Raw genomic sequence first — 72089 nt, 5'->3', positions numbered from 1 at the left:
CTATATTCATGAGATATATTGTGTATATCATTTTCTTTTTTTGTACCGGCTTTGTCTTTTGAAACTAGAATATTGATTTTATACAATTAATTAGTAAGTGCTCTCTCCTTTTCTATTTTCTGGAAAAATTGTGTAGAATTGGTGTTAATTTTCTATAATCTGTTTAATAGAATCTCTAGCAAAATAATCTGTGTCTGGAGATTTCTTCTTTGGAAGGTTTTAACTTATGAATTCAATTTTCATAATAGTTATGGATAATTCAAATTATCAATTTCATATTGAATAAGTTGTGGTAGTTTGTATTTTTTGAAGAATTGGTCAATTTCACTCAGTTGTCAAATTTATGTATGTGGAGTTAGTTGTTCATAGTATTTAGTATCCTCTTGATGTCTGTAGGGTTTTTAGTGAAATCCCATTTCATTCCTGATATCGGCAATTTGTGTCATCTCTCTTCTTTCTTTGTCAATCTTGGTAGAGTTTCTGCCAATTTTGTTGGTGTTTTTTTAAAAAAGGACCATCTCTTTGTTTCATTTATTTTCCCATCATTATTCAGTTTTTAATTTCTGTTCTTATCTCTATTATTTCTCATCTCCTACTGGCTTTGGATTTATTTTGCTATTCTCTTTCTACGTTTTTCAGATGGGAGCTTAGATTATTGATTTGAGACAGGCTTTCTTTTCTAAAGTACACATTTAATGCCATAAATTTCCCCCTCAGTACAGCTGTAACTGTGTCTCACAACTTCTGGTGTGTGGTATTTTAATTTTTATTCAGTTCAATGCATTTTAAACAATTTTCCTTGAGACCTCCTTTTTGAACTGTGGATTGTTTAAAAGTATATTGTTTCATTTCCAAGTGCTTGGAGATTTTCCTGTTATCTCTCCATTATTGGTTTTTAGTTTGATTCCATTGTGGTAGGAAGACATGCTCTGTATGATTTTAATTCTTTTAAATTGGTTGAAACTTGTTTTATGGCTCAGGATACAGTCCATTTTGGTATATGTTTCATGGGCGTTTGAGAAGAATGTATATTCTGATGTTATTGGATAGTGTATTAGTCAGAGTTCCCCAGAGGGACAGAACCAATAGGATATATATGAAAGGGAGTTTATTAGGGGAATTTGGCTCACATGATAACAAAGATAAAGTCCAAGGATAGGCCATCTTCAAGCTGGAGGAGTAGAGAAGCTGGTAAGTATGGCACCCTGGAAAGACAGTAGTATGGTTCAGTCCAAGTCCAAAAGCCTCAGAACCGGGAAACCAACAATTGCAGCTCCAGTCTGAGGCCAAAGGCCTGAGAGCCCCTGGGAGACTACTGGGAAGCTGCTGGTTCAGTCCCCAGAGTCCAAAAGCGAAAGATCCTGGAGTCTGATGTCCAAGGGCTAGAGGAGAAAAAAGAATTCTTCTTTGGAAGGGAGAGAGAGAAGAAGCAAGAGCAAGCTGAATATCTCCCTCCTTCTGCCTGGCATTTTTCTGGCTGCATCTGCCGTGGATTAGATGGTGTTTATCCACGTAGAGGATGGGTTTTCCTCTCTCAGTCCACTGACTCACATGTCAGTCTCCTCTGGAAACACCCTCACAGTTACACCCAGAAACAAAGCTTCACTAGCCTTATAGGTATCCCTCAATTCAGTCAAGGTGACAGCTAGTATTAATCATCACAGATGGAGTGTTCTAGAAATGTCAGTTAGATCCTATTGATTGATGATATGGTTGAGTTCTATATACTTGCTAATTTTCTGTCAAATTTCCTATCAATTGTTGAAAGAGGGGTTTTGAAGTATTTAACTGGAATTGTAGATTTGTCTTTTTCTCTTTTCAGGTCTATGCAGCTTCATTGTTTGGTGCATTTACATTTAGGGTTGCCATGTCTTCTTGGTGGACTGACCTTTTTATTATAGAATGTCCCTCGCTGTCTCTGGTAATTATCTTTGCTCTGTAGTCTATTTTATCTGATATTAATGTTGTCAGTCCTGCTTTTTGTTTTTTTGGGTCAATGTTTGTGTAATATATCTTTTTCTATGATTTTACTTTCAACCTGCTTATATTGTTGTATTAGAAGTGAATGTCTTTAGGCAACCTGTATTTAGGTCATGGTGTCTAATTTGCCAATCTCTGTCTTATAATTGGTGTATTTAGATCATTTGTGTTTAAAGTAATTATTGATATGTTAGGACTTAAGTCTGCTGTTCTATTTTTTTGTTTTCTGTTTGTTCTCTCTGCTTTTCTTTTCCCTGTTTTCTCTTTCCTGCCTTATTGGAGGTAACAAACATCTTTAAATTTTTTATTTTGATTTATCTATAGTGTTTTTGAGTATATTTCTTTGTATAGTTTTTAATGGTTGCTCTAAGTATTACATTTTCTATACATGACTTATGGTAGTCTATACATAGTCTTATTATAGTCATATTTTGCCAATTTGCGTGAAGCAAAAAAATCTTACCTGCCTTTACATTCCTTGCCCCTGCCATTTAGAACATACTTGTCTCAAGTATTCCTCTACATACATTAAGAGTCACATCAAACAGTGTTATAGTTTTAGTTTCAACTGTCAAACATTATTTAGAAAACTCAAGAGAAGAAGAAAGTTTATTGTATTTATACTTTTTTTTCTTTTTTTTTTTTTGCTTACTGTGTTCTTTCATCCTTTCTGATGTTTCAAACTTTCTTCTCTTATTGTTTTCTTTCTACATAGAGAACAACCTTTGGCCATTCTTTTAGGCTAGGTCTGCTGGTGACAAATCCTCTTAGTTTCCCCTCATCTGACAATGTCTTCATTTCCCCTTAATCCTCAAGATTTGTTTGTTTGCTTGTTTTTATGGGTGTAAGATTCTGATTTGGCCGGGCATGGTGGCTCATACCTGTAATCCCAGCACTTTGGGAGGCCGAGGCGGATGGATTGCCTAAGGTCAGGAGTTCAGGACCAGCCTGGCCAACATGGTGAAACCCCATCTGTACTAAAAATAAAAAAATTAGCTGGGCACCTATAACCTCAGCTACTTGGGAAGCTGAGACAGGAGAATCACCTGAACCTGGGAGGTGGAGGTTGCAGTGAGTTGCGACCATGCCATTGCACTCCAGCCTAGACAACAGAATGACACTCTGTCTCAAAAAAAAAAAAAAAAAAAAAAAAAGATTCTGATTTGACAGTTCTTTTCTTTCAGCATTTGAAAAATTTTGCCACTTCTTTTTGGCCTCCTTGTTTTCTGATTATAAATTTGTTGTCTTTTGTTTTATAATCTTTGTTTTTTAATCTTTTGTTTTCAAAATATTTAGTTTTCAGAAGTTTAATTTTGATGTGTTTTGGTGTGGATTTCATTATTTTTATCCCATTTGGAGTGTAATCAGCTTCTTGAGTCTGTATGTTTATGTCTCTTGCCAAATTTGGGAATTTTCAGCCATTATTTTTCTGAGCACGTTTTCAGTCCTGCCCTCTTTCTCTTTTCTTTCCAGAACTCTGATGACATAAATCTTAGATATTTTGTTATAAACCCACAAGTCTCTGATCCTCTATTCACTTTTTTCTCAGTCAATTTTCTCTCTTGTAAAGATTAGGATCTTTGTATTGTTCTAACCTCCAGGTCACTGATTCTTTCTCCATTCTTTCCATTATTCTTTGAGCCCATCCACTGAGCTTTTCATTTCAGTTATTGTGTTTTTCAGTTTTAAATTTTCCGATTAATCCTTCTTTATATCCTCTATGGCTGAGGCATTCTATTTTTTATTTGCTTCAAGTGTGTTCATAATTGCTTGCTGAAGCTCTTAGAAGTTTTTAAGTTGTGATAAAATACATTCTAACCATTTTAGAAGTGTGTTGTTTAGTTTCCAAGTACACTTTTTAAAGTGTACAGTTAGTGGCATTAAATACATTCTCATTTTCATGTACTGTTGAAGCACTTTTATGATGACTACTTTAACATCTTTATTGGGGAATTCTAACACATCTGTCATCCCAGTGTTGGCATCTACTCATTATCTTTTTTAATTCAGTTTGAGATCTTCCTGGCTCTTGGTATGACAAGTGATTTTAAATGAGAATCTATATAGTTTCATCTGATGTTATGATACCTTGGATCTCATCTAAACCTCCTACATTACCTGGATTTCTCTGACACTCAAGTCCCCCTCAGTATTGCCAGCTGAAGTAGAGAAGTTCAGGTTCCCCTTTGGCCTCTGTTGACACCCAAGTGGAGGTGTTTCAAGACTGCCGTGTGGGGTGAACATCTAGTCTCCCCACTGACGCTGTGGGAGAAGAAAGGACTTCACACCGACCAGTGGGGATTCAAGTCTTAGCTCCTTACTTGGCCTTCTCTGGCACTACCCCTGTGGGAGTTTTGGGGCACCTTGTGATAGCCTGGCCATGGTGAAGTCTAGACTCCCTACTCGGTCTTTGGTGGTGTGAGTGAGGGAGGGTAAGATCATGGGTGTTTTTTCTGTAGTGTTTGGCCGAGGTCAAGTAATTATTAACTAAGTGTTTCCTGTCTTGCGAGGCTGCCGTTTCCTGGCTCTTTGGCTAGAGAGAACAGCCTTTTGTTGGAAGTACTTTTTGTCTGTGCCCATTGGCATTTCTGGATTTCTGGCTTCTTCAGCACCAATTATGGAATACATGAGGCAAACAAACAAACTAACAGAAAACTAAAACAATCAAAACAAACCTAGGGATTTTATCACCATGTCATTTGTTAGGTCCTAAGGTCCCTAACTCATCTGCCTTCCTCTCTCCACCTTTTGAAGTCTTCTTAGGTTTGTCTTATTTGTATATACTGTCTTGGGCTTTTAGTTATACTTAGCAGAAGGAATAAGAATGATGGAGATCTACTTCACCTTTCTGAGATGTCTGCTTACTTTTAAATTTCTGCTCTGCCTAGCATCAGATTTGGAGGAATTTTTTTTTAGAGGAAGCCAGGCAGTGGGATAAGCCCACTTCTCTGCCCTTTCATTCTCATCCAAGTAATTGGTCCTTCAAGTGTACACGAAAAATTCCCAAAACTCTGCCGACCCTCTGTCCCCCGAAGCAGCCTTTGCCTATGTGGAGCCCAGATTCTCAGCTCATAACTGGTCCCCAGAATCAGCAAATGCCACAAGGGTTAATGTAGCTGCACAAAGTCAGCTCACTTCTACATGGGTCCTCCCTCCTTAGCATCTCGGACCCTCTAGTCCCCTTCACTTCAGTGACTCTCTGATGCATGGAAAATAATTTTTAAAAGCTTTTATCCAGCTTTCTAAGTTATTTTTGGCAAGAGCATTAATCAGCCCCAAGATACTCATCCTTACTGAAAGTGGAAGTCCACTTCTCAGAATTCATGTGACAGTATTGTACATGAGTGGCTTTCTGTCACAAGACCCCTTTCCATTGGCTAACATGTTCCAAGTAGCAAAGGGATAGTGTTACAGGGTGTGGTTAAAAGTATGGGCTTCAACATCAAAGGGACTTGGTTTTGAATGCTGGCTCTGCTACCTACTACCTACTGGGTCATTTTTTAGACTTCCTAAGCCTTGATTTTCTCACCTTTTAAAGTGGGGATGTTAAAATACTCATCTTACAGGAGTGGCTGTAAGAATACAATGAGATGAGATAATTCAGGTAAAGGCCTTTTTTTTTTTTTTTTTTTTGAGATGGAGTCTTGCTCTGTTGTCCAGGGTGGAGTGCAGTGGCATGATCTTGGCTCACTGCAACCTCCGCCTCCCAGGTTCAAGCAGTTCTCCTGCCTCAGCCTCCCAAGTAGCTGGGACTACAGGTGCACGCCATCACGCCCAGCTAATTTTTTGTGTTTTAGTAGAGACAGGGTTTCACCATGTTTCCCAGGCTGTTCTCCTGAACTCAGGCAGTCCGCCCGCCTTGGCCTCTCAAAGTGCTAGGATTACAGGCATGAGCCACCGTGCCTGGCAAAGGACTTATTTTGATACCTCATACATGGTACATGAAGACAAGGTGTTAGTTATTGTTTAATATTAATGTTCTAAATATTGACTTACATCCAGTCAACATGATTTTATTTAACCCACAAATACATTAGTTGATTATTTATTTACTAGTGACTCATATTTGTGATTTTATTTCAACAACAACAAAAAAATCTAGCTATCAAGCCCACCTCTCTTCTTATCCTAGAACTAGGAGATAGTCTGCTTTAGAGTCAGCATAAACAGATACAGAAGTTGATAAGATGAAGTAGAAAAAATATTGCTTGCTATTATATGAAACATATACTATGTGGAAGGGTATAGGTACTTCAAAAGAAATTAAACAGAACTGAGAAGAGAGAAGGAACTCTATGGATTAGAGTAAATCCATGAAGCTGCTGGTGGAATTGCAGTGGAGAACTATTTGGGAGAAGAAGGGAATGTGTACCTTATCTGGAAGTTCTTTTAGTTCTCTGGATTGTATTTGGGACATATATAGCTCTGTTCATAGAAAAAAAAGATGAATGAGAAAGGGGTAGGTTACTGATTGGGAAAGAAATGTAATGTTAACCAAAAAGAAAAAATAAAAAACAGAGTCTCTCAGCCTCTGTTTTGCTTCTTTCTCCTCTATCCATGAGCATGATTTTGAAAATGGGGAAGAATAGAATGATGATTAAGAGTAAATGAAATCTCAGAATAGACAATACTCCACAAAGGTGACATTAACTTAGATATCTGGGTCTAGGAATAACCAAATGAACTGCAAGAATTTGTACTTTCAAACTCAATATTTGGAAACATAAAGATTAAGAAAAAGAAAAAAAAAAAGGCTACGAGGAAGCAGGAGAGTATAATAGTTAGGAGATTGGTCTCGGTGTTAGACTGGCCTGGGTTCTAGTCCCAGCTCTGCCACTTATTAGCTACATAACATTGAAAGAGGAAACTGGCTGGGTACCGTGGCTCATGCCTGTAATCTCAGCACTTTGGGAGGCCAAGGCACGCAGATCACTTGAGGTTGGGAGTTTGAGACCAGCCTGGCCAACGCGGCAAAACCTCTTCTCTACAAAAAATTAAAAAAAAAAAAAATTAGCCGGGCATGGTCATGCACACCTGTAATCCTAGCTACTCAGGAGGTTGAGGCACAAGAATTGCTTGAGCCTGGGAGGCAGAGGTTGCAGTGAGCTGATATCGGGCCACAGCACTCCAGCCTGGGCAACAGGGCAACAGAGAGAGACTCCAACTCAAAAAAAAAAAGGAAAAAGAAAGAGGAAAATCTCTCCTAGCTTTATGGCTTCTCCATTTCTAAAATGGAGAAAATCTATGAATCTATAATAATCATATACTAATCATTGAGAGAGGGAGAGAGAAGAAAATCCTCCATTTGCACTATTTGCTGCAGCAAATAATCAATTTCTTATCTGAAGGTCATGTAAGAATAATAATCGTTAATCTTGCCCTTCCAATGGGAAATATACTTTATGGTAGCCAAATAACTTCAGTTGCTAAAGGAAAGCTCTGCTTGACAGAAGAATGCCAGGTAATAAATGTAGAAGGAATGATAGAATTAGGAAGGTCATGGGCTTGAAATTTCTGATTGTTAATTAGAAACTAAAATTCCTATTTGTTATCAAATAGTATTAAAAACAGAAAGATCAGAATAGGTGTCTTAATTCGTTTGTATTGCTATAAATGTACTAGAAGCATGACGCCAGCATCTGCCTCTGGTGAGGACTCAGGAGCTTCCACTCATGGCAGAAGGTGAAGAGGAGCCAGAGTGTGCGGCGATCACATGGTCAGACAGGAAGACAGACAGAGGAGAGGAAGGTGCCAGGCTCTTTCCAACAACCAGCTGTCTCAGAAACTAATGAGAACTCACTCACCTCGAAGGGAGGGCATTAATCTACTCCTGAGGGATCTGCCCCCATGACCCAAATACCTCCCATTAGGCCCCACCTCCAACATTGGCGATCAAATTTCAACATGAGATTTGGAGGGGACGAATACCCAAACTGTAGCAATGGAATAGATAGATTTCCTTGACACTGATCCCCTTCTAAACTCCAAGCTGTGCTCTAAAACAGTATTTTTAGTTTTAAGGGATGTTGGTAAATCAAGGCATCCAGAAGAGGTAAAGAAAATGGTCACAGAAAGTGAAGCCAGGCTGGAGAAAAGAAGGCTCTGGAGAAAATCAGTTAAACCCTACAAGGAGCTGGAATGCAGTGCACAGAATAAATTCACTATTTGGTGGCTTCAGAAGGTGGAATAAGGGTGGGATGAAAGACTTTTCAGGGCGTCCAAAGTGAAAAGCTTCAGTTAGCATTGGAGAAGGGAGAACTAGTGTTGGAGGGAGGCAAGGTGCTGAAGAAGTGAGTTGCCAACATCAATTCCTCTGGACTGTGTCCCTGAGATGATGATGCAGGGCCCGTGGGAAGTGGGCCAGGGGCCCGTCATGCTGGTTCTGTGGGTCTTGACCAACCAACCCCTAAAGTGCCAGGGCTCAGAACACCTCACCTGGCTGTTCGTTGCCCAGTAGGTTGCAGGCAGGCAGCCCGCTAGGCTCTTGGCCGAGTTGGGTGGTTTGTCTCCATCTGGCTGCTGTGAAATCACATGGGCCTGTTGGCTGCGATTGTTTGAGCGCTGCCTCCCTGGATGGTGGGGTTCTGTGCTCTGGCTCCTCGGCTCTGACTGCTTTCCGGGGAGCACTGTTTGGCATGGGGTACTCAGGAAACTTCCCAATTAGACGGAAAGAATAAACACAGACCTCAGCTGACTAGCTCTGCACTTTCTTCAGGTTTCTGAGAAACCGAAGGCAAACACACGGTGTGCAGTGGTGTGCCCTGGAGGGGAAGCCTGTGAGTGGCGCGCACAGCGTAGGTTCCCTCTGCGGGGTAGAGGAGCGGAGGACTGGGGCTGGCGGGCCTTTCTCTGCACGCTGGGCCTGGCAATATGTGTGTGCATGAGTGTGGGCATAGGTGTGTGTGTGTGCACATCCACACACAGGTTGTGCTTTTAGTATGACATTCTGTGTTTTTATCTAAGTGTTTGAGGGCCCCTGCCTTGCCATAGTTTTCCAAATAAAAAAACTTTAAAATAAACACAGTGGGGGCCCCAGAGGCTGGGATGGGACCGCTTCTGTAGAATTTCCATATGCCCTGAGCTATGCTGTTACTCTAATTACTCCTCATTTTAATTCCATTTTGAGGCTTATCAGCACTATGCTCTTCTACTTTGGGATTAGGCCAAGGAGGCAGAGGGTAAACTGAGTCCAGGCGATCCCAGAGCCTCCAGGGCCAGCCCTGGGAGCTCCCAGGCCCTCGCCTTTGCCTAAGACACTCTGCTTTGCCTAAGACATCCTGTGCTTTGGTCTGGGGGATTTCTGTATGAGTCATTTTCAGCTCAGAACACCCTGGCTGCGGTTAATGACCTGAGGTTTTATTGGACTCCTTCTCCAAGTGTTCGCTGTTGTCCAGAGCCTCATCATGTCCCCGCACGTGTCCGACTCCAGGGAGGTTTGGAGAAGAGCCTTTAGCCCAAGTCACTGTGACCTTTGATACCTGCGGGACACAGTTTTAATCCCTCTTCCTGATTCTAATCTTACTGAGCCACTGAAACCTTTTTGTTTGTTTTAGTAAACTTATTTTAGAATACTTTTAGATTTACAGAAAAGTTAAAAAGTCTCCATGTGCCTCCTTACGGTTAACCGTATTAACATCCTGCATCAGTAGAGTACTAACGAGCCCAGATTGATAGATTACTATTAACTAAAGTCTATATTCAGATTCCCTTAGTTTTTACCTCGGGTCCTTATGATGTTCCAGTCTTCATCTAGAATACCTCACTATGTGGAGTTGTCGCGTCTCCTCAGGCTCCTTTAGCTGTAACTGTTTCTCAGACGTTTTTTTTTTTTTTTTTTTTAATTTTTGGTGACCAGATAGATCCCTCTCATCCTCCTTATCTCCCTCTCCCTTTCTTTTATGATTGTGGGGAAAAAAAAACCAAACACATAAAATCAAGATCCATTTTTAAGGTCTGTTGCTGAAATGGCCAAAATGACCCAAAAAAGCATTGCCAGTTGCTGTGAGGTTTCATGAGCGACTGAGAGTATTTGAACCCTTCTTTCTAGAGCGAGAGCTCTGACCACCATCGCTTTTGTGTACCCATGGTTATTTAGAACTGAAAGCTGCCCCAGAGCCAGAGGAAAGGAGGCACCAACCACCTCAGCCGTGCAATGTTCCTCTGTTGAAAATGCCATTTCTTGTGCTAATCCAAATGTGTATTTCATTTAACGTTCACTTTGATCAACCTGTTAGAGGGGGAACTGTGGCTCCCAGAATTCTTCCTTCTAGTCTTGATTCTTTCAAAACTGTACAAGAATTGTTTGTACTGTTTGTGCAGTTACGTGGCTTGAGTCAGGTTAGCTTTTCAATCAAATTGTAAGATCCTAGACACCAAGGACCTGCTTTCTAATTTATTTTATACTCTTTGCAATAGTTTTTTATTTTATAGATAGGGCAGATGGGGAGGAAAGATAGAGTGACTTGGCTGCCCAGAAGAGGTACCGAAGTCAAACACGACGATGATGAGTAACACGCACCTGCAGTTCGACAGGCCTGAAGCTGGGGGAAGAGAAGAGGTACTGGGGTTCCCGGGCAAAATTTAAGGGGGCACCAAAGAACTTAGTAATCAAGATAAATAATATGTTAATTCAATATGTTTTCAAAATAAAATTATTTTATACAAATAATTTAACAAATCCATGATGAACCAGACATGGTAGCTCATGCCTGTATTCCCAGAACTTTGGGAGACGGAGGTGGGCGGATCACTTGAGCCCAGGAGTTTGAGACTAGCCTGGGCAACATGGAGAAACCCCGTCTCTACAAAAAATACAAAAACTAGCCAGGGGTGGTCGCGTGCGCCTGTAGTCCCAGCTACTTGGGGGGCTTAGGTGGGAGGATCGCTTGAGCCCAGGAGTTTGAGACTAGCTAGCCTGGGCAACATGGAGAAACCCCGTCTCTACAAAAAATACAAAAACTAGCCAAGGGTGGTCATGTGCGCCTGTAGTCCCAGCTACTTGGGGGGGTGAGGTGGGAGGATCGCTTGAGCCAGGGAGGTTAAGGCTGCAGTGAACCCTAATGGCACCTCTGCACTCCAGCCTGGGTGAGAGAGCAGCAAAACCCTATACAAAAAAAAAAAAAAAAAAAAAAAAATCCATGATGAACAGAGCACCAAAATTTCAAATAAAGACAGTATGTTTTATAACTCTGTGTTATTGTATAATGGACCGTATTTCCAGTCAGTTCGAGGTCTCCACCCGTGTAGGCACATCTTCCCTCACCAGGTGATGTACAAGGATTGACAATAGCATGCAAATAGATGGGGCAGTTCTGAGCCTGAGCTTTAGATAGAGTTATGTCCTTTGATTGTCGGACTTTCTTGGTTCAAAATCTGCAAGGATCTTCTGATAGGGGTAAATAGGGATGCACATCTTTCCTTTTCCTTGGTTCCTCTGTGATTCTTCATGGCAATGCACTCTACAAAGAGCTTCAACATAAACCATTTCATTTAATCCCCCAGGAAAAACAAAATCCTTTGAGTAGATAGGGTCATTTTCACTTTAGAGAAAAAGAAACCGGACCTCAGATTAAGTTACTAACCCAATAATACTGAGCTGGCCCATAGTGGAAGTGGGATTCCATGAATATTACCTGACCTAGAACCTCGACTTGGGCCACCTGTGCAGACTGCCTTTGTAGACACAACCAAATGCTCTGCCTCTGCTCAGCTCTGTGCACTCATGCCTGTCTCTGCCATTTCCCCTACCAAGGGTATGTGTGTACTCATGTAAACATATGTGTACACAAGGGTGTGTGTGCTGTGTGATCGTGTGTGTATATGTGTGTCTGTATGCATGTATTCAGAGTATGAAAAGATGTAAAATATGAGAACACAGGTGCCTGTGGCATCAGTGTGTGTGTTTGCTTGCATGAGTGTATATGTACGTGTGTCTTTGCATGAGTGTATGTACAAGGGTGTCTCTATGTGAGCCTATGTGTAACACACGTGTTTGCGTGACCATGTGCATACACATGTGTGTGTTTGAGTACAAGAAGACATGATGCAGAGACACAAAACAGCCCAAAGGAGGGCTGAGGCTGCTGCAACCTGACAGAGTTTACATCTGACTGCCTTCAGCTCCTGGACGGTGCTGTCCCTCTCCCCATCGCATTTGGAGAGCCAGCATCAGTTCTGGGAGCTCAGAGGATTTTACTCCCTCCTCCTTCACTGGGAGGAGCCATGGCCACTCCCCTCCCTGCCTCCCTTCTATGGCTCAGGGATAAGGCTCGGAATCTTGGCACACGACAGAATTTGCTAACCCCAAGGCTGTAAGAACAAAATTAACATGTCATTCGGGGAAACCTCAGTTTGCCCTCTCCAAAGAGAATGCCTGAAAGACCCCTGCCAATGTTCAGCCTGGCTCTGGGTTGGTAACGGGATTTTTCTTGGGATACATCAGGAATTGTTCCATGTAAGGTAAAACATTTTCTGAAAAGCCCTCTGCTCCCCAAACCCCAGCCCAGTATAATAGCCTGAGGAGTCCTTAAACGGAGGACCACACACTGGCAGATTTCAGCAATTTTTCTGGCTAAATATTGTTCTAGCCAGTGTTAGTTTTGACAGGATTAGTCATGGATCCTAATATAAGAGTCCCAGGATCCCTGTTGGCTGGAAAGCCTGTTAAAATATTGTTTTATTTTCCTGCAGCTCGTAAGCTCATGGAGCCCTGCGAGGCATTTTCACGTATAGCGCTTCTTGGCCAATGTGTTTCAGAACATAGCATCTGACAGAGTGAGAGGCAGCTGCCTTTCCTGAGTGAATCTTTGCCAGAGAGAGTTTGAAGAAACATCTTTAGGCAGACAAAAGGCTGCCACATGATGTGAGCAGGCTCAGGGGACACTGCTTGGGTCAAATTTGGTGCTGCGGGCTTGGTCAAGGTGTGGCAGCCACTCAGCCCTGACCATGCTGTCTGTGCCTGTGGGGTCTTTGACAGATCGGAGCTGGGCAGACCAGAAGGTGAGCACAGCAACAGTGAAGGAAGGCTGTGAGAAGCCAGCTGGTGGAAGCTTCTGGGAGTATGGTCATGTACTTTAAGACAGTGCCATGAAATAAGGGCCATGTGGTTATTCTGAAGGCTTAACTCACGCTCCAAACATGACAGTTGACTCTTCCTTCAGCCAGTAGCTATTGTCTCTGTTTCGTTTCGCTTTTAGCTTGTTATCTTAGTCCATTCTGCTTTGCTATAAAGGAATACCCGAGGCTGGGTAATTTATACAGAAAAGAGGTTTCTTTGGCTCATGGTTCCGCAGGCTGTACGAGCATGGCACCAGCATCTGCTCAGCTTCTGGTGAGGTGTCAGGAAGCCTCCCATCCTGGGGGAAGGCAAGGGCATGTCACATAGTGAGAGAGGGAGCAAGAAAGAGAGGGAGGAGGTGTCAGGATCTCTTAAACAACTAGATCTTGAGTGAGTCCATACAGTGATAACTCATTAAGTGCTATGAGGACAGCACCGAGACAATAATGAGGGGTCTATCTCCATGACTTAAACACCTCCCACTAGGCCCACCTTTAACACTAGAGGTCACATTTCAGCATGAGATTTGGAGAGGACAAAACGTCCAAACCATATCGTTGTTAGGAAGACTGTAGGGTGGAGTTGGTAGGTGGTTGGACAGCGTGTGGGATCTACGACCATTTTGGATAGTACCCCAGGTTATGGTCTCTAGGTTTTACTGAATTTGCTGGAAAAAAATTATGCCTTTCACAAACTAATATTAGTGAATACCTACCTCACTCTGTTTTTTTGTTTTAAGAGATGGGGTCTTACTACATTGCCCAGGCTGGAGTATAGTGGCTGTTCAGAGGCATGATCATCTCACACTACAGCCTTGAACTCCTGGGCTCTAGGGATCCTTCCACCTCAGCCTCCCAAGTAGCTGGGACTACAAGCTCCGGCCACCAAGCCCAGGTCCTCTCTATTTTCTTGTAGCATGTTATGTGTCTATTTCTAACATGTTAAGCTGATTAAAAATACCACAAAACAATGAGGCCAAAATTCTGTAAGTTTTGTGTCATTAATTTTTTTCCTAAATAAAACCCACCTAAGTCTTGTTATTTTCTGAGTTTTCATTTCCAGCTTCTATTATCCTCTAAGCCTTTCTTCATGTCATCTCAAAAATCTCTTCTTCCAATGCTACTCTGACTGTATCATTGCTTGGTTGCTGATTGCCTATCAGAATTAGCCAGACTTGTCAGCGTGCATGAATGCCCATGTCAGTGTCAGAACAGGCAATACACATTTGTTAAAGGGACAGATGTGTGAATGGACACTGATGTTCTGCATGGGTAAGTCCTCTGCCGTGGCTCACCCCTGTTTCTTACTTCTCTTTCCCACACTACTGCAACAAACCCGCCTACGGTTTCCTACCCTGGGATGCCTGCACTAGCATGCGCACTGGAGGGCAAGCCTTTACTGACTGGAGTGTCTGCACCTGACTATCTGTGCTAGTAGGATCACTGATGGATTCACCACCCCGCTAAGCTTTCCTTGAGTTACCCGGTCGACATGTTCACTAATCCCATAGCCCCCAGGGCTTGAGAGTATTGTTCACAGCAGAGAAGTTTGCATTTCTTTATGTATGTTGTAATATATTATCTTTTATATGCACTTTACCTGCTTCTTCTTCCTTAGAAGGTAGACTCCTCAGGGCCAGAAATACAGTCTGCTTCTTTTGTCCCTCCTCACAGCCTCTGCCAGTGCTCTGCAGCTCAAAGGTCCCTGATAAGCAGAGTGACTTCAGCATTGTAATGAACCAGAGCACAGAGAGAGGCTGTGCAAGCAAAGGGTAGGAGCGGCCCTAGAAGAAGGCGCACATTCATTCCTCGGGTTGCAGCCTGTTTACAGAGCGAGAGAATCTCTGCTGCGGTTACCCAGCATCCAGGGGTCCAGGCTCTGCCAGCGTCGCTCAGCCACGTGAGATGGGGTGATTGGACCAAAGGAGATATATGGTGTTTTATTTAGTGCTGGTGGAGCCATTTCTGTTTTTATTTGTTTTTGACTGGGAAGTATGTGTGTCAGGACCACATAGCAGCAGGGCGAAGCTTCCACTTGCTTGGCACAAAAATGGGAAGGCTGCATTTCCAGGTTGCATTTATCTTATGTGTAGTGTAAGCAACGTCGCTGACTGGGAAAGAAAAATGGGCAAAGAGCAGTATAGATGCCCGATAATTCAGTCCTTAAGAGATGGCTCACTCAGTTGCTTGGTTTTGTATTTTCATTTGTTTTCCTGACTGAAAGTGGATCTGGAGCCTGAGAGCACCTGATGTTGGGCGAGGCCTCTGGGTACGAGGTGGAAGTTCACGTTTCTGGATTACGTGTAGTTTCAGAATGCCTTCCATCTCCGTCTCAGGATAGATGTTAAAATGCAGGAATTCTCATAAATCCTCTCGTTAAAAAGAAGAAAACAACAAAACTTCTCACAGAACATAAAAACCCAAGAGGTGACCGGGCGCAGTGGCTCACGCCTGTAAACCCAGCACTTTGGAAGGCCAAGGTGGGTGGATCACGAGGTCAGGTATTCGAGACCAGCCTGGGCAACATGTGAAATCCTGTCTCTACTAAAAATACAAAAATTAGCTGGGCGTGGTGGCAGGCTCCTGTAATCCCAGCTACTCAGGAGGCTGAGGCAAGAGAATCACTTGAACCCGGGAGGCGGAGGTTACAGTGAGCCGAGATCGTGCCACTGCACTCCAGCCTGGGCAACAAAGCAAGACTCTGTCTCAAAAACAAAAAACAAACAAACAAACAAAACATGTCAGGCTGCCCCCCTGAGCAAGGCCAAGTTCAGTTTTCACTTGGCGGTCCCATGGGGAGCTTCCTGTGGCTTAGTGTTTGCATCTGCCATTTGCGATCCCTCCCCAGCACACCTTCCTGATGGAACTCACTGGAACTTCCTCAGCAACCTTGAAGAGGAAGGCTGGAGGCCCTGACAGACAGAGAAGTGGGCTGCACTGCTGTGCTTCCATGGGGCAGGCAGGGCTCAGGGCCCCAGCAGCAGGCCAGACCCCAGCCCAACTCCCTCGCAAACCTCCTCTCTCATGTACTCTGGGAGTCAGGTTCAACCCCACTATGTCACAGCTGAGGAAACAGAGGCCCCGAGAAGGTTAGGGAGAGCTGGGATCAGGATGCTGGATCCTGCCTCTGGGTGTGGTGGCTTTTGTTCTCGTCATCCAGTGGGCGCTGGGCCTGCCCCACACAGCTCCTTCACCCTGGAGAGGAGACAGCAGCCTACATTAGGCCCTTCCAGGCCCAAAGACTCCAGCCTGTTAATCTTTAATCAGAGCTCTGGACAAAGGGAGCCCTTCTGACCTCCTGAGAGTTTCTGAATAGCCTAGGGGCTTCTGTGACAGAACCACACACCAGCAATGACGGATATTTAGTGCAGGGAGGCGTGTTGGGTGCAGTTCTAAATTCTGTTGTGAATTGTGCCCAGGGAACAGGCACAGAGAGCATTTGCACCATGGATACACATGTACTTGTAAGAAGTGACTGGGTGGTTCCTTCAGCAAACTGCTGAGCTGTGGCGATTACATCACACGCTGGTGCAAAGGCCTTGAACCATTAATGTGCTGCCTCTGCGAGGGTCACTGGGAATCCAGCAATGAACAGAGAATGTGTTTGTCCCCACCGCTCACTGGGTGCCTTCAGATTCTTAACTTTTGTCTTTTTCTTTTTTCTTTCACTTCTTACCTGTATCTATAAAGCAGGACTTTGTTTGCTTTGAGAAGAGCCAGAATGACCTCAGGGGTCAGTGACTCATGCTGTTGGCTCTGTGAACACCACTGAGTGCCCCTTACGTAAGACGCTCCTGCTATCTGAGGGAAGGGAGGTCCGAGCCATTTTTCCTTGGTTATAAATACTCCATGTGGTTTTGTTTGGCAGTTTTACAAAAGGTGTGTCCACAGGGTCGGTGTTCTAGAATCGCGGGCAGAAAGAAATCTAGCTCCTTTCATCCCAGGATCTAAAGGGTTCTCTGAGAGGTAACTCAGCTTTAACTGGACAAAGAGGCAACAATTCGCCTCACTTCCTGTGCCCTATCACCGCAGGAGGCTACACTTAAGGAGGTCAACTCAACTTGTTTGGACCAAGCTTCCGCAGTTGTTCCCATTATCTTGTTTGAATCCATTCACTCTTACACTGGCCATGCAAATAGTCACTCCCCAAGGAAAGAAGGACCTTAGAAAATAAGTGATCTCAGTTTTCATCTGACTTTCTTCTGGGGTGTGGGGCTGGTCATGAGTCTATATTCCCTGCCATGGTCAGGGCCCTGTCGGGGGAGTTGCTGTGTCCCAGCCCTCGAGCACAATCTGCTCTCACTCCTGGCCTTTTGTACGCCTGCTCCAATTTGGGCTTATCTCCTCAACAACCAGGTCAGGTAGATAATACATACCATCAGTCCCAGTTTACAGATGAAAAAAGTGAGGCACAGGGAGCTTCAGTAACTTGATCAAGACTAGAATTCAGAGAAATAGGCAAACCATGACTCATGATCCTCTTGCTCCAAAGTGCGTTGTCTCCCCCCACAGCCCACTATATTTGTTGTTTATTTTTGTAAATGGTCATGAACTCAGCTAAGTCGCTGAGGCAGTGGAGCGGAGGGAGAGAGTCTACTCTTCACAAAGGGTTCATGGGGTGAGAGTAAGGGAAGTTAGTGCAGGGCAGGCCAGGACCATCTAAGGTGGCCTCTGACCATCCTGGAGAGGTGTGAGGCTAGAGAATGAAGAATGAGGCAGAAATGAGCGTTTTTGAACTGGTTTACCCAGCAATAACTAGAAAGGGGGGGGACATATTACAAATGACAAATGCCTGATCCAAAGCCCATGAGATGCTATTGATGAGGGCCATGGACCCTTACTCTGTGCAGACATAGAGACTTGGATGCACACACACACACACACACAGAGTTTTGTTTTCCTCTGTTTTATTTTTGCCACTGTGGAATAATAAGGAGTACAGTCATGCATTGCTTAATGATGGGGACACAGTCTGAGAAATGCGTCATGAAGTGATTTCATTGTTGTTTGAACATCATAGAGAGTACTTACACAAACCTAGATGGTATAACCTACTACACACCTATACTATATGGGATAACCTATTGCTCCTGTACTGAATACTGTAGGCAATTATAACACAGTGGTATTTGTGCATCTAAACATGTCTAAACACAGAAAAGCTACAATAAAAATGTGGTTAGAAAAGATGAAAACTGGGACTGGGCGTGGTGGCTCACGCCTATAATCCCAGCACCTGGGAGGCCGAGGTGGGTGGATCCCTTGTAGTCAGCAGTTTGAGACCAGCCTGGCCAACATGGTGCTACCCCATCTCTACTAAAAGTAGAAAAATTAGCTGGGCATCGTGGCGTGTGTCTGTAATCCCAGCTACTAGGGAGGCTAAGGCAGGAGAATCATTTGAACCTGGGAGGTGGAGGTTGCAGTGAGCCAAGGTCACATCACTGCACCACTGCACTCCAGCCTGGGCCACAGAGTGAGACTCTGTCTCAAAAAAAAAAAAAAAAAAAAAATTTAAAAAAGGTGAAAAATGGTACACTGTCTAGGGTGCTTACCATGAATGGAGCTTGTGGGACTGGAAGTTGCTCTGAGTGAGCCAGTGAGTGAGTGGTGAGTGAATGGTGAGTGAATGGAAGAGCCTGGGACATTACATTACTGTACACTAAATTTATTTTAGCTACACTAAATTTATTAAAAAATAAAGTAATTGCACTACGACATTATGACAACCATGACATGCATCGCTAAGGGATAGGTATTTTTCAGCTCCATTATAATCTTTTGAGATCACCATCATATGTATGGCCCGTCCTTGGCTGAAATGTCATTATTTCACATATGACTGTACACATATTGGTCTTTGCCCTCAGTTCCTGACACAGAGCTCCTAAAATCCTTGGAATTTCTTGAGAGATAGGAGTGCTAGTAGCATCATTTGTTCTAATCAGGCCACTCTGGCTGGGCCCCTAGATAGCCTCGGGATGGAGGTTGGTGGCCAGGAGAACCAACCATGTGATTATAAGGTTGGAATTTTCACCCCTACCCCTAACCTAAGGGTAGGGAAGAGGGGCTGAAGGTTGAGCTGATCATCAATGGCCAATGATTTAATCAATCATATCTACATAATGAAACCTCCACAAAACCCCAAAGTACAGGATTCAGGGAACTTCCAGACAGCTGAACTCATGGAGGTTTCTAGAGGCTCACACACCAGGAGAGGACATGAAGCTCTGAGTGCCTTCCACATGCCTCGTCCTGTGCCTCTCTTCATCGGTATCCTACATAATATCCTTTATAATACATGAGTAAACACAGCTACGTGACTCTGAGTTCTGCAAGCTGCTCTAGCAAATTAATCAAATCCAAGGACAGGGTCACAGGAACCCAGATTTATAACCAGTCAGTCAGAAACCACAAGTAAAATAACCTGGGGCTTGTGATTGGCATCAGAAGTGGTGGAGGTCTTGTGGGACTGAGCCCTCAACCTGTGAGATCAGATGCTATCTTCAGGCAGATAGTGACAGAATTGAATTGAATTCAAGGACATCCAGCTAGTGTCCACTGGAAAATCTGTAGAATTGCTTGCTTGCATGGTGGGGAGAAATACTCACACACTGGTGACAGAGGTCACAGAAGTATCCTGTTATGAGAGGATAGTAGGAGAAGCTGAGTTTATTTTTTCTTTCTCTCACAGAAACGGAAAGGCATTTGTCCTCGCATTAGCGTATAGCATGCTGAATTGTCTGTCTATAGCTGCAATTCCACCTAAGACTTATGCTAACTTTTAAGATTTTTTTCTCATATCAAAACTGAGAAGACTCTCAAAAGAAATGTCACTCAAGCAAAAATCTTTTAAAGCTTTTCAAAATAATTGCAACTCACCTTGCACTTCATAATTCTATCACCATCAGAGTGAATTAATTGTGTGATTATACGTTTGCCTGCCATAGACTGTGAGCTTCATAAAGGCTGGAGCCAAGCCTGTCATTCATTTATTCAGTAGAGACCTACCAAGTGCCTACATGTGTCAGATACCGTTTCAAGTGTAGGGCCACAAGAGTGAATGAAACACGAGATTCCACAGCAGATGGTCTCAATTGCTCTGTGTCCCTGACCCCCGGGAATCCTAGCCTACAGTAGGCACTCAATAATACTTATTGGATAAGAGATGAACACACTTCCAGCCTATTCTTCCCACCCCAAATCTTTCCTTAATAAGAGGTCTGGGTTTTCACACAGCCCTCCTGGAAAGCCCCCTTTGGCCAAACACCGTAGTCTCTGTGGACAGCTCTCAGCCTGTGGCCTGCGGTCAGGACCACTCTGTCTGCCACTCTAAGCACTGGCTGAGGACAGTGACAGAGAAAGGAGAAACAATGCCCCATTCCAGCAGGAGGAGGGAGGAAGGATGAGCGGAGAGGGCTGACCCATTTTTCTTGGCTAACTGTGAAGCTCCCAACTGTGTCCTGGGACTCTGGCAGGGACCCTGGCAGCAGCCCTGACCCCTGCTCTGTGCTGCATTATTCAGCAAGACTGTGACATTATCACTGTGAGGTGGGTGAGTCATCAACAAAGCTGCTATCTAGAATCTCATGAGCTCAGCCTGAGGGGCTGATGCCAGCCTGTTCACTGACTCTGGAAGACAAAAGGCTATGTTCCCTGCTGGGCCCCCCTTCCCTGCTCCTGGCACCCTGGGCAGGTCCCTCTCTATAGGGGCGATGGTAAAGGAACCTGAGCTTTAATAAGGGAGAAATGTGTGTCCAGTATGGGAGTTGCCACTGTCTGAACAAATGTGAAATCATAAGCAACTCCAATCTTGGTTTTTAAATTTGGAAATGGGTATAATAAGATTTAACCCAAGACGTTGTTGAAAGGTTATTTGTACTGCATCTAGCACTTGATACATGATTGGTGTTATTTCCCAGGCATCCCAATTGAGATCCTAAACAAATTCATGCTCATGATAACTGCAAATCATAAATTACAATCTTATTCCTATCTCTTCCTGTACGTCATGGCTGGGGGACAGAGGAATAACCCACTCCAAACCCCTATATGCTTCCTCTTTGGGGAGAGGAAGGCACAGTGTGTCCTATCTGGTCCTGTAGGTGTTGGGTTAGCTCCACTGCAAATCCCACATCTGAACACAGCCAGCCTGTCTGCAGCCTGGCAGAGTTTCCCGTCTTCCTCGCTGCCTGTGCCACTTCTCACCCTGTCTACTCCTACTTTTTCTCCATGTTCCTCACTCTTATCTGAACTCTGTGAGTTTTCTTTCCTGCCCTTAGAAATTTGTTCTACTCTGTGCATATTCCTCTTGGGCACCTGACTTCTTCCTTCTTGACTTAGATGAAGAGATGTCTCACATTCACAAACTCAAGCCTTCCTTCTTCCCTTCTCTCATTTTCTGCCCATCAGTTCTCCTGCCTACCTCCTGCTTCTTCCAGCAACTCCTCTGTAAAATCTCACATGAACCTTGCTGCCCTTCTGGGTCCTCTCGCTTTCCCCTAAGAGGCTTGCACTGACCACAGTGCTTCCTAAGGTGTAGGCCACAGCCACTGTATCAAGGACCATTCCGGTTTCTTGTTAGCAGGCAGATTCCCAGGCTTTGTTTTCATTTGCTAAAATAGAATGGGGGTCTGGGAATCTGGGTCAAATTTGAAAAATTCTCTCTTTTTAAAAAAGTGCGGTGGCTCATGCTTGTAATCCCAGCACTTTTGGAGGAGGACATGGTGATGTATGCCTGCAGTCCCAGCTGCTCAGGAGGCTAAGGTGGGAGAATTGCTTAAGTCCAGGAAGTCAAGGCTGCAGTGAGCCACCTTCACACCACCATTCTAGAAGTCTCCACCGTCCATAAACACCACTAAAAATTCTTAGAACCGCATAGGAACCTCTCCAGGTTCTGGCTGCACAACCATTTTTTGGTTTTTCTTCTATTTGTGAGACTATTTTGCTCAAATGTGTTTATAAATGATTAAAAAAAAAAAAGAAATTCCATTGAAGGAAGTTTATAAACATAATGGGAAAATGCAAAAGTGATAAACGTCTTCTTCTCCAGGTAGGCACTGCAACTAATGAGCATTGTTAGTTCCAGGGGTGTGGAGGCCTGAGGTGGGAGTCACAGTGACCTGGCTCAAGGCTGGTCTCAGCAAGGCCCTCCAGAAGAGAAGAGCTGGCCTGGAGCAAAAGCTCTTCTCTTTCCTGCTACAAAGGTGCAGGTTCAAAGGGCTCTTTTGTTTGAACAATTAGGTGAGCAGGAAGGCAATTGATAGGCCACTCACTTAAAGTAAGTGAAAGGCAAAGGAACTGAAGCTGCCCTCCTATTAAAGAATAACAGATAACAGGTGAAGATTAGCAGGGGCAAGTTCCTATTAATAACACCATCTATTAATAGCAGCAGTCCCTGACTGAGTGTATTGTCATCCAGGTTATGTGCTAAACATGCAAAAAGCATTGTCTCATTTAATCATCACCACAGGCCAAGCAGGTGGGACATGAAGGCTTCTATTCATCAGCCAGTGGAATTGCTGTGGGTGTGAAATTACCCTGCTCTCACACTGGAGCTTGGGGCTCAGTCATTCCAGTGCCAGTGTGTGTCCCATGATTTCAGACTGTCTTTCTGCAAAAGCTGAGAAGACAACTTCAATCCGTATGGTGATAAAGCCTATGTGGAGAAGAGAAACGTTTTTCTAATTTGCAAGGTTGCTCCCAGCATACAGAGCTGGGACTGTCTGCTCTCATACAAATCAGCCCCTCCTTCTCATCTGCTTTTCACAATTGTACCTCCTGGGGTCTCCCAGGAATGAGAAACCAGCTTTTTATGGAGTCATGCAATTCTTCAAGACTTTTTCCTCAGCAATACGAAGACCAGGCAGCCAAAGCTTGGGAATGACCAAGTCACTGTTTGTAAGAACTCAGTTACATTTTAAAATACTTGAATTGACACATTGCGATTGCATATATTCATGGGGTACATAGTGAGGTTTCCATACATGTAATGTACAGTGATCAGATCAGGGTAATTAGCATATCCATAATCTCAAACATTTACTTCTTTGTTTTGGGAACATTCAATATCCTAGCTATTTGAGACTACAGAACATATTACTGTTAACTACAGTCATTCTACAGTGGCATAGAACTCTAGAACTTATTCCTCTCATCTGGTTGTAATTTGCATCTTTTAACAAATCTCGCCCTATCTCTCTCAGTTACGTTTTTAAGACAAAAACCATTCCTTCTGAGTACATGTCTGTGAATGGCAGTAGAGTAGTTCTCCTTTCCTCTGTTATGTTTAGATTCTTGAGGTGTACATTTACTTTAGAATGCGTGACAACTCTTAGTCACTGCTAAGATAATAAGCTGTAGTCATGTAGCAGGACGAGCCACAGACAAAACTCCTCAGACATCGGGTTAAAGAAGGAAGGAGCTTTATTTGGCCAGGAGCTTCGGCAGACTTGCGTCTCAAAAGTCAAGCTCCCCAAGTGAGCAATTCCTGTCCAAGGGCTTATAACTCTATGGAGATCTGTGTGACAGGGTCATGATCAATTGGGCAAACAGGGGGTACATGACTGGGGGCTGCATGCACTGGTAATTAGAATGGAACAGAATGGGACAGGGATTTTCATGATGCTTTTCCACACAATGTCTGGAATCTATAGATTACACAAACAGTTAGGTCAGGGGCTGATTTTTAACTACCAGGCCCAGGGCGTGCACTGGGCTATCTGCCTGTGGATTTCATTTCTGCCTTTTAGTCTTTACTTCTTCTTTCTTTGGCGGCGGAAACTGGGCGTAAGACAATATGAGGAGTGGTTTCCTCCCTTAGTCATATCTACATTCTTACTTTAATAAAACTGCACTTTCATGGGACAAGCATTTTTTTTCTGGTTTTCATATTAACTGGCTCGGGCTCAAGTTATGCTTCAGAAAGCTTGGACAGTCTATTGTTGCAACCAGACCCAAGGAGGTCTTGTCTACCTGGGCTGCGTAAATGAGGAATTCGGGACAGGTATTGAGACTGGAGAGGTGGGAATCAGATCTTCCAAAGCCTAACCTCCTTAGTGAAGCCTACAGATTTCTTGTTCCTCCAGGCTTCACAGCCACAATGCCTTTCTTGGCAGATTGATTGTCCTTCTTTGGAATCATTTTAAAAGCTTTCCAGCTACTTCATCTTCTCCAGTTACCATTGGGTCCTTTAAAGGACTCTGAAATGCACGCTGAGTAGCAGTCGACCTCATTTCACTTACAAAAATGATTCCCTGAGATTTTGCTGTTTATGGATATTTTGTAAATAGAATCCGTTTAAAGGCACTAGAGGAAATTTCTATTTAAATGAAACCTCCTGGGAATCCCTTTGTGAGGCAAAGAAACCCTTTGCATTGAACATGTAAATTGATCTGTTCCGTAACATGGGTCTATCACATTTTCTCAGGGTGGCCTTGCAGTGCAGCACCCCAGGGAAGAATTACAGTAGAGTAATGGAGTGACTCCAGGCTGGCAGCCTCTGCCCGTGTTCCTGCCATCTGTAGCAAAAGATGCCTCAACCCAGGTAGCAGGATTGGAATGTGAAGAATAAATGTGCTGTGACATCAGATACACGATTCTGACAGCCTCCTACTCATTTAAATGATTTCTTGTTAGGTTTTTAAGTCCTTTGGGAGGATCCGTCTATCCTTTTATACAAGGAATGCTACTCTTGATGCAATTAATCCGAAAGAGGATTTAAAGACACAATTTCCATGCCAGGGCTTCCACTGTGTGAAGCCAACATCAGGTTCAAGTGCGCGATAACATTCGACATGGCTTACATGGTAAGTGTGTTTCCAAGAGGGACTATTAAACTGAAGTGGATTAAAGACGGCTCAATTTTTTATAACCATTTCCTCACTTGAGTATTTTTATACTTCCCTGCCTTCACCAGAAGGAAGCCACAAATCTCCTCAACAGTTGTTAAGCCATTGTGAACAAATTTTCAAGCTGCATTTTTATATCATCCTCCTCCCCAGGTTCAAACCTGACAACTGAAGATGCTGCTGTGGACTCAGGTATTAGCAGGGCTCAGTCACATGTGAGAGAGAGATGAGGCTTCTCCAGGAGAGGAAAGCAGGAGCAGGCCTTGCTGCTCCCCAAGCCCCACACCCCTTACCCCTATACCCCACACAGAACGACACACACAACAACACAACAAGTGCATACACCCCAACACACATGAACACACACACCCCACCACACTCACACCCCCAAAACACACAGCAACACACACACACCACACCACACACAGACACGCACACTCACATGTACACACTCCCAACACACACACACACTGATGAGACAGCCAGGTGGGAAGGGCTCCGTGGAAGGCCCTCTGACTGGCCTGTGCACTGGGAGGAGTGCACACTGGGGTGGAGCATGGGGGAGTTCACACCCTCTGAGGGGGAGGAGCCTGGCCTCTCCTTTTCCTGAGTGGAAACTGGGATTCAATCTGCGGGGCGGAAAGCACACTAGCAGGGACTCCGGCTTTGCGGAGGGCCCCTGTTTCTCTTTTGCCCAATACATTCCATTTTTTCTCACCCTTCCAAGTGTCTGCAAGCCTAATCTCTCATGGCCGTGTGACAGGAACACGGCTCTTAGCTGAACTAAGGAAAAAGTTCTACAACACTGACACATACACCAACACAAACACACCCAGCACACAAAGCAACACACAGGCATCCCTGCCATGCATACACTCACCTCAAAGCAAACGCACACACCCAACACATGGCTCCCATTACACACTCATACACACCCTCTCCAAGCACTGTCAGAAAGCCCACCCAGGGTACTTGGAGCATTCCCTTGGCTGGGGGCCATGAGTAGAGATGGACTAAGTGCAAGTCCCCGTCCTGAGACTGCAAGCCAACCTTGCGAGGTCATTTGCAGAGTCAAGAATGACTCCAGCTGGGTTGCATGTGTGTAATCTCAGCATTTCAGGAGGCTGAGGTGGGAGGACAGCTTGAGGCCAGGAGTTTGAGACCAGCCTGATCAACATAGTAAGACCCTGTCTTTAACATTTTTTTTTTTTTTTTTAGTTTTAATATTCTGGTGACCTTGAAGCTTAATTACTAAATATCTTTTGCTTTTCTCAATTGCATTGTCATTACAAAGTATCAAAATAATAAATAATATAGTTAAAACTTCAACAGATTTAAATAAAAGACAAAATTAAAATTTAATTCAAAATATTTTCCTCAAGGAAAGATTTGATCTTCTAAAAAATCATTAGTAAAGGTATTTATGAATGATCATATGTTAGAATGAGATACATTTCAGCATTAGTTAGGCAAAGAGTACCAAACACCAGTCATACAAAGGGATGGAAATGAGTGAAAGGAGTTGCAAATTCCCTTCAATTCTTTGAACTCTCTCTGAGTTATATACAAAAACATTACATGATTATATAACAAGTTAACAGCAAACATTATTTGTAATGCTGTATGAGCACACAGGATAAGAGCCAATTGTGTAAAGAAAAAAAAAGAATTCCACCCTACCTCTCTCCCAGTCTTCCCTTAAATGACCTTTTAGGCATCTGGGAAGTTTATATTCCTGGGAAACAATGTATCAAGCGGGATGGTGGAAGCCCAGCTCTGTGTGGGGTGGTAGCAAAAAAGAATCCCACCCTCCACAGGCACATCTCAGGCAGATCCATTTTAGGAAAGGTACTTCTGGAAATTGGTGATTTGGAAGTAGATTCCTTTAAAGTGCTTTGGTGCCTGTGTACACCTTGGGACGTCTTCCATTTCCTCCAGGAGTCAGCACACAGCTGTTCAAAGATTGCTCTAGGAGGTTTTCCATTTGAGACAGGTCAGAATTAGTCAGAAAATAAAATACAAACTACAAGGTTGTTAATGTTGACCTGATGTGCCACTTAAAGCCATACAAACAACAGTTGTTATCCATTTAGCACATACTGTACATGGCTTTGCAGATTCTGTGTCTGTCTGTGTATGTACAAATCTCATATTGACATAGTCTAATGCTGAGTTCAAACTGAATTCAGAACCTCAGCTTGTGATGAACTGATGGTGATCCTGAGCCAGTGAAATTTGCAGATTAAAACTAATGACCTCGTTAATATCCACAGGCCAAGGAGGCCTGAGGACAGTTGGTTCCTACTTACAAAATCTGTATAAGAAGTTGTTATTTCCATGTAATAGAAAACAGAAGCACAGAGAAGTCAGGTCCTTTGCCCAAGATCACGAAGCAAGTGAGTAGTAGAATAGACATTTAAACAAATTAGACTTTTAATGTTACGGAAGGCAACCTTAGAAGACCATCTCAGTGGGTAAGTCTGAGACCCACCATTGGGGGATTATTTTACCCTGATTTCACTGCACCATCTGCTAGTGCAGCTACGCAAAGGAAGGTCACACACATCAGGGAGTTCTGAATTTCAGTTTTATAGCTGAGGAAAGATAGAGTTGCAAAGCAGCTGATTTAAGACCATCTGATGATAACCAAATCAATAATAACTTAATAATTAGTCATTACAAAGTACTAATTGCTTACTCATTTTGGAAGTGGTATGACATAATGGCTAATGATAAGGAACCTGGAATCATTGCTTGGGTTCAAATCTCAAATCTACTGTTAGTAAGCTCTGTGACCTTTGATGAGTTACTTAACTTTTCTGTTTTTCAGTTTTCTTATTTTGAAAATAGGCAAAATGATAGCATCCACTTCATGAAATTATTACAGAAATTATATAAAAGAGCACAGATAAAGTGTTTGGAAAAGCATGTGGCTAACACATGGAAAGCATTCAATAAATGCAAGTTACTGTTAGGAAAATATCAGAATAAACTTTTAAAAATTACTTAGTTTTTAACAATCAGGGTAAAATATGTATAATGTAAAATGTACCACATTAACTATTTTTAAGTCTGCAGTTCAGTGGCAGTAAGTACATTCATATTGCTGTGCTATAACAACCATTCATCTATAGAACTTTTTCATTTGCACAATTAAGACTCTACCCATTAAAATATTATAATTCATTAGTTAATTTAATTAAACCACCTATTCCTAACATCACCCTGGCCGTTTTCTGTATCTATACATTTGACTAAGTACGTCATATAAATGGAATTATACATCATTTGTCCTTTTGTGACTAGCTTATTTCACTTAGCATAATGTCTTCAAGGTTCATCCATGTTGTAGCACGTGTCAGAATTTCCTTCCTTTTTAAGGCTAAATAATAGTCCATCGTATGGATATACCACATTTTGCTTATCCATTCATCTGTCAATGCACACTTGGGTTGCTTATACCTTTTGGCTATTGTGAAATAATGCTGCTACGAACATGAAACTACAAGTATCTTTTTACATCCCTGCTTTGAATTCTTCTGGGTGTACATCCAAGACGTGAAATTGCTGGATTACATGGTAGTTCTATTTTTAATTTTCTAAGGAATTGTCATAGTGCTTCCCATAATGACTATACTTCTTTACATTCCCACCAGCAGTACATAAGGATTCCAATTTCTCCACACCCTAGCCAATACTTGTTATTATTTTTAAAGTTTTAAGAAATAACCACACATCCTAATAGATGTGTGGTGGTATGTTGCTATGGTTTTTGATTTGCATTTCCCTAATGATTAGTGATGTTGAACATCTTTTCCTGTGTTACTGTATTTCTTTTTTTTGTTTGAATGTGTTTAATTTCCACAAATTGGTGAATTTTCAGGTTTTACTTTTGTTATTGATTTCCAACTTCATCTTGTTGTGATCAGAGAAGATTCTTTGTATGACACATTTTTAAATCTACTGAGACTTAATTTATGACCCAGCATATGGTATATTGTGGACAATTTCCCATATGCACTTGAAAAAATGGTATATGCTGTTGTTGGGTAGAGTGTCCTGTAGATCGGGGTCCCCAGCCCCTGGGCCGTGGAGCCATGTTAGGAACCAGACTGCACAGTAGGAGGTGAGCAGGGGATGAGCGAGCATCACTGCCTGAGCTCCACCTCCTGTCAGATCAGCGATGATGGCATTAGATTCTCATAGAAGCGCAAACTCTGTTGAGAACTGTGCATGTGAGGGGTCTAGGTTGAGTGCTCCTTATGGGAATTTAACTAATGCCTGATGTTGATCTGAGGTGGAACAGTTTCATCCCAAAACCATCCTCCACCCCCAGTCTGTGGAAAAATTGTCTTCCATGAAATTGGTCCCTGGTGCCAAAAAGGCTGGGGACCACTGTTGTAGATGGCTGTTAGACCTAATTGGATTATTGTATTGTTCAAGGCCTCTGTTTCCTTGCTTATCTTCTGTCTGGTTATTCTATCCATTATTGAGAGTGGGATATTAAAGTCCCCAACTATTATTGTAGAACTGTCTATCTGTCCCTTCAGTCTGTCCATTTTTGCTTTATATGTTTTGATAGTTTGTTATTAGGCACATAAATGTTGATAATTGTTATATATTCTTGCTGTATTGGATCTTTTATCAATATATAATGTCTGTATTGTCTCTTGTACCCTTTTGTGACATAAAGTTTGACTTAAGAGTTTATTTGACTTAAATTCAATTTTAGCTACCCTATTCTCTTTGGTTACTATTTGCATGGACTATCTTTAAACTTCAACCTATTTGTGTCTTTGAATCTAAAGTGGATCTCTTATAAACAGCATATAGTTGGATCCTGTGTTTTCTATTTATTCTGCCTATTTCTATCTTTTGATTGGAGAATTTAATCCTTTACATTTGAAGTAATTACTGAAAAGGAAGGACATACTGCTGTCATTTTGCTATTTGCTTCATAGATTTTTGTTCTGCATTTCCTGCATTATTGTCTTTTGTGTTTAGTTGACTTTTTGTAGTGAAAGATTTTAATTCCCTTCTCATTTCCATTTGTGTATATTCTATAGCTATTTTCTTTGTGGTTACCATGGGGATTACATTTAACACCCTAAAGTTATAACACTCTAATGTGAATTTATACCAGCTTAACTTCAACATGTGAAAACTCAGTTTCTATACAGTTCTAGCCCCACTCCTGTTCAGTTACTGATGTCATAAAATTATGTCTTCATGTATTGTTTGCCCCAAAACAAGTTAATAATTGTTTCTTATGCATGAGTCTCTTAAGTCATGTAGAAAACAAAAAGTAGAGTTACAACCCAAAAGTTACAATAATACTAGCTTTTACAATTGTCCACGTATTTACCTTTACCAGAGATCTTTACTTTTTCATACGGCTTCAAGTTACTGTCTACCATCTTACCATTTCAACCTGAAGGATTATCTTCACTGCAGAGCAGGTCTAGTGGCAGCGAACTCCCCCAGCTTTTGCTTTTCTGGGAATATCTTAATTTTTCCCTCATTTTTGAAAGACAGTTTTGGCAGCTATAGGATACTTGGTTGACAGTTTTTTTCCCTAAACACTTTGAATATATCAACCCACTCACTGCCTTCTGGCCTCAAAGTTTTCTGATAAGAAATATACTGGTAATATTATTGGAGAAAATATGATGAAAGCAGTCTTTCTCTCAGCTTATAGATACTAATAATGGATCTTATTGTTTGGTACATAACAGAACATTTTCTATAGCATTATGATATAAGTTGTAGCATAATTTTGAGACCAATTATTTAAAGAAAAAGGAATTGAATATTTTAAGAGTAGACATTATGAGCTCTTTAAAATTCAAAAAGTGTTACAGATTGACAAGATGTAATTGAAATTAAAAGCATCATACTGGTTTTAATTTCTAAGGTAAATATCAATCACTATAACCCACATAAAAAAGCCTTGAGTTTTCTTAAGAGTAAAGAGTTCTTCAGATTAAAAATGGAGAAAACTGCTGTGAATTATGCCCAGTCAACATAGGTCTACGTCTTGCTTTGACTTCATGAGGAGCCATTGTTAGGGAATTCCAAGCACCTATATAAGTTCCTGACTGGGCCTAGGTTTTTTATCTTTTCAGTTCAGCAAGCTGGTGTTTGATGACCTGAGGGACTTTGACCACAGTTAGCTTGTTCGCTCCTTGATTTTTTTTTTTTCTGTTTTGTTGTTTTTCCTTTTCTTCTCTCCATATTTTTTCGTTTTCTTTTAAAATTTGTTACTTTATTTTTCAGTTGTATTTTCTTACCTTTTTCTTTGTTCTTTCTTCCTTTTTCTCATATGATGGCCTCTTCATGGGTGTGTGGAGCCTGAGAGTCCTTCTCTACCTGATGACCACTGGTCCCTGCCTTTTGTGGGAGAGGACTTTGAGGAGCTGCAGGAGCCTCTCTCCCTTTACTTTACATACAGTATGAAGATCCTGAGGTCCGCGGAGCCCTGTGAGATGGTGCAGGAGATGAGCCAGGTGCTGACTCAAGCAGCTGCACATGGGAGCAGTGCAACAAGCACAATTTGCTGTGTGTACAGAGCATGCCCTGCTGAGAGGGATTTTGTAGAGAAGGAATACAAAATCTGTTGTGGCAGAGTTGTCTTCATGGGGTCCAATTTATGAGGGTATCTGGCACCTGCACGTCCTTCAAAACTCATGTGTCCAAAGTAAATGCTGAGCTTAAATTCTAAAGGACATCAGAGGCCACCTGGGAGACAGGAAAGGAAGCCCACCTGGTCCTAACTGCAGGCTGACCCTCTGCCCCGACCTGGGGAACTTGAGACTGGACTATTTCTCGAGGCACCTCTCCCACTCCTGTTCTTCTCTCTTTTTTCTTCTGTGTTTGTGGGGGAACAGAGATAGTTTTTGTAAATTACTTGACTTCATTTCTTCCAAATCTTGCAATGAAACTGATGCTCCAGGAAGATGCACCATTATATTCTGCTGTTTTGCATCCTTCCTGCCCAGAAATGAGGCTGCGGGTACTCCAGTTTGAAAAGCATGTAGTAGTGCATACCTGGAGTTAATCAGAAACAGTAAAGAAAAAAACGACTTAAGAGAATTATCATGGTCCCCATCAAGAGCAGCTAATTATTCAAAGTAGCAACGGAAGGATTTTTATAAAGGGATATTAAAAGTGGTTCTGAACAGATAAGTCTGTATTTGTCAGGGTTCTCCAGAGAAACAGACCCAGTAGGAGAAATGTATGTACATGAAAGAACAGATTTACTATGGAAATTGGCTCACACAGTTATAGAGGCTGAGAAGTCCCATGGTACGCAAGCTGGAGAACCAAGAAAGCCAGTAGTGTAATTCAGTCCAAGTTCAAATGCCTAAGAACAAGGGGAGCCGATGGTGTAACTCTCACTGGAGGCTGAAGGCCTCAGGGGAGTTTGAGGGAGAACCAGGAACTCCAATGTCTGAGTACCATAGAAGATGGACATCCCAGCTTCAGAAGAGAGAATTCACTCTTCCTCCACCTTCTTGTTCTATATGGACCCTCTCTGGATTGGATGATGCCTGCCCACATGGAGAGAGAGATCTTCTTTGCTCTGGCTGATTCAAATGCTGTCTCTTCTGGAAACCCTTCACAGACACACTCAGAAATATTATTTCGCCAGCTCTTTGGACATCCCTTATCCCTGTCAAGTTGACACATACAATTAAACATCATAGGCTCTGAGCCTTACTGCAGGGCAGAAATGCAGAAATTGTGTGCATTTCCTTTCTACACCAACTTTCTTAACACTTTCAGAAAAACCAAGGAGAACTTTAGGCCCCATTGGCCTGTGTCAATTGTGGCTGAGAAGTCTGCAACAGGATCGTGAAGTCTTGTGAACCAGGCTGTGTTGGAGTCAGAGAATTGGTATGGGCGTGGTCACCCAAATCAGCTAAGGAGGCCCCTAATCTGTGCTGTTGGCTCTCCTTACTCCCTAAGTGCAGGAGTTGGGTCTGTAAACCACAGTGACTGAGACAGATCTCAATTGATTTCGAGGCTTATTTTGCCAAGGTTGAGGAGGCACCAGAGAAAAAGAAACGTAAGTCACAGTAGAATCTGTGTCCTATGCTTTTTCCAAAGAGAGTTTTGGGAACCTCGGTGTTTAAAGGGGAAAGAGCAATCAGGAGGGGAAGAAAAAGGAAAAATAAAAGGAGGGAGGGTAGGCAATGAGACAAGTGGTTTCAATGCTTGTGAGGCTCTGAGTATTGCTCAGTGAATCTACATTTCACACCTGAAAAAAAAAAAGAAGTGGGGAAGTCAATTAACCATTAGTCTGGCACTCAGCAAATCTACATTCTACATAAGAGAAAGTCAGCCTGAGAAATTACAGCTGTCTTGGAAAAAAAGGAAGGGAGTTTTTGCATGACTTGGTTTCCAAGCTTAACTTTTCCCTTTGGCATAGTGAGTTTGGGGTCCCAAGATTTTATTTTCCTTTACAGGCCTTTCCACTCTGGTGTTTTCTTCTGGTTTTTTTTGTTTGTTTGTTTTTTGTTTCTTGTTTGTTTGTTGTTTTTTGGGGGGTAGGATGGGGCGCGGGACAGAGAATCATCATGTTGCCCGGGCTGGAGCGCAATGGTGTGATATCAGCTCACTGCAACCTCCAGCTCCCAGGTTCAAGCGATTCTCCTGCCTCAGCCTCCTGAGTAGCTGGGATTACAGGCACGTGCCACTACACCCGGCTGATTTTTGTATTTTTAGTAGAGATGGGGTTTCACCATGTTGGCCAATCTGGTCTTGAACTCCTGACCGTGATCCACCCACCTCAGCCTCCCAAAGTGCTGGGATTACAGGTGTGAGCCGCCATGCCTGACCCTTTCTTCTGTTTATGCAGTGGCATGGAGCAGTCCCTCTAAGAGGGCTGACCCGGGTATGAGACATTCAGTCAGCCTGAGGGCCCAAGGGCTGCTCCATGGTGAGCCAGACATCCTGAAGGGTCCAGAGGGAGAATCTATGGCAAGAGACAGCAGTCTAGAGGGGTGGAAGTGGTGGCAGAAAAGCTGGCTTTTACAAGTCCAGTTTTAGGTGCCCAGTTACCAGGTACGTTTATTCTACGCTGACTTCCTCTTATGTAAAATGTAGATTTGCTGAGTGCCAGTGAATTTATCATTTTAGAAACTCAACAGGGAGTTTCTAGATGAGTTTCTAAGAAGTCAAAGAAATGTCCAGGAAGGCCCTTAGCCACCTCGTGGAAACTGGGAGAGAAGAAATGTGTGCAGAGAGAAGAGGGATTTTTGATGCAGAGCAAAAGAACAGGTGTGTCCCGGCTGCTGGCTCTGAGTAACCCGTCTGATCTCACTGTACAGAACGTACCTGCACTTTACAGTAACAATGAGTGCCATTCAGTGTGCCATTTATGATGTTCACACCGGCCTTCCTTGGCGTGGTCCCTGAACCCCTGCAGAGCAGGGACTGTGCAGTCTGAACCAAACAGGGGCCCCTGGGGATAGGGTAGTGCATTCTGATACCTGAGCTGGTAGTAGAGTCAGAGCAAGAACAAAAGCCCCAGCGAGTAATTTGGGTTCTACCCCTGTCACCTTAGCTCACCTGCCTGCATTGCGAAGGTCATGGTAATAGCCTGACTGCATTCTCGACGTGGTTCTGGGTCAATAAATCAGTCAGTAAGCACTGGGAAAGTAAGTAGTACAGAGCAAAGTCTGAGCTTGGTGCCACAGTGGATAAAAAAGAAATAGATGACTCAGCCTCTGCTTACTGGGAGGCTCTGGTCTAGCTGAGACACTACAGAAATATTTGGAGAATGACACTGGTGCAGAACTGAAGGTGCGGAATGACTCTGAAACATTGCTGCACAGCAGGGTCTGAGAAAGGAGAGGGCAGTGCCAGCTGGGTCTGCCAGGAAGGCTTTTTTGGAGAAAAATATTGGCCAGGGTCTGGGAGAATCAGCAAATATGCCCGAGGGTAGAAAACTAGTGTTCCAGGACAGGGACCCTGTGCAGCCCTGGGGTGGGCTGGGTGGGGCTGAGCCGGCAGTACCTGCAGGGACGATGGGCACCAGAGCACAGCTCTCAGCCTGTGTGTTGCGGAGCTCTGGGTGCTCCCAGGTGTCCTCACTGCACCATGGTAGCTCCTCAGGAAGCCATCTGTCCTAGCACAACAGCTCCAATCACTGCTATTAGAACAGATCCAAGGGGCAGGCTGGGAGGCTGTTAGGTTCAAGAAGGAGCACTATGTAGAAGCAAGAAAAGAGATGAAAGTTTTGCTTCTGTCTACATCTGGCCAGAGAGCAGACTTTGATTTGCAACACCGTGTGGTCCCTGCAGGATTACGAAAGGGAAGAGGGGATGGGCGGAAGGCTCTCCTCTCCAGTGCATCATTTTCAGTTTTGCCTGTTACTTTCAAAGTAAGCTGTCTTTCTGATACTGCATTCTGCCCTTTCCGACCCACGTCCTATATTTAAAGGCTTTACATAGACTATATAATCCCAGTTATCACTCTGTGGAGAAAGTGGCTGTGAGAATTAGAGAGACAAAGGGTGTGCTTGTGGGAATGGGATGTAATGTCAGAGCAGGTTCGACCTTACAGCTGTGCAGTCCAGTTAGTCAAATATTAGTGAATCAATTTAATTAAAGATTAGGTCCTCTGTTGCCCTGGCCATCCTGCAAAGTCACATGTGGCGAGTGTTATCATTCTGGATAGCACCACAGAAAGTTCTGTTGGGCATCATTGCCACTTGGACCAAGGGGTCAACTGCTTTCTGGGTGGGAGAACTGAGGCACAGTGAACCATGGCTCGGACTCCAAACTTAGTGCTCAGATCAGTGTGTCGTCCAAAGCTTCCAGCAGACAAGGACTCAGACCACACAATTCAGCAGCATCAAGATGGCTGGAGTGAACAACAAGTTTCCCTTGACTTTAGAAGAAAAAGATCTCTAAATCCTGGAGATGATTACATGCTTTTCCTGAGGGCTGAGGAAAGAGGAGAAGCAGTTGGTTTGTTTTCAATTAGCCACCCTCCCCCTTTTTCTAAGAAGAGGAGAGTCATTGCCAGGTCACGGGGCTGGGAGCCAGGGTCAGCAGAGGGGCTGGTCGGAGCACCTGAGCCAAATGGCCTGAGACTCTGATCCTCATGAGGGTCACCTGCCACCAAATGCTCTCTCCTGGGCGCTGCCATTCGGTTTGTTACGTCTGCACTGAGCTGGCCCTTCCATCTCCCAAGCACCCAATGTTCACCGCCCCTCCTTGGCATGTGTGCCCCCTCCACCCAACACACACCCTCCAGCGCAGGGCGAGATGGGGGCCACCTGAAGCTGGGCCCTGAACTTCAAAGTTGGGAGAACCTGAGTCACTCATCCCAGCAAGGTGAGCTTCCAAGAAACCCCACTCCCACACTACCCCTGTCTTCCCATAGGTTGTCCCTGGGTCCTGCTAGAATCTCAGAGAGACATGGGACTATAAGTTATCCAAATTCTGGAATAGCCAGAACAAGTGAGTGAAATGCACCTTTGCCTGCCTGTGAAGGGCCAGCTTCCGCCCGGGCACCAGAGACACAAAGATGAATAGAATCCTTCCTGCTCCCAATGACCTCATTTACTAAGGAAGGAGAGAGACAGGAACTCACTGCTTAAGGGCTACGTTTATTCATTCCTCTATCCAGCAAATTCTTCAGGACTCCAGCTGTGTGCCCAGCATCATGCGAGAGCTGGGACTTTAATTTTCAGTAAGATCTGCTTTTTCCTTTAAGGAGTTTGCATCTAAGAAGGAAGCAGGCAGCACCGGAGCAGTTACCCCACAGTGCCGCGATCCTGGCGAGCGCATGAGCTACAGGAAACGCGAGAGGATCCAACTCAGTCTGGAAGGCTCAGGTGTGCGGGAGACACAATGGAGGTTCGAAGGGGGTCGACTCTGCCTGGGGAGGGTGCCAGGAAGCTTCTGAGAAAGGCAGTGTGGGGGCAGCTGGAGCTAAATCTTGGAGTATGAAGAGGGGACAGCACACCCAAGGCAAGGAATGCAACCTGCGGGAACAGCGTGTGGGTGGATGCAGAGGTAGAGGGACGGGCCTGGAGGGATGTGAAGGCCATTGATTGTGATGGGCCTGGTGTGCTTTGCTGAGGATTTTAATTTGACTTGGGAGCCACTGAGAGGTGGAAAGCATGAGAGTAACTCAATCAGATCATTCTGATTCTTCCACGTGGAAGGTAGCCCTGTAAGGCAGCGGCGGGTCTGGCGGAGAGAGACAGGCGGGAAACTGTGGCAGGAACCCAGGTGAGCCGGTCTGCGCGAGGATCTGAGGAGGCATGGACAGAGCTTTCTCCAAGAGCCTGCTCCTCGCGCTGAGCGACTGACTGTATCTGGTGTGTGTGTGTTGGGGGTGGGGTGTGTGTACGATGATGCTGGGATTCTTACACTGCGGCTGTCGTATCATCAGCAGCAAGGATGATGGCGCAGGAGACACTCAAGGTCATTGCCAGGGGGCACAAACACATGGAGAAAGTAACTCATCTTCTTTGAGAGCACCATGTGCCGCAGTATCATTCAATAGGACCTGTTTTTTTTTTTTTTTTTTTTTTCTCCCCAAGACAGGATCTCTCTGTCCCCCAGGCTGGAGCACAGTGTACCATCGTAGCTCCCTGCAGCCTCAAACCTCTGGGCTCAAGCATTCCTGCTACTTCCAGCCTCCTAAGTAGCTAGGACTGTGTCCACCAGGCTGTGCTTGAACAGTGAGATTCAGGCATAGGCCACCACACGCAGCTAATTTTTAAATTGTTTTGTAAAGACAGGGCCTTGCTATGTTGCCCAGGCTCAATACAACCTTTCTATGGGACTTTTATTTGTTTAGTAAACTTTCTCTGCCTCTCTCTCTCTCTCTCTCTCTCTCTCGTTTTGCTTTTAACCCCAGAGGCCTAAGATTGAGTTGCTGATCTTCCTGTTTTTGGCCTGATCACACCCCTGAAAAGGCTCTTTTAACTCTCATTTCCTGCTCCAGCCCCCTCCTCCCATAGGCAGCTTGCTGCAGCCTGCTGTGGCTGATCCAAGGTGGGCCCAAGCAATGGCTGCATTTCTAGTAGGGGGAGTTCTCCTTGCCACAGGAGATCACATGCATACTCCCCAGGCTGAGCTCAGGAATGCAAACTCAGGTCAGCCTAACAGGGTGAGGCTGTCCCATAGGAAGCAACATTTAGAAAGAGTCATGCCGGATTGGATTCCAACCCTGCCGGGTGCAGATGGCTGGTCAGGAATGCCCCACAGCTGTCTTGGCCTCCCATGTGGACTGCTGAGGCTTCACATTTCCCCTCAGTAACACAGCTGGGGCACTGCAAGGGAGTAGGGTGGGGGAGCTGAATTGCAGGGGACTCACCTTCTGTGGGAGAAGATGGAAGGGAGGGGAGATAAAACCGCAGTTGACTATATTCTAAGCACAGTCCAGATGTTTAAATCCTTACTGACAACTTAAAAACAAACTAGGGGTGGGCCGGGCGTGGTGGCTCACGCCTGTAATCCCAGCCCTTTGGGAGGCCAAGGTGGGCAGATCATGAGGTCAGGAGGTCGAGACCATCCTAACTAACACGGTGAAACCTTGTCTCTACTAAAAATACAAAAAATTAGCTGGGCGTGGTGGCGGGCGCCTGTAGTCGCAGCTACTTGGAAGGCTGAGGGAGGAGAATGATGTGAACCCGGGAGGCAGAGCTTGCAGTGAGCCGAGATCATGCCACTGCACTCCAACCTGGGCGACAGAGCGAGACAATGTCTCAAAAAACAAAAACAAAAACAAAAACAACAACAACAACAACAACAACAAAACAGGGGTTTACATTTTGGGATAAAACCAAACCAAACTCCTAAATGTTCCAAAGAGATGGTAAAGTGGTAAGAGGATAGTTTTGAAACCTATCATTGCATTTTGGTTTATGTGTCTGATTGAATGTTTTTTCTTGATAAAACTTAACTGAGTACTTAGTATATGCCAGGCACTGTGTTAAGAATGTGACCTCACTTTGGGAGGCTGAGGTGAGAGGATCGCTTGAGCCCAGGAGTTCAAGACTAGCCTGGGCTACATAGCGAAATCCCATTATTACAAAAAAATTTAAAAAATTAGCCAGGCGTGGTGGCACATGCCTGTAGTCATAGCTGCTTGGGAGGCTGAGGGGGGAGGATTGCCTGAGCTTGGGAAGTCAAGGTTGAAGTGAGCCGTGATTGCACCACTGCACTCCAGCGTGGGTTTAGGTTTTTATCAGATTGAGAGACTGAGCTAAGAGAGTAATGACACTTATTTCCTGCCTGCTTTACTGGGGTGTAGCGGAATGTGACGATAGTAGTACACAGTGCCTGGGCCTCCTCAAATAGTTCCTAGAGATGGGATAATGGCCACATGTCCTGAGCAAATCCAGGCAGGCTCTGGACAGTGCTGCAGATGCAGGGACAGGTCAAGTATTGCAGGGATGGCGGGTAGGGGAGGGGTGGTCCCTGAGGTGGCCTGTAGGGGTGACATCCCTGAGTGGAGCAGGCTGATGTGTCGGCACCTCCATTAAAGGCCACTTTTAGGGCAGCTGATAGGGAGGCTGTTGGAGGAAAAAATGGCTCGGAGGCTAGGGAAGGAGGGCACAGAGTAGAGTGGCTGGGAAAAGACCACAAAGGGTTTTGCTCAGCTTCTCCGCCAGATGCATTTATTTTCAGAGATGGCCTGCTAGAGGCTTCTCTTTTCTATGCACATCCTCTCGAGACACAGCCTAAAGCCATGATGCTCACTTCTGCTGTAGGGGATTTTGCAGGGCAGGCCTAGAAAGCATCAGCTAGAGGCAACCTCTTTTCATTCTATTCTGATAATCACTTGCAAATTCCAATAGGCAATTAGAAAAAGCACCAAGATTGCGAGAGTGCTAACTTTTCCAGCATTTCCTTGGTAAAAAGCTCCCTGTGATTTTATGGGGAAGGGGCGGGACAAGCAGTGGCTGCATGGATCCCACCCAGCCGCTGCACCAGGCTGCGCCAGGAACCAGAGGGAAGCACGGTATGCGAGTGAAACGCACTCCTGTTTCAAAATGTTTTGCAGTGAGCTGTGCTGGGATCTCCGGTGTGAACTGCGCCCTAAGCACAGACTGAAGCAAGCTCCCTTACCCTTCTGACCCTGCTTCCTGCCTCTGCTTATCACCCGCCCTGGGTTCAGAGTGTGAGATGCCGGGGCTCTGTGACTCTTCACTTCCAACGGCTCCCTGCAGCCCGTGCCGGCCACCACTTCAGCACTGGTGAATGCTAAAGTGAACGAAAAGGAGATGGGACTCCAACTTTGTAGTGAAAACCACGCACTGTCTTATTCATGTGCACCCTGTCTAACCCGAACTATTTTTGATGAAGTGCTTCACCAAGATGTGGTTTGGGGGAGGGGTAGAACAGGAGAGGATGAGGAGTAGAGGAGAGCAGGACTCTTCCTCCTCCGCAGAAGGAAACCTGTGAAAACATGTGGGACCCCAGGCTACCGCTCAGTAGAGTCCTCGAGGTGTTTATATTTGCCCAGCGCTGCACTCATGACAGATTATTTTGCCTGCAGGGTCTTAACAACATTTGGTAGGTGGTCTTGTAAAGGAAAGCAAATATTTAAGGCTTTTCTCCTTCCCTCTCCCTAATTGTTTATGTGGGGAGAGAGGTACCAGTTGCTCCTGATAAGAGCAGGCCACAGCCCCAGGCAGCTGGCGCAGCACACGCCTCCGTGTGAGGAACTCTGGCCTGCTGTGGTGAGCACTGCACTGACGTCACTGCCCCCTGGGAGGAGGCTCCCAGTTAAGTGGGGAAAATGTATCTGAAAATGTCGAAGCAGATTGCTTCCATTGTCAGGGCATTTGAGGGAAACATCTATGAAATCGGTATAGCCCAGATGTCTTTATATGCACATGCTTAGCAAATCAGGATTTAACAGATGGCATGAATATATACACTTTGCATATCTAAAGATGCTTATACGATTAAATGTAAGTGATTTTGAATTTGTGTACCATACACATCTTGCAAAAGAAAAGCCAACCAATTACATGGTCCATGTTATGGTTTACATATGTGACCATCATTATAAATTATGTCTATCAGGCACTTACAGGGAGTTGAATTAGTTACTGTACAAAGCACACAGCCCTCTTTAGGAATTTATGATCCAGGGAAAACGGTGTTGCCTGCAAGGGAATTAAAGACTGTATCATCCGTAATAACAATTGAGATTCGTATATGGTTTTACAAGGTACAAAGTACTCTCAAAACATATCATATGATCTTCACAAAGGCTTGAGAAGGTTAAGTGTCTAGAGAAAGGTCATGCAGTTATTCAGAGATAGGCGGGTTCGTTACCAGGTTTTGGTCGGTTCTCGCCTGCCCCCAGTGCTGACATCTGTAGGCCCAGTCCAGCCCTGGGACTGGGCGGGTGTGAGGGGCCTTGACTGGGAATCTGGATGCAGAGGCCATGTTGTGTTTATGTGATAGACTCACTGTGATTTCTGTGGTGTGGAGAGTGGTGAGCGTGGGGTCGGGCACTCAAGAGAGCTGCAGCATGGATGGGCAAAGCTATGCTGCATCCATGGGGGGCTACCTTGAGGCCAAGTTTCCTTGGGGGCTGGGGCCAGGGATTTGCAACAGCCGGAGTCCCGCCAAGGATGTGGTTTCTGCAGGGAAAGCACTGCTTGGATGATTCCTTGTCCAGAGTTGTGCCCACCAGGTGGATGTGGTGGAGAACATGCTAGAGGGCTGGGTGGACAGTGTCAGCGGAGAGACGGGAGGAAGCAGCCGGTGCTGAGCAGGCGCAATGGGCCAGGCTCAATGCCAGGAAGCTGACATCACTTCACCTCCCCTTCTTTCATCAAACCTTTTGGCACCGTCTTCCACAGGTAAGGACACAGAGCTCAGATAGGCTGAAAATGGGTTCGAGCTTATAAGATCTGGTAAGTCAGAGCCAGACTCCGAGCCACCGGCTTCCTCTGAAGCCTGAGTTCCTACCCGCTCCGCTGGCTGTTTCCCGAGTACTGTGGGCACATGAGGCCAGAGATCTCAGAATTCAGCTGCACTGGAATCCCCCGGAGGGCTGGCTGAAATGCAGATTGCGTGCTGCCACCGAGTGGCTTACTCCCTAGGGTCCAGTGGGCCCGAGAATCTGCATTTCTAACTAGCGTTCAGGCGCTGCTGCTGCTGCTGCTGCTGCTGCTGGTAGGGGGTATCCACTTTAGGGACCACTGCTTGAGGCTGGGAGTCTGGCTGGGGCAGGGGACACTGAGGTCTCGTTCTGATTCCCCTGGGACCTGAGTGAGCTCCCCTGAGCCTGCTGGTTATCTCAGCGTTCCCATTCTGCCTGTTCGTGTCTCGAGGTGCATGGGGTGCGGAGAGGTCTCTTTTCAGAAGTGCATGTTGCCCAGCCACAGGAGCTATGTCTTTTCATTTGTTTGTTTTTGAGACAGCGTCTCACTCTGTGTCCCAGGCTGGAGTGCAGCGGCACAATTACATTTCACTGGAGCCTCAACTTCCAGAGCTCAAGCCGTCCCCCCACCTCCTCCTCTCAAGTAGCTGGGACTATAGATGCAAGATGCAGCCCAGATAATTTTTAAATTTTTTATAGAGAGGAGGACTCACTTTGTTGCTCAGGCTGGTCTAGTACTCCTGAGCTCAAGTGATCCTCCTACCTCGGCCTCCCGAAGTGATGAGACTATAGGCGGGAGCCACTCTGCCCAGCCAGGAACTATGACCTAAGCTTCCCCTTGTTAACCTGTGCCAGGCACACAGTGACTGCTCAGTGAAGAGTTAGCATCTCACGGGCTTGCCTAACACCCTCAGTGGCCTCAGATCCCTCAGTCATGAACCCCTGCTGCCATCCTGCATGGATGCTGCCTTTGTTATGGGGCCAGGATGTCTCCATTCTTGTCCACGGAGCTCCACTATTTAGGATACAGGTCTCTTTCTGGAATTTTAGAACTCCATCTATATTCAATAAAATATTTTTGAATTTATGATCATTCAGCTAGGACTGCCCCCAGGCCTGCCTCCTTGCTGAGTTCTGGGCCCCATTTCTCCCAGTGGGAGCAGGGCTCGGTCAGCATCAGCAGCAGTTCCTGAATGAGGGAATTACAAGCTTTGCTGCTCTGTGGGGTGTAGCCTCACCTCGTGGGTCTGGAGCAGGGTGCCAGTGCCAGTCCCAGGTTTCTGTGCGTGGGAAGACACTTTCTATAACATCAACTCTGTGGGTGAATTTGGAGGAGAAAAGTATGTTTTAAAAATTTCTGCCAAAGCAGATAGACATTTTATAGATTAGAAGTAAAATCTGCATGATTTTTTAAGATAGGAATTTAGATGTGAAGGAAATGTGCTTTTGAATGGGGCCAGTCTCCTCGGGGTAACACCATCACTCTTCTGAGCCTGTACGGTCATTTCTGTGGAAAAGTTTGAAACTTAATGATGAAGAATAAGCAAAGCAATGAAGCTGCAAGCAGTGACCATCTTACCATCTTGATATTGAGCCTTTATGTACATATCAGCTGCAGATTTTATGGAAGAGAAAGAAGTTGACAGGGAGCAAAAGTTGTGTGTGACGAACAGTGGTCCTAGAGCTACCGTGTGGGCAGGCAATGGATCTGTCCGAACAACTGCTGTCACTAGCCTTCAGTCATCAACATCAAGAAGTCAACACTTGTTCACAGCCTCAGTATTCGTAAGGGTCTGTGTTGCCAAAGGAGGTTACAATGACCCCCTTTCCCAACTGCCCTTTTTGTGGCATCACTTTGCCAGTTGGTCTGTGACTTGCTTTGGCCAGTAAGTTACAGCAGAAATTCTCCCTTAAGTTGTAGCTTCTATTCTCTCTCTGTCTTGGGAGCTATCTGGAAGCTCCCTGAACCCTGTCCTCTTGGATTTTTACAGAAGCTGTGTTACACAGGCATGATTAAACCATGTAGAAATGTGACTGGACCAAAAGCACATGATCGAAATCCAACAAGGCCTGTCTGTTCAGACTTTTCTTATCTCTCTGTGCAGGATTCCTTCCTCTAGGATATGGGGCAGGATCCCCTCTGGAATAAGGGTTTTGACCCACCGTCAGATTCGAGTCTTGCCTTGGGCAGGTGAAAGAAGGACAGGAGGTCAGAGAGAGAGATTCTGTTTCATGAGGCCTGCATCTGAGGGCTAAAGCACCCCAACACTGCAACGAAAGACCGTGATAAGGGCTATGGAGGTTATGACTAGGAACTGTTGATAAGTGTGTGTGTGTGTATATATTCCTATATATATATAGAATATTCTATATATATTCTATATATATTCTCTCTATATATATTCTATATATATATTCTCTCTATATATATATATTCTCTCTCTCTCTCTATATATATATATTCAGTCATAATCATAACATCACACCTGGGTTGTATCTCATGTTCCCATTTAGCAGCTTCTTTCTTTTTCCTTTCTTTTTTTTCTTTTCTTTTCTTTTCATTTTTCTGAGACAGGGTTTCACTCTGTCACCCAGGGTGGAGTGCAATGACGCAATCTCGGTTCCGCAACTCCGCCTCCCAGGTTCAAGCAATTCTCAGGCCTCAGCTACCTGAATAGCTGGGATTACAGGCGTGTGCCACCACACCTGGCTAATATTAGTAAAGATGCGATTTCACCACATTAGCCAGACTGATCTCTAACTCCTGACCTCAAGGGATCTGCCCACTTCTGACTCCCAAAATGCTGGGATTACAGATGTGAGCCACCATGCCAGGCAGCGGCTTCTTTCTTGATGAACTGTTTCTTCTTTCTTTCTTTCTTTCTTTCTTTCTTTCTTTTTTTCTTTCTTTCTTTCTTTCTTTCTTTCTTTCTTTCTTTCTTTCTTTCTTTCTTTCTTTCTTTCTTTCTTTCTTTCTTTCTTCTTTCTTTCTTTCTCTCTCTTCTTTTCTTTTCTTTTTTTGCGGTGGAGTCTCACTCTGTCGCCAAGGCTGGAGTACAGTGGCACGTAGGTTCACTGAAGCCTCTGCCTCCCGGGTTCAAGCAATTCTCCTGCCTCAGTCTCCCAAGTAGCTGGGATTACAGGCATGAACCACCACAGCTGGCCTGTTTCTACTATTTTTCTTTTTGTGTATAATTCACTATTCTTTTTAAAATGATATCAATATCAGCAACCCTTGGGAAAGGAGCAGGGTACGATTCCTCCTCTGACCGAGCAGCACCTGTTGGAGGAGTTTATACTCACACCTCCTTGTGTCTTGTTCGGCTCTCTGCTCTGCAGAGCAATACAGACTCTGACTGGACTCTTAGAAACAGCAAGCTTAGGCTGACTGCCCACGTCCCACCTTGCAGGGCTCCAGCTGCCAGGATGTCCCAGCTGTGTTCCTCTTATTTAACCAAGCTTAGCCCTACGGTGGCATCCCAGCCAGGCGTGGTGGCTGTTCCTTCACTCCTCCTGCTCCTTGTGACATTATGGCTCAAATGAACCTTTAATTTGCTTTTCATTCTCCGTTCCCCTCCATCTTTCTCTCCTGCTCTTTCTTCTGACCTCCCCAGATAGCCATTTTTTTCCTAATTCTTCACACTTCTTTTAACCCATAGGTATTTTTGGAGCACCTGCAATGGGTGAGGTGCTATGTTTGGCCCTGGGGACACAGAGGTGACCTAGGTCTGCTCCCAGCCCCAGGGAATGTGCCACCTAGTGAGGGGAAACAAACCAACAGAAAAGAAATATTCAAATGAATAAAATAATTGCAATGGTGGTAAGTGTCATGAAGGAAATAAACGAGGAGCAAGCTGTGTCATTTTAACCGAGGCCTGAGGTAGCTAATGAGTTGGTCACTGAAGGAGGGCTGAGATGGGTCAGAGGAAGCCACGGGGCATAGTCTTGACCTTTTCGGCTTTCATCCTTCGTCTGTGGACATTGCTGACTGTCCTCTGCTCTCCAATTCAGGCTTGGCCAGACTTGTCCATGTCCTAAATCTCAGACCCTCATAGCAAACTGGTGGACGACAAGGCTGGCCTTTAAAATCTAATCACTTGAAGCTGGTCCCAGGAGACTCCCACGGAGAATAATATTGATTACAATTTATTTGCTTGAAATATTTTTTATTGCTATACTTTTTTTTTTTTTTTTTAACAAAATAGATACATTTGTGTAGAAGGCTGGGCATAATGGCTCATGCCTGTAATCCCAGCACTTTGGGAGGCCAAGGTGGGTGAATCGCTTGAGGTCAAGAGTTCGAGACCAGCCTAGCCAACGTGGCAAAACCTCTTCTCTATTAAAAATACAAAAATTAGCCAGGCATGGTGGCGCATGCCTGTAATCCCAGCTGCTCAGGAGGCTGAGGCCAGAGAATTGCTTGGACCCAGGACATGGAGGCTGCAGTGAGCCGAGATCACATAATTGCACTCCAGCCTGGGTGACGGAGTGAGACTCTGTCTAAAACATAAAAAAAAAAAAATTTGTGTAGAAAAAAATTATAGCAAAAGGAAGACATCAAAATATCCATAATCCTACCACTCTGATATAATTATTTTTACACTTCTGGTTATCTTCTTTCAGAACTTTTCTTATGCATGCATACATGTGCATAAATAAAACGGACAAAACCGTGTGTCTATTCACTTAATAATGTATCTTGGCCATCTTTCCATTACCTGCCACATCATTTGTTCACAGCAATATCACTTTTTGCATCCTAGTTTTAACTGATCTTATTGCTAGGCATTCGGGTTATTTGCTATTCCAAACAACATTTTAATTAAATGTCTCTGTAGCTGAACCTTTGTGCACACTTCTAATATTGATTATTGAGTCAAAGCAGTTGCCCACAGTTATGAATTCGAGCACGGATCTTGGCTAGTTCTTTAAAAACACATGAGCTCTCCACAACCTCCACTGCTATCTGGAGCAGACAGGGACACTTGCAAGGACACGGGCTGTGTCCTCCCCACATGTGTGAGATGGGTATGTGTCCACTCATCATTTCTGCAGTTGGATTGCTGACACTAATGAGCTTTTTTCCTAGATCAAGGCATCAGGACCAAGAGAGAAGAAAATATTTCAGGGACTGAGCATTAACGGTCATAGGTGTTCATTTGGAGAGAAAAAACTGAAGGAAACCTGGGTGGTCAGAAAACTCTAAAACCACCATATTTGTAGTTTTATTTTTTAAAACCTCACTCCCCAAAATCCCAAAGCATTTTACATCTGCTGAGTCTATTTTAATGGAGAGGAAAAGTGAGAAGTCTAAACTTTCTCCTAATTGATTTTTGGCTGCTGTGTCTATGAGAGACATGAAAACACTGTTCTTTGCAGATTTATTTCTTTTTATATTAGGGCAAATTTGGGCCTATTTATTTCTGTTTCCCTGGTGGTTTGATAATTATGATCAGTAAGAGTATTGCAAGTGGAGGGTAGGTGAGTGCATTACAGAAATCATTAGCCATCATTAGCTACATAACCATCCCCAATAATCTGGTATATGGTGGCCCAAAGAGGAAGACGAACTCCAAACACCAAAGAAAAGAATGTCACTCAAAGGCCAAATGGCCCAGGTGAGCCTGGAATGGAAAGAGCCGTCGTTTATGTCGCTAATCTACTAAAGCTCCCCAGGATTGGGAATTCATACAATGAAGAGAGGAATGAAACAGTCCAACATTAAAACAACTTTGCTGGCGAGTGCTTTTAATTCAAGCTGGGCCATTGTAGCAGGTTGTCAGAGACTCTCAAGGTCACACAACAGTACTTGAACTGAGAACCTACTTCCACTAACTGTGGGGTGCATGTGAGCGACTCAGCTCGCCCCGACTCTCTCTCGGGCCAGGTCTGCACTGGAGCGGGTAGGCGGATGAGGAGAAAGACATTTCTCAACAGCTGCCTCTCTCAGCCTCCCTCCTCCTCCTCATTATTCCTAGAAATGACAACAAACGTTGCCTGTTTTGCGAAAGGGCTGCCCAGCTGCTTAATTTGCAAATGAGAAAAGATAAGCGCATTCTTTCTCATTTTGGAACTGGAGAAGAGGAAAGCAGGAGTTCAGTATTTTCAACAGGAGACCAGATCCTGTGGAGGCCACCCTAGAAATGGTCAGGCTCCACGGGGCCTGATGGCCCTTCTGATTCTTTATTGCTCAGTAACAAACCACCTAAAACTTAGTGGCTTAAGAACACAACATTCAGTTTGCTTGCAAATCTGCAATTTGGGCAGAGTTCAACAAGGACAGCTTCTTTGTCTCTACACCATGGATAGAGGCTGAGGGTGACTAGTCCTGGGGCTGCAGTCATCTCTGGGCTCCCTTGTTCAACATGACTGGATTGTTTCTGGGGCATCCCACTTGGGCCATCAGCTAGAACCATTATAGGGGCCCCTCCCTGTGGCTGCTGGGCTACTTCATATCATGATGGCTGGATTCCAGGAGACAGGAAATAGCAGCCACCAGCTTCTTCAGGAAGCATCCCCTTCTGCTGTACTCAAGTGGCCAAGGAGCCTCAGAGAGCTGGGACTCATGAGGGTCACAGGTAGACCCCCCACTCTCAGTGGAAAGGCTGTAAGAGATATCGGGCCTTGTTTTATAGTGGTCACAGTGGTTTATCTTTCAGTTGTAGAATCACAGCATTTACTTCTTAGAAGTCATTGAGGCCATTTACAATGAACCTCCACACTTTGCAGGAACCTTGTCTGTAGCATGCTAGCATAAGTTAGTTGTGGTCTGCCCTGAACTGGGAGATCGTGTGATCATCACAGAGCCATCCTACAGCAAGGAGGACTCGGAGGCATTAGGCGCGGAGCAAGAACATGAGAAAGGCCCTTCCTTGAGGCTCTTGAGCCCCTGGCTAGATCCCTGGCAGGACTATTGGGAGCAGCCTCCACCTTTTCTGTGTCTTTCAGAACGGTTCAGATGCAGAGGAGGTGCTACATTCATAAGAAAGTGCTACATTCTGGAAGCTCTGTGAACCTCATTCTTTTGGGTCTTTAGGGAAATTTTACTATGCAGGCATAATTGATTTCATCATTGGCCATGGTGATTAACTCGATCTCCAGCCCCTCTCCCTTCCCCAAAAGGTAGGGGTGGGAATGAAAATTCCAACCCTCTAAGTACATGGTTGGGTCTTCTGGCAACTGGTCCCCCATCCTTTGGGCTTTTCAAAAATCACCTCATGAACAGAAACAGTGGGATTGGAAGGGACTTGTTATGAATAACAAAAGGTGTTCCTTTCACCTTTATTGCTCTTATCTCATAGGAAATTCCAAATGTTTTAGAAGCTCTACACCAGGAACTGGGATGAAGACCAAATATATTTCTCATTATAAGTCACAGCATCACAAGGCATTTAAAAATGTAGTGTATTGGTAGGGAATTTGAGGTAGAGTAAGTCCAATTGGTTTTGAGATGATCACCGTTGGACGGAGAGTTTACTACTCACAGCTCCTAGAGGAAGGAGCATGCCCTGAATGGGGTGGGGGCACCAAAGAGGATTGGTCAGGCGGCAGATGGAGCGAGGGAAAAACAAGGGCAAGAATCTTTAGTGTGGTTTCCATGGAAAGTAATGGGTGACGCAGTGTAGGCTTAAGAATCGCTAGTTTGAATAATTTCGATGGACTCTGGGGCATAGGGGCTGTCCCTAATTGTCTGATACCTGGCTCCAAGGTGATTAAGACAGGTGGATATGATCCAGCGTCCCCAGTAAAGAAGGCAGTGTGGGTGTGGGCTCTGGATTGGTTGGTTTGTTGTGAAAGGTGTGCTTACAGACAAGTTGTTTATTACTGCTAAGAACTGAGTAACCTGACAGGGGCAGTTCCTCCATGGTCAGCAAGACCCCAGGTATCACAGCATCCGAATACAGAAAATAAGACATGGGTAATACAGCTGGTGACTAGGAAACACATTTTATGTTTTTATCTCTAGTGTCTGATCTTAGCAGTCTACATAACTATTATGGAATAATTCTAAGTCAGTGTTTCTCAAAATGGGGCCTACAGAGCATTTATATCAGACTCATTTGATGAGCTTGTGAAACATGCAGATCCCTGGGCCCCTGCCATAGACATGACATCTCAGCATCTCTGGAGATGCTGGGTCCTGGAAATCCGTATATTGGCAAGTTCCCTGTGTAAGTCCTGTGTCCACTCTGCCTTGAGAACTGCTGTAGTGTCTTACCGATGTCTTCTCCATGCTGGCCCATCAGTCAGCTCTGAGTTCAGAGGAAGGTTTAGTTGAACTCCCAGGAATTTGAGCAACTTTCCCAAATGGAAAGCACCAGTCTCTCATCTCCACACCCCTGGCTCAGTTGGAGAGAATTACTTCTGAAACTGTCAGGGGCTTCCTAGAGCACTGAGACAGAAACAACTTTCCTGTCTTAGTTAAGGCAGGTGGGGGAGTGGGTGATGGAGAAAGAGAACTCTAGTCTGAGCAGCCAAACAGTGAGGGAAGTTAGGGCTGAAGGGCAGCAGGGGTCATAGGGGGTCCACACAAACTGCTATGACCTGGTTATATAGCTGGGGCCAATAAGCAGTCCAGATAGGAGCACTGGAGTAAGGAATTGGGTACCTGGAGTAATTTCCTTGGAAGAGTTTGTTCTACTTGTTTTGGCAATCTTTTCCAAGGCTGAATTGCCTACCTCCAAGGTTGAACTTACTATTATCTCCTTTAAAGGTTCAGAAGGGACTTCAATGGAGGAATGCTGTAGTCTGAGCTCTGTTCCTTTCTGCACAATTCTCTGGCCCTCCTGAAGCTTCTGTGAGTTACCCACTAACCTTTGATAAGTCCTTGTAACTTGATTAGCTCTAGTGGGTTCTGCTGTCTGCAACAAAGAACCCAGCCTGCTACCCATCCAATGAGCTGGCTACGGGGATTATTAAGCAGACTCCAAACCATGTGAGACCCATCCACGTGCCTCTTACATCGTGACTTTGAACACAGCTCCTGCTCTCTCCATGCATTGATTTTTCCCCTTCACTGCCCTCAAGGAGGGACCTACACTAGTTTTAAAGAGCCCTACCCAGTGCTCTGGACTGGAAGTTGCTAAGAAAGTTCAAAGTTTTGAATGTTGATTAGTGAAGACAACAGGACTCAGACCTTTACGTTCCTTGTAATCTTCCCCTCAAAGCAATCTTCCTAATTGCTTTGAATTCCTGTCCTTTGTTGTGCTAGCCTGGCTGTGTCTAATTTTCTAGAGGCCTAGGTCACTCTGCTGCCCAGACCCACCATTCAAGTGCAAATGATGGACTGGAGGTGTCAAAGACATCTGGGTCTACAAGAATAAAGTTAGAAAACAATGGAGAAAAAAACTCTCCATCACCACAAGCCCACAGCAGTCCCAGTGGGGACCCTCAGTAACACACCATATGCCAGCCCTACCAGCTCTCTGTAGTCTTAACCTCGAATTTTAATATTAAAATTAGCAGCTCAGCTTATTTAAAACTTGAGAAGTCTGTGCTTTTTCCAGTTCTGTTAAAAGCAAATGAGCATTTTCCTTTTAGTCGTGTTTAGACAGTGGTATAAATGGATCTGTCAGTCGGATGACACAAAACATGCAGCCTGTTTCTCTCTAGATGATGATAATGATGGTGAGAATGATAATGAGGATTGATGGCCATGGAGCTGTCTCGTCTTGGCTCCTCCTCCCTAGGGTTGTAAGGGTTTGCAGAGGAACATTTCTTCTTAGTGAGGGAGGAGCTTGGTGGGGTAGGTATTAGAGACACAGGATTTGAGCTCTTCAGAGAGGGCTGCTTGTTCTCTTTGGAACACTACCTAGGAAAAGCTGGAATTGGTGATGGTGTCACAAAAATCTCTACTCCATTCACATTCTCAGGGATTTGGGTGAACCCACCACTTGCATCAGGGCTGCCAAGGAGGATCCAGGGCGGGTGACACAGAAAACCAGGTTCTGATTTGGGCACCATGTCCAGGCCTAGGAGTCCTGAACTGCACATCACCCTAGTTGCAGTCTTCTTCCATTGTTTCTTCTCCATCCTGCCCCACTGTGGCACTTGCCAAAATCACAGGAAAAGATGCTATCGAAATGCTAACCAGTAATAGGAATGTTACATATTTTAAGCCTTTTTAGGAATGTGGTTTGATGTTGTCCCATTAAAAACTGAAACTAAGAGGTGATGGATGATTCAAGGTGATGGGGGTGGTCAGGCAGGAGACCCCTATCTCTGTTAGGAAGTGCTCCCAGCACCATGGTGCTAACCCTGATGGCTGACCAAGTCGCCTTCTCCCTGAATCTGCCCTGCCTGCCTGGGTCCTTGAATTTCTCTCCCCTCAGAACTTCTCCAGCTTGTATAGCCTGTAGCTCATCCCTGGTCTTTGGCCAGCACTGCCTTGAATGATGGCTCCCTTTTACCTGGGACCCTCAGAAAGGCCTCTGAGGGACATCTGACTGCTGTTTTGCAAAACAGTGCTGCCTGTCCGCAGGAAGCCATTAAGATTGGTCTTCATCTCTATTTTAATGGCAGTTAGATGTACCTTTTCAGAGAGGGGAATTGATAGCTACAGGAGGCAGCCAAATGCCTAGGCAGATAGGGGTGGTTCCCCAGTGAAACTCCACCTTCAAGCCAGAAAAACAGCCTGAAGCCTGAAAGACTGGACTGCTGGTCCCAGATGAAACTAGTAACCCAGAGTGAGAACTTCTGTTCCTATTTCCCCAGCCTTTTCTGATGGATTCTTTCTGAATAATACCTTTTAACCAATCAATCAAATGTTGCCTTTTCCAATACTATCTATGGCCTGCCTCTCCCCTATTCTAAGCCCATAAAAGCCCTGAACTCAGTCACTTTATGGGGGACTTTCCCACCTTCAGGTAGAGGGACCACCCCCATGTCCCCTCTCCACTGAAAGGTGTTTCATCAGTCAATAAAACTCCCTTCCTTGCTCACTCTTTGGGTGTCAGCATATCCTCATTCTTCTTGGGCATGGGACAAGAGCTCAGGAACTGGTGCACAAGCCAGACTTGGCCCAGGCAGGTTGAATGGGAGGGCTGTCTCCAGCAGCAGGTAGCATAGCCAAACAAGGCCTGAGCAGAGAGTCACCGGCCAGAGGTCCCTAGCTTGTAAAGTGACTGAGAAGAAAATCCTGCATCAATACTTCATGTGAGTATTCTCTCTGTCCTTCAATTAAACCATCAACCATGCAAAGGACATGGAATACTTTGTCTCTCAGGAAATACTTGCTGTTGCTGGTTGATCAGGCTCTCAGCATGATCTTGAAGGTCACATAGTACCTACCTTAAGAGGTTGTTCTACTTCCTAAAAGAATGTTCTCTATCACAATGCCTGGTCCTGACCCGGAGCACCCATCAGGTGAGAGAGGTAAGGGAGGGGAGAGTTATCTCAACACAGCTCCAGCCCTATGGCCAGGATGTTCTGCAGAGTTCCCTGGGACCCTTCACATTGTTATCTGCAGGGCCACAGCAACTATGAGAGGCAGGTCCTGGCTATTTACTTTTTCTGGGCTCTAAGGAAAACTCCCACAGATTTGCTTTCTTGGAGTTAATGGCTGTGACTCTGCTGGATCCCTTTCCTGTTGTCGGTGCATCCCCGCAGGACCTGCCTCAATCTGTGCCCCAGGAAAAATCATCGTTTTGACTCTTTCCCCGTTCTGTGACAAACTGTTATCTCTAAAGCTGAAGGGCAAAGTTGAAGAAAAGCAGTGTGCAGTATTGTATTTACAAAGGACAGACAAAGTGACCATGAAACAGAGTAAGCCTACCTCATCTATCAGGCATTAAAAGTGCAATTTCAAAGAGGGAGAAGGAAATGAGCACTCTGAACCCAATTTGACCTACTCTTCCCTAAGAATCAGAGAATGCCATCCATGCTCATTTAATTGATTGTGGTTTCATAAGAATGTGTGAGTATGGAGGGTACATTTTATCCCATTTTGAAAAAAGAACAATTTGCCATTCTTAAGAAAATATTTTAGACCCTGGATACAGTCTTTGTTTGCTCATTTGTTTGTTTTTATAGAAATGGTGTCTCACTACATTGCCCAGTCTGGTCTCGAACTCCTGGCCTCAAGCATAGTCTCTGAATGGAGAAATTGTCTTAATTAGAAAACATCATTTGTTCATTTATTTATTTATTATTTTATGTAACTACTTTGTTCAGAAAACAGAACTACTAGTTCTGTGAATGATATAAAACTGAATAGGAATTTTTCCCTTTAAAACATTAAATTTGATTGGGGGAAACAGACCACATGCATCAATGTCAACATTAGAAAGTATAAATAAAATGCTGGTTGGGTGCAGTGTCTCATAGCTGTAATCCCAGCACTTTGGGAGGTCGAGGCAGGTGGATCAACTGAGGTCAGGAATTCAAGACCAGCCTAGCCAACATGGTGAAACCCCATCTCTACTAAAAATACAAAAATTAGCTGGGCATGGTGGTAGGCACCTGTAATCCCAGCTACTCTGGAGGCTGAAGTAGGAGAATTGCCCGAACCCAGGAGGTGGAGGTTGCAGTGAGGCAATACCACGTCATTGCACTGCAGCCTGGGTGATAGGAGCAAAACTCCATCTTAAAAAAATTATATATAAAATACGGTGCAAGTTCTGTGGGAAGGTGCCTTGGAGCTGGGCACGAGAGGAAAGGTAAGGTGTCAGCAGACAGAGCTTTGTGTCCCAGCAAGGCTGTGAGCAAAGGCACGAGGGTGGGAAAGCTGCGGTCTGGGTGGTGAAAAGGCCGAGGGGAGTGCAGGATTGAGCTCAGAGATGTGGGTCGGGAATGGGTCCCTATGTGACTGAGAACAGGGTTGAGAAGTTATGATTTTACAGTATAGGCAGGAACCACTGAAACATGCTGATCAGAAGTCGTCCAATCAATCAGCACTTCTCTTCTAGGAAGATTAATCTGATAGTGGTATGTAGGGTGGATTGCAGTGGATCATAGTTAAGAATGAGATCTACTGCAGTATTTTGGGCAAGGTGGCATGAGGGCCTGAAGTAAGGACTGAAAGGATGCAGAAGCATGGTCAAAACAAAACACATTTTTGAAAAAATAACATTTTATTATTATAGAGGTAATATGTGTGTATGGGTGTGTGTGTGTGTGTGTGTGTGTGTGTGTATGTGTGTGTGTTGTAAGAAGTGTTTTTGGTCCGGTACGGTGGTGTGTGCCTATAATCCCAGGACTTTGAGAGGCTAGGGCAGGAGGATCACTTGAGGTCAGGAGTTTGAGACCAGCCTGGACAACACAGTGAGACTGAGTCTCTAAAATAAAAAACTTTAAAGAAAGAAATGTTTTTTAAAAGTTACAATATAAAAAATGACAAAAATAATATATTCCTACCACCCACATATCACACTTTTCATTCATTAGGTGCATATCATCCTGGCTCTTTTTCTGTGTGTATGTGCACACACACATAATGTATACACTTACTTATTTTTTAACGAAAATAAGATAATATTGTATACATTATATGTGTGTGTATATATGTACATATACACATTACCTATCTGTATTTTTTTACCAAAATGAGATATTATTGTACATACTGGATGGTAATTTTTTTCACCAATGATCTCTACTCCTCTATTTTAGTAAACTTTGAACTAAAGTTCAAAGTTGAACCATACCATATTCAATTTTTTTCAGTTAACAAAAAAATCTCACTAGTATGTGATATCTAACTAGCATTCAATCCAGGACTATGGATGCCAACAGGTTTTTATGTCCCTTAAGATTATTTTATTTTAGAAAAGTCGCTTTTTAAATTACATTGATTTGTCGAAGGGACTAAGCCAGCTACCTGCAGGATATCCCATTTTCTGGATATTTCTGGTGACCTTCTCTTGTATTTCATGAAACTTGTATCTAGTTAAAACAAGTTGGATCTGGTCATAAAACACATTAGACCCATATGACCCATGCCTGGATTAGACTGATGAAGGCCTGATCTATTTTTCAGTTCTATTTTCCCTTTGTGACTACAATGTTTTGTGTGATATTCCTAGAACGTACAGTTCAACTACTCACAGGATGGTTTTAATACCAACTGATAAAATCTAGAGCTTATGAAATGATCTTTAAAAATAATTCTGGCATTTATACTACTTTTATTAGTTGGCATTTTTAAGTAAAGTAAAATTTGATCGCATCAACGGGGACTACTTAAATATCCTCAAACACAATTCCTATCAGGAGACAGGATAAATGCTTAATTAGAGTAAAGAGTTATTTTAATCGCTACTTCAAATGGTGATAAATGGGTTCTCTGACTTTCCATTTTTTCTAAGTATCATTATGAATTTAACAGATTTTCATTGATTCGATGTGTTTCAATCCATCATGATACTTTTCATATTTAAATTGTCATGACTGAAAAGTGGGCCCTTTTCTAAGCTATCTCTTAGGTTCTTTTCACATGACCCTATTCAGATTTGAACGTTTCCTTGCTTTCTAATACAATGAGGCATCCTATGCTCACTTTAGACCTGTCTCAGAGAGAAATGAACTCCTTCTTTAAGGACCTCTGATTCCTTCAGGGGAAATGATGTTAAAGACCATGTTCTGGGGAAGAAGGAAGGCATTTTCCTTTCAAGTCAACTTTATAATGATGTAATTTTCATAGTATGAAATACATCTATTTAAAAAAAAATGTTACCACCACCAGAATAAAGACACAGAACATTTTTGTCACCCCTAAAACATCCCTCCTGCCACTTCACAATCTTCTCCCCGCCCTCACCCCTAAGCAACCACTGATCTGTTTTCTGTCACTGTAGATTAGTTTTGAATGTTCCAGAATTTAACATAAATGGAATGATATCATAGCAACTCTTGTGTGTGTAGCTTTTTTTCTCTTAGCAAAATTTTTCTCTTTGTTGGGGGTCAGGGAATAATTTTTTCAGGAAAAAAAACCTCAGAAAAAGAACTTACAGAAAAGTTGCAAATATAATCCAAAAAATATTTTAATTCTGAACCATTTTACATGAGTTTGTCAACATAATGCCCAATTACTCTGAATACTGTAGTGTGCATTTCCTATAATACAACCATGAAAATCAATTAACCTTATAATCCTGAGATCCCATTTAAATTTCAGCAATGTCTCAGTAGCAAAATCATACAAATCCAGAATTATGCGTTCCATTGGACACATCTCTATAGTCTCCTTTATTCTGGAAGAGTTCCTCAGTCTTTGATTATAATATTTTGAGATGATAGATTATTTATGTATGCAGTAGCCCTTAATATGGATTTGTCTGGCATTTCCTCATGTTTGGATTCAGATTGTGCAACTCTAGCAGAATATCACAGAAGCAATCCTGTGTTCTTCTCGCTGTATCATATCAGGTAGCACAGGATTTCTGTTTGTCTCATTACTGATGAAATTTATGTTGGTCATTTGATTAATGATCTCTGTTAAGTTTCTCCACTATGAAATTATTTGTAATAGAATGACAATTAAAATATAACATATCAAAATTTGTGGGAAGCAGTTAACAGCTTATAGCTTTAGACGCTTGTATTTGAAAATAAGAAGTTCCAGGCCGGGCGTGGTGGCTCATAACTGTAATCCCAGCATTTTGGGAGGCCAGGATAAATCACTTGAGCTTGGGAGTCTGAGATCACTTCGGGCAGCAAAAAATAACAATCATAAAAATTAAAATTAAAAAATAAAAAGCAAAGAGTTCTAAAGCAATAAGCTTAAGAAGCAAGAAAGGGGCTCCAATCATACCCAAAGTAGAAGAAAGTAATAAGAAATCAACAAAATAGAAAAAAGACAAAATAAGCAATGAAACCAAATCTTGGTTCTTGGAAATGATTTAAAATTGATAAACTTGGCCAGGTGTGGTGGCTCAAATCTGTAATCCCAGCACTTTGGTAAACTGAGGCAGGAAGATTACTTGACCCAAGAGTTCAAGACCAGGATGGGCAACACAGTGAGATCCCATCTCTACAAAAACAAAACAAAACAAAACAAAATTACCTGGGTATGGCGGCACACACCTATAGTTCCAGCTACTCAGGAGGCTAAAGTGGGAGGATTGCTTAAGACCAGGAGGTTAAGACTGTAGTGAACTGAGCTCATAACCACACACTTCAGCCTGTGTGCAGAATGAAGCCCTGTCTCAAAAAATAAAAATAAAAAATTGATAAACTTCTAGTCAGACTGATTAAGAAAAAAGAGAAGACATTAAAAGTATCAAGAATGAAAAAGGGAACATCATAACTGATCTAACAGATAGATGTTAAAAGGATAGTAAGAATTTTATGAACAACTTCATGCCAATAAATTAAAAAACTTAGATAAAATAAATTCCTTGAAAGACACATATTACAAAAATTGACAAAAGAAGAAATAGAGATTCTTAACAACTATATATATATTAAAGACATTTAATTGAGTATTAAATTCCCCTAAGGAAAACTCCAGACCCAGATGGTTTAGTGTTGAATTTTATCAAACATTTAAGAAAGAAGCAATACCAAACCTACACACATTTTTTTTCTAGAAACAGAGAAGGAAAGAACATTGCCAGCTCAGCATCATCTTGATATCAAAACTTGACAAGGACATTATAACAACAGAATACTATAAGCCATTTCTTCTCACGAGGAATTGTAAAAATCCGTACCAACATATTCATACCACATTATACGAAAAACCACTTCAATAGATACAGAAACTGCATCTGAAAAGACTCAAGCTTTCGGAAGTTTCTTCTGAATGCCTAACAAGTCTCTCCACCTTCTCTGGTAGGAGCTTAACTGTGTGAGCCTGGTGTGAGTGCTTGTAGTTCTCAGCCCTGCTCATGGATTTCTTTCATACTTGCTCTGATGAGTATTCACTAACAAGCTCTAGGCGACCCATATCCAGACTGGCAGTCTCTTTCTGCCATAGTTCGCCCTATCTTCTCACTCTGCCCCCTCAACTAAGAACCAGCCCAATGTCTCCATATTCTGATCTCTTAATTCAGCAGAGCTGTCATCTCTGCTTGGATCACTTCCATAAGCTGTGGGTAGAAAGTGCCCTCAGGCAGAAAGCTGGGGAGACTCTGGGTCCTGCCTCTCTCAGGGACCCACGGTCCTCTTGCCTACTGTCCAATGTCTGAAAATAGCTGCTTCATATATTTTGCTCAGATTCCTATTTGTTTACTCCAACATGGATTTCAGAAGTGAGATTCTTGGCAAGGAGTTTTGAAGGTAGAAACACAGTAGCAGTTGAGTAGGGAGTATTTGGTAATTGGTTCTTTGAGAATACATAAAGGAAGAGAGATATCAAAGAGAGTGCCAAGCATTTGAGTTGGATGCCTGATAGAGAATGCTGGGCAGTGGCTGGGGGACACACAGGAAATGCTCAAAAAGTTGAAGACGCAGAGCTCTGACTTGAGGGGAATATGGTGGCCAGCAGAGGTCCGCTTGAGTGAAGTCCACAGCTGTGGGAGGAGAAGCTGTTGTAGTGGATGAAATGTGCAAGGAGACAGGAGTGAGAGAGGAAAAGGAAAAACACAGCTAAGGACAGGATCTTGTAAAGAACTTAGGTTATATTACGAGTAATAGCCACCAAAGGCAGAGAACAGAATATAATCAGGGAAGTTATTTCAAAATAGCTAGAAGAGAAGATGTGAAATGTTCCCAACACAAAGAAATGATAGATGTTTGAGGCGATGGATTTCCTAAATACTCTGACTTAATTATTACACATTCTATGCATGTACCAAAATATCACGTGTACCCCCAAAACACGTACATATATTATGTATTAGTAGAAAAAAATTTTTTTAATTGCATCTGGCAGTGAAAAGGTCATTGGTGACCACCAAAGAAGACTGCCAGTAAAACAATGGGGGCATGACCTTGACTGCAATGGTTAATGGGGAGTGGGTGCTGAGGAAGTGGAGGCAGGGAAAGAGCAGGTGAAAGGAAGAAGAGAGATCTCAGGGCAGCTGGAGGGTGGTGAGTAGGTGTGCTTGGGTTAGGGCAGACTGAACCGTGGCTGTTAGCAGAGGGAGTCATCTTCCCTGAAGCTCTGCTGCTATAAATCTAACTTGCTGACGGTGTGGGTGTTTGCGTCGTAGAAATTCCATTTCCATCTATTCATGTCTGTATTTATTTATTGCTTGCCTGGTTCCAAAAGGGATTTCAGTAGGCTCGGCCTCCAGTCTGTCAGGGACTCACTCGACTCAGCCTCCCTCTTGTCATCTACGCTGCAGAGGATAATGCAGGTCAGCTCATGAATCACCAGCACCTAAGTATGAGGTAGGCTGTTGAAGCACAGAGCAAGGGGAATTGTGAACAGAACACTCAGACTCCGGGATCTATTAGGCTCCATTGCTCCTGCAGAATGGTGGCCCACCAGCTTCACATCAGGTCCACCTTTTGGTCCTCGAAGTGGGTGCTGTGTCCTGCCTGCCCACTGCCCCTCCTGCTGCTTTGGCTAAGACAGGAGTTCCCGACACACTGAGGTACCCCTTCTCCCAGCTGGGCTTCACTTTGTTTCTGGGTTTCAGAGCAGTGTGCCTGGCTCTCCTGTGGGGCTCTATGTTACCTCATTGCTGTCCTGACAGTGTCCACGGGCCAGCGGGGCACAGGGCTGTGTGAAGAGGCAGCTGTTTCAGCTTTGTGCAACTCCAGGCCTCGTGAGGGTAAAAGCCCTACGGGCGCAAGTTTTTAAAAGCTGAGCTAACACGATCTCAGCAGGCCCAGGAAGGACGGGCACTTTGCGTGGGGATCTGGAAGTCTCCGAGGTAAAAGAACCCCAAGGCTTGAGGTGATGGATTTTACCCCATGAGAGGGGTAAAAGAGCCGCAATGCAATGAACTCCACCCCGTGGGGTTCTTTTACCCCAGAGACCTCCAGACCCCCAGGCAAAGCGCCCTTCCTTCCTGGGCCTGCTGAGACAGTGTTAGTTCAGCTTTTAAAAACTTTTCTCAGGCCGGGCGCGGTGACTCACGCCTGTAATCCCAGCACTTCGGGAGGCTGAGGCGGGCGGATCACAAGGTCGGGAGATAGAGACCATCCTGGCTAACACAGTGAAACCCCATCTCTACTAAAAATACAAAAAATTAGCCAGGCGTGGTGGCGGGCGCCTGTGGTCCCAGCTACTCTGGAGGCTGAGGCAGGAGAATGGTGTCAACCCAGGAGGCGGAGCTTGCAGCGAGCTGAGATCGCGCCACTGCACTCCAGCCTGGACGACAGAGCCAGACTCCATCTCAAAAAACAAAACAAAACAAAAAATGCAAACAGTTGTTAACAGCTCATTCAATTTTGTCGAGTCAAATGCCCCTCCCAACCTGTTCCCAGTTTTCAGGTGTGTCCACAGAAGCCCAGAGAGGTCAGACGATGCATCCAAAGTCGCATGGCTGAGCCAAGATGGAGGAAGGACTGGCATCAAGGCCTCCAGCTTCCTCCTGAATTTTAAGGTCTTGTAAAGGGTCTGTAACTTGCAGGGAGACAGGTTTCTTGTACGTCACCCAGTACTCCAAATATCCAGTATAACCCAAATTAATCCCTACAGCCTTATGAGGCACGTAGAAGGATTCTAAATGGCTGATTTTCAAGTCCAAGGACACCACAGGGCTGGGAACTCTGACCTTGCTCCTGGTGCCATTGGACGTTTCAGTTTGCAGAGATGACACCAGAGCAGCACCCCGGGGCTGTCCCTGAGTGTCACAGAATGAATATGTCTGTATTTCAGAAACATTCCTTGCACGCCTCATGTATTTCAGAGTTCTCAGTCAGCACCAGCTAATTATTTCCCATAGCTTTCTGTTAGTGGGTTAGGATTGGTGCCCCTCATCCCACACACTGCGAACAGCAACAGTTCACACCAGGGGAGTGTCTGTTCCAGACGGAAGAGAAAACCAGGAGCACAGCTTGTGGTGGGGCTCCAGTTGCAGACCCTGGGCCATTCAACCGACACAGCAGGGCCAGCTTTTTTCTCCATGTCGGGAATTTTTTCAAGGCCCATCTCAGAATGATGTTTTGGGCAAAAAAATTGTCTGGAAGAGGACAGCCACTTTTGTTTTTACAGTGTGATCCTATTTATGTAAAACTTAATAACTTCAAATAGTATTACATACTGCAGACTTCATACTATACAAAAAATACACCAAAACTCACAGGAGATTGAATTTCTAAATATTGAAACAAAAACCTTAACTTTAGGGGAAAGTATAGGAGAATATTATCACCTTGAAACTGATAAATACTAAAATGCAAAACTTCAGCAGAAGAAAAAAATAAAAAATTAAAGAACCAACCAGAGTCCAGAAGAAGATATTCACAACACACATGACTGAAAAAATGATTTTTATATTCTCATATATTAAAAAACAGCCACTTTTTAGAAGGACCATTTGATCCAGCAGTCTCACTACTGGGTGTCTACCTAGAAGAAAAGAAGTCATTATACAAGAAAGATACTTGCACATGCATGTTTATAGCAACACAGTCTGCAATTGCAACAATGTGGAACCAGCTCAAATGTCATTTAATCGAGTGGATAAAGAAGCTGTGGTGTGTGTGTATATATATATATATATATGAGGGAATACCACTCAGCCATAAATAGGAATGAATTAATGGCATTTGCAGCAACCTGGATGTAATTGGAGACTATTATTCTAAGTGAAGTAACTCAGGAATGGAAAACCAAACATCGTATGTTCTCACTCATAAGTGGGAACTAAACTATGAGGATGCAAAGGCGTAAGAATGATACAGAGGACTCTGGGGACTTGGGATAAAGGGTGGGAAGTGGTGAGGGATAAAAGGTTACAAATTGGGTTCAGTGTGTACTGCTCAGGTGATGGGTGCACCAAAATCTCACAAATCACCATTAAAGAACTTACTCATGCAATCAAATACCACCTGTTCCCCAAAAGTCTATGGAAATAAAAAATTAAAAAATAATAACTTTTTAAAAAATAAAAATAAATAAATTTATCTTGTCAAAATAAAGTAAAATTAAATTTTAAAACAGGCATTTTTAATTAAAGTGAGGTCCCTCAGCGGGTCAGCCCTACCACTCCCCGTGCCTGTCCCACGCTGTGGTGAGTATACAAATATGATCTATTTCCTTCTTTGAACAGTCTGGAAATAATAGAATCTGTTATGGGCTGAATGGTGTCCCCCCAAAATGCTGATGCTGAAGCCCACACACTCAATGTGATTCTATTTGGAGTCGGGGCCTGTGAGAAGGAGATAAAGTTTAAATGACGTCAGGAGGCACCTTGACCTTGGACTTCAGCCTTTAGAACTTCAAGAAAATGAATGTCTGTGGTTTAAGCCACCCAGCCAATGGTAATTCCTTATGATAGCCCAAGCTAATATGGAGAGTGTTTATTTAAAATCACTTATTTTGAAAACAAGGAAATTAAGGCCCTTGTTAATTTGGTGGAAGTCAACTTTGCTTCTGGGTGAAAAAGCCAAAACCAGAACCGGATTGACAAGCCAGGCCACTCCTCACCATGCCACAATGCATGTTTTGTTTTGTTTTTGTTTTTGTTTTTGTTTTGAGACAGAGTCTCGCTCTGTTGCCCAGGCTGGAGTGCAATGGCACGACCTTGGCTCACTGCAACCTCCACCTCCCAGGTTTAGATTCTCCTGCCTCAGCCTCCTGAGTAGCTGGGATTACAGGTGCCTGCCACTATACCTAGCTAAATTTTTGTATTTTTAGTAAAGACAGGGTTTCACCATGTTAGTCAGGCTGGTCTTGAACTCCTTGAACCTCAGGTGATCCACCCACCTCAGCCTCCCTAAGTGCTGGGATTACAGGCCTGAGCCACCATGCCTGGCCCATAGTGCATGTTTTAAACTTAAGCTATCTGCACCCAACCTCAATAGACAATGCTACTTGATTTACTTGCATGAGTTTCTGCTATCTTCCTGAGTAAGTCACAGGATGAGACAACACAGATTCGAAGCATTTATCCAAAAAGTGATTTTGATCCAGAGCTTTTCAGGCTTGCAAACTCAAATGTTTCACGGACTTAGGCAGGTAAATGTGTGAAGTGGCTGGTAAAAATCAATAAGGAGTGGTGAGGGTTGTGGCAAACTGGAGCATCTCTCTGTAGGGCACTTACATTCCAATTTTTTAATCATTAAAGCCAAACCAAACACATCTGGCTTGTAGGTCATCCATCTGGCACCTCTATCTGGGTAGGCAAGGCTAGGCTGCAAATACAAAGAAATCCTGAAGTCTCAGTGGCCTATCATAAGAAAAATATATTGCTCACTTATGTCACATACTAATGTGGTTGGAGATTGGGGCAGGCTCTGCTATACACAGTTGTCCAAAGATCTGGCTCCTTACATCTTAGGGAACCACTAGTCCCAACACATGGCCTTCAAGGCTGTAGCAGAAGGAAGTGAGAAAGAGAATGCGAGGGAGCTGGTTGATGTGCCAGGCTTGGAAGCGGCATCTGTCGTTTTGGCCCTCATGCCACCGTCCAAAGCCAGGCTCACGGCCCCACCTAGAAGGAGGGGAGCTGGAAGGATCCCTTGGTATGCAAGCCCAGGAAGAGCCTGAAACAGTTTGTGGGCAGACAGTATCATCTTGGCCTCACCTGTTCACAGGTGCTGTGCCATGCCCCAATGCACCTGAGTCTCACAGCTCACTCTGGGAGGCAGGCTGCATTCATAACCTCAGTTTACTGATGACAGGAACTGAGGACCACAGGTGTTAGGCCACCTCCCCCAGTCACAGAGCCACTAAGAGGAAGAGCCAGGATTCCTTCCCTGTAAACTCTCACCCAATCCTCTCTTAGGCCTGGTTCCCAGAGCCACTCACCATGTGGGAAGGGACAGAGGGAGATTTCTGGCTGTGGCTATTCCACCAAGAAGGGGTGTGGTGTGGTGGCAATGCCATTCCTCCAGCTCCAAGTACAAAGCACATTTTCTGGCTGAAAGCCTTCAAATGGGTCAAAGCCTTCTTTCATCATGGCTCCTTCTCTGTAAACAGAAGGTGCCTAGATGTGGAGGGAAGAGATGGGAGCTGGGGCTGAAGACTGCCCTGTGGTTTCCAGGAAAGTCTGTGGATTCTACTGAGGGTCATGATTAAAGATAAACCAGATCTGCATCCACCAGTGTTGCTGGCTGTGCTGGACGGTCCGGGGCAGGGGCTCAGGGTTACACCTCTGGATGTGGCTTCACCAGGCTGGCAAAAGACACGGCGAAGGGAAGAGCTGGGGAAGCGGGAATACCTGAGATTAGGGGTGCAGTCAAGATTACGGCATTGGGTTGTAGGACTTTGGAAATGGGGAAGCTACTCTCAAGGGTATCAGGCTGGAGAAAGGCAAAAAGGCAAATGAATAACTTATTTTGCTTTATATTTTTATTTATTTATTTTTCCTTTGTTCTTTTCATCTGGGAATCTCAAGAACTCACCTGGAATGAACTTCTTGTGAAACATGGCATTTGACAGCCGCAAGGAGCTCAGAGCTCAGCCAGCCCAGCAGCCCAGCTGGGAGGGGAATGGGGTAGTGAGCAGGGTGGGCCAGCGTCTGCTGCAGCTTTGCCAACTGGACCTTCTCTTTTCCAAGGTGACCCCCCTGGTCAGCAGCCTCGGCTCCCAGGGATGGTCTCCCAACATTGTGCCATCTGGACTCTTTTTGTTGAGAGGAACCAAGTCTCATTCAGGCCACCTCAGCTCATGGATTGAGACTGGTATTTTAAGAACACATATGACCCAAAGAGCCCCAAAAAAAGAGGAACAACCAGGCCTTTTATAAACACTGGGGCTGTGGTAACAGGTGGGCCTCGCAGGCTGGCCTGGACAGTTCTTTGAGTTGCTCCTGCAGGCCCTGTTGTCTGTGCTGCCTCTAACCACCTCCTTATCTCCACTTGCCAGGGCTGGGGCCTGCACAACTGACCCTGGCTGCCCCATTCGGCAGGAGCAGGTGAGAAGTTTGCCTTAGTGAGGAACGGAGGCCGTGGCATGGGCCATGGTTGCCGGGTCCAACGCGTGGAGAGAAGCGCTATTTTATTGGAATCCCTGACAACCGTGAAGTACATTTGTGCAGGAAGGATGAGGTGAGGTGAAAGGAGTCACTCATCTCAACCCGGGATTCTTCATTTGTGAAGCGTGGGGGGACCTGGGACTTCCTTTGAGTTCTGTAAAAATGTTCTCTGTACAGGCATGAGCACACGCTTTCTGGGAAGAATGTCTGTAATAATATTTTATCACATTCTCGATGGGCTCTTGACCTACATGTTGCTCTGCTCCCACAAAGCATGAGAGGGGGCTCTGCGATCCACCTGCCTCAGCCTCCCAAAGTGCTGAGATTACAGGCGTAAGCCACTGCCCCTGGCCTGCCTCCTGAGATTTTAAAATGCATGTTTATGGATTTGCTTGTTTGTTTTCTGATTTGTAAAGCAGTCTGTGCTTATGTGATAACAGAAGAAATAACGTAATAGACATGAAAAAGCAAAATACACAATTGATATTTCTACTCTGCAAAAGTGGGTATTCACCAAGTGTCTGCTTTGCTTCCTGGTGACTGAGGATACAGCAGAAGAAGGAAACAGCCCCGAATCTCTTTCCTTGTGGAGACTGCGGTTTTGGATGGGGAGGCTGGGTTTCCATAATACAAAAACAGACAACAGCCGCAAGGATGAATGACCCTTTGAGGCTGTTCGGCGGTGGTAAGTGGTGGGGAGGGACAGGGTGGCGGGTAGCATCAGCAGGCACAGGCCTCACGGATCTCTGGGAGAGGCTGGCTGGGCAGAGGAGGAGAGGAAGGGCAAGTGCCAAGGCCCTGAGACAGGAGTTTGGGAGTGAGGGTGAGTGGCTTGCAGAGGTCAAGAAGAAGCTTCCAGATGTTCACCAATGGAGCCCGACGAATGAGGGTGAGAAGGCACAGCCCCCACAAGCCCATCAACTTTGTGGGCTTGGAAGTCATTTTGTGATCCATCTGTCCCCATAGGGTGAACCGGTCTGGGATCCTCCATCACCCAGAACACTGGCAGATTCAGGGGTGAGAGGAAAAGAATGTGCTTTCTGTGGAAAATTTGGAAAATATGGAAGAGAGCAAACAAGGAACTGAAGATCTTCAGGTGCACAGGCTCGCTCTCCTCAGCTTCAGCCAGAGGGACAGGCAGAGGAGTCATTATCCAGCGCCGCTGGCCAGGAGCCCGACCGTGAGCCTGTCTTCTTTCTGCTTTCAAAGCAGCTGCGTCATGTGGCTTCTCTCCGACCTCCCGAGCTGTTGTTAAGTACAACTCTTCATGTGATTTCAAAGAGATGCAGTCATCGCTCCACGGTGTCATCAAAAATACTCCAGGGCAGCGCAGGTGGGTGGGGCGGACTCATTTATACAAAGACTGGAGGCCTCTGGGGGGCCATCCTTTGGCCAGCTCTGCTGTGTCTGATGGGACTGAGGCTGGGCGTGGGGTGGGGATTTGCCTTGGCCTAGGGCTTTTACTGGGTGAAAAACCCTCTGCTTTTGCTTAGGGTTGGTGAGATCATTATCTAACAGCATGGCCACAGCAGAGAGCCTTTTCCAGGTTCCTGAAGTGATAAAAGACCACTCTTCTGATGAGAAACGAGCTGGAAAGAGAGTGCTGCTTGGCTCTCACTGCAAACTGCAGTTCCAGTCAGCATATAATGAGCTACACAAATGTATCTGGGAGTAGAAGTGAGCGCAGAAAGCAAGCATTCTGGCAGCCTACGATGTGAGTTGTTTTGACTTTAAAAAATCATCTCTGAGGTTGAAAATACGAGGTTTTTTTTTTTCCTCCCTAACATAAATATGTGCTCACTCTAAAGAACCCCAGGATTCCAGGGAGCACATACCATTTCCCGAAATGCACCAGGAGGTTGCTGCAAGTGGATATGAACATTTTGCTCATAACACAGTCCTCCCTCACATTTCTCTCTGGAAAAAAAACAAAAAAAAAAAACAAAAAACCAAAACCAGCTGCTAGTAGAAGCTACTTCTTAAAAGGATACAAGACAGGTTCAAAAATAATCATGGATTTTTTTTTCTACCCCAATCTCCCACCCAGCCACAAAGAACAAACACAAAACCCAAGCGAAAAAGAGGGTGGAGGGACGTTTGCTTTGACTTTCTGTATGCTTTCTGGCATTAAGCACTTACTTGTGGGCTGACAGTTTGCAGCATTTAGAAAGCATCTTAGCTTTCTCATGGGACTGGTGTGAGGTCTTGCCACCCACCCATGGAAGCTGTAGCCCTCTTCACTGTTGCGGCCACAAGGGTGTGGGTGGAGGGTCCGCCCCACCGCACAACTGTAACCAGGCCCACAGGTTGGGTGTGGAGAGCTGTGCATTAGAAGGGCTTGGTCCATCTGTGGCCTCTGCGAGTGGCAGGAAGAGACTCCAATGTCACCCACTAGTAGCCCTAATAACATTACAAGGCTTGGTCCACTGAATCCAAACCTTTTCCTTGGTCCGTGGACTCATGTCACACTGTAATGCAATCTTACAGAAAAATGCACAAACCCAAACTGCAAGACCAAGTATTTCCATCTGCATCTCGCCTTTCTTACCCTGTCATTGGAGGGAATACTGGGGAAGAAGAATGTTCTCAATGGGTGTGAGCTTGACTCAGCGTCTGCCCCTCCTGGGCTGCCACTCTTCTGTTCAGATCAAGTGATCCGTGCTCCAGCATATTGGTAGTCTGCAGTGATGTGGGTGGTCCTGTATGTTGAGAGGCCTTTGGTAACTCCTCACTGGAGCAGCGTCAGCTGGTCCTGGAAACACACTTGGGACCTGTAGTTTGAGCCACCACACCGTATAGGTCTTATCTGGGACTCAGAATATGTCCTGGAGAGCAGGGAACTTAGGAGTGTAACAATGTCATTTGGCAGCAACCAGAGACTAAGCATTATCTTCTAAGGTGAGCTCTTCCTCGGGGCCCCTTCCACACGGCCTTGGCCACTCCCAGCTTGCTGAGTGTCTGCAGAGCCCCTGCTGTTGATGTGTGTATTTAGATCTCTTAGTGTTCTCCCATCTAAGTAAATGAGGGTCTCGGCTTAGCCTACACTGTGCTTCCCATGCATGCACACACTCAACACAGCACACACACACACACTCAATACCCAGCACACACGTGTACACACACCCACAGGCTGAGTGGCCAGTGCTGATGGGGAGGAGTGCTGATAGAGAAAGATTTGGGTGCCAGTACCCTGGGCTGAGAGCTTACATGTGGCCCTGGGATTGCGGCCAGGGTCTTGGAGAAAGGGACTACAGGTAGCGTAAAGTGGGTTGTTTCCAGGAAGGTCTGTGTTACACCCTGGGAGTATGCCACGATTCTTTAAGGCTCAGATGAGAAAGAGTGACAAAGTTGGGAAAAGGGACATCCCCCCTCACTTTTCCATGGGACCCAGTGCCACCCTGGGCTGGGAGACTAGAAGGGAAGCTTGTGTCATTCAGTGCCGTGGGGGTTCTTCAGTTTTAGGAGATGTCCCCCACCCCCCGGCAGGGTGCTAACCACGGAGTGCCACCACGGATGCCTCCAGCAGCTTCTGGCCAGGAGATCCTGTAAGGAGCCAGAGAAGAAGGTGAGGGGCCTGGTACTGCGCGTGTGTGAGGTTGTTCAGGCTCCTTCAGTGACCGGTGTTATGACATCTACACGTCTCTCTCTGTGTGTCTGTCAACCTACCTATTGATTATCTATCTATCTACCTATACTATCACACCTATCTCTATCTTTCATCTATTTATCATCTACCTACCTATCTCATCTATGCATCTATATATGTATGTATGTATGTATCTATCTATCTACCTATCATCTGTTTTTTTATCTTGGTTACACTAGATAAGCTGAGGATTTTGCAGGTAAGCATGTGGAAGCTAAAGGCCAGCAAGACTTGGTTAGGAATACCACTGTGTCCTCTCTCACTGCTACCGACCAGCCAGTGAGGGATTTGCAGTGCGATAAAACAGGCCTAAGCCCTGACTGGCTGAGGGAGCCAGTGCCTTACAGGTTAGTCAGCCTAATGGGGATAGTGGAAAAAATAATGCACAAAAGGTTTCTGAAAAGCAGAAATCAGTGTGCCCTTGAGTAGTCATGGCAGTAAATTAGCAGCAGTCAGTGGCAAGGTGCCCACAGCTGGGCTTTTCCCGGCCTCTTTTTCACATGCCACAGGGGACTGCTTGCTACAAGGGAGCCTCAGTTGGCACCACTCCACTGTTTATATTTGGTCATTTATTCCCAATCCTCATGAGTCAACCAGAGAGCTCTGCCAGTGGTGATGATTCTGCCGCACTGTTTTATCTGGAGCAGTGCCACGGACTCTGCGCTGATGTATTCTCCCTGAAGGAAAACAGGAAAAGATAGCCGTACACAGGCAAAATATGCACATATTTCACTGGAGCAGCCACAAAGCCAGAATAAGTGAACTAGTTCAGCTAAAACAAAAGCCAACCCAAACACTGAACCACACAAGCCCAGGAAATTTTGTTGAAAAGAGCAGAAAGGTATGAAGAAGGAGGTACAACATGCACTGGGGAGCCCTGTTTCACACTCTGTTCCGGTGATGCGCACGCTGGTAAAATTACTTTCCACAGTGGTCCCGGGGGCTTCGGGTGCTAACTCTTCCCCACTGTCTCACTGATGATGGTGGGCGCCCTGGGCTGATTCCTCACTGTCTATCCCAACACTCTCCTTTCCTTCACCCAGAGCCTGGAGAGCTAAACCCTATGTTTCCCAGGCCCAAGGCTCCAGATGTGATTAGTATCTGCCAAGCAAATTCCCCCCTGGAAGGGTTGATTTCAGAGCGGAGTTAAAGGGAACAAGAGGTGGGACATAAGACATCCAGTTTTGCAGGTGCGGGGCTGTTGCAGAAAGATCACTGTTCCATGCGGCGAGCAGCTGCAGGAACAGCGCTTCGATGTCTTATTTCTTGGAGGCAGCTTTCCCCGCGCATCTCTGCAGACTATAGTGTTAGCCACGGCTTCCCGATTCAGCAGCAGGAGCTGTGGTGACTGTGGGGGCTGTGGTGACTTTGACAATCAGTCCTGCAATGTGGCTTTGGATGTAATTCCTAGAAGCTTAGCCTCAAATCTGCTTCCTTTCCTCTCCTAGTGATTCTGTAAACCGTTTATACCCTGAATAAATTCTTCTCCGCTTAAACTAGTGAGAGTGTATTGTATTCTGTGCAACTCAGTGCTGATGAATCAGAGTATAAAATGGTTTGGAGCGGGGCTTGGTGGCTCACACCTGTAATTTCAGCACTTTGGGAGGCTGAGGTGGGAGGATCGCTTGAGCCCCAGAGTTTGAGAGCAGCCTGGTCAGCACAGTGAAAACCCTGTCTCTACAAAAAACTTAAAAATTACCCAGGTGTGGCGGTGCATGACTGTAGTCCCAATTACCAGGGAGGCTGAGGTGGGAGGAGCACATGAGGACAGGAGGTTAAGGCTGCAGCAACCAATGAATGGGCCACTGCACTCCAACCTCATGACAGAATGAGACCCTGCCTGCCTCTAAAAAATAAATAAACCAGATTGGCCATGCTCACTTCACAATGAATAGGATGGCATGGAGGTCCAAGGCAATCTTGGTAAGTTACTAAGTTTAAGTCTAATGTGAATGATAAAGGAGAGTTTGCCAACTTTTAACTTTCCTGATTTCAGAAACTCTCACTAATCCCAACATTTATCCCCTTTGAGATCCGGGAGGAATTCTTCCCCATATTTTAAACTATGCTGAAAGTTTGAAACACACTGAGCTGGATATGTCTGTTTGAGATGAAATATCCTGGGGGCCAATAGGGTCTGGACATTGGATACATGGAGACAGATAACCACTGTCACTTATATAGGTTCTTGATGGTCAGCAAATATCCCCAGGGAGAATTGTCTCACAGCCGTTCCCTATGTGTTGTACTTGGGTTAGAAAGCAGCTCTGAGGTTGCTGTTCTCTCCATAATCTGACCAGTTCTCATCTTATCCAGACTGTGGTAGGCAGAATAATGCTCCCCAAAGATATCTGTGCCCAAATCTCTAGAACCTGTGACTGTGTTATGTTACATGGCAAAGGGGAATTAAGGTTGCAGATGGAATTAAGGTTGCTAATAAACTGACCTTAAGGTAGGGAGATTATCTTAGACTATCCAGGTGGGACCAATGTCCTTGTTCAAAAACAAGGGTTCTTAAAAGCAGACGAGGAAGGCAGAAGGGGATCAGAGGGAGATGTGATACAGAAGAATGATCAGAGAGATGCAGTGTTGCTGGCTTTGAAGATGGAGGAATGTGTTCATGAACTAAGGAAGGGGACAGTCTTTAGAAACTGGAAGAGGGCAGCCAGGTGCAGTGGCTCACGCCTGTAATCCCAGCACTTTGGGAGGCCGAGG

The 72089-nt window shown here is 44.6% G+C and overlaps 1 long non-coding RNA gene across 11 annotated transcripts; it reads left to right on the top strand.

Annotated features, from left to right (window-relative positions):
* The first annotated feature begins 14664 nt into the window (after positions 1-14664).
* Positions 14665-70870, top strand: LOC114678952 (uncharacterized). 11 transcript variants are annotated; one of them, XR_013411822.1, is made up of 5 exons: positions 14674-14935; positions 15260-15515; positions 24461-32949; positions 36609-36729; positions 39915-41064. It is a non-coding gene; the product is annotated as an uncharacterized LOC114678952 (long non-coding RNA). The 11 variants fall into 11 exon arrangements; XR_013411824.1 differs by lacking the exon at positions 15260-15515 and having other exon boundaries at positions 14675-14935; positions 24461-24577; positions 24670-32949; XR_013411821.1 differs by having other exon boundaries at positions 14675-15515; positions 24461-24577; positions 24670-32949.
* Positions 70871-72089: the final 1219 nt, after the last annotated feature.

The sequence above is a fragment of the Macaca mulatta genome, chromosome 1 (assembly GCF_049350105.2).
Source record: "Macaca mulatta isolate MMU2019108-1 chromosome 1, T2T-MMU8v2.0, whole genome shotgun sequence".
Taxonomy (NCBI): Eukaryota; Metazoa; Chordata; class Mammalia; order Primates; family Cercopithecidae; genus Macaca; species Macaca mulatta.
Note: the sequence above shows the minus strand (reverse complement) of the source record. Positions and strands in the feature narration are given on the sequence as shown.